The sequence below is a fragment of the Alosa pseudoharengus genome, unplaced genomic scaffold, assembly GCF_046254945.1.
Source record: "Alosa pseudoharengus isolate Yale_2024_CS ecotype anadromous, Long Island Sound unplaced genomic scaffold, YU_APseudo_1.1 YU_APseudo_1.1_scf_13, whole genome shotgun sequence".
Taxonomy (NCBI): Eukaryota; Metazoa; Chordata; class Actinopteri; order Clupeiformes; family Clupeidae; genus Alosa; species Alosa pseudoharengus.
In genome coordinates, this window is record NW_027468598.1 from 1,178,056 (window position 1) to 1,250,144 (window position 72,089).

At 40.4% G+C, this 72,089-nt stretch overlaps 1 protein-coding gene and 1 long non-coding RNA gene across 2 annotated transcripts; both read right to left on the reverse strand.

Moving 5' to 3' along the window:
* Positions 1 to 1,022: 1,022 nt before the first annotated feature.
* On the reverse strand, positions 1,023 to 19,573 carry spint2 (serine peptidase inhibitor, Kunitz type, 2). The gene is made up of 6 exons (XM_076281813.1): positions 19,068 to 19,573; positions 9,864 to 10,034; positions 9,493 to 9,549; positions 9,164 to 9,334; positions 5,159 to 5,203; positions 1,023 to 1,558 (listed from the first exon to the last, which is right to left on the reverse strand). Exons 1-6 carry the CDS (start codon positions 19,459 to 19,461, stop codon positions 1,395 to 1,397), a joined length of 1,002 nt encoding a protein of 333 aa, XP_076137928.1. The 5' UTR covers positions 19,462 to 19,573; the 3' UTR covers positions 1,023 to 1,394.
* A 2,491-nt stretch (positions 19,574 to 22,064) lies between these two features.
* On the reverse strand, positions 22,065 to 25,679 carry LOC143121014 (uncharacterized). Its single transcript, XR_012986353.1, has 4 exons — positions 25,613 to 25,679; positions 24,925 to 24,993; positions 24,694 to 24,802; positions 22,065 to 22,628 (listed from the first exon to the last, which is right to left on the reverse strand). It is a non-coding gene; the product is annotated as an uncharacterized LOC143121014 (long non-coding RNA).
* Between the last annotated feature and the right edge of the window lie 46,410 nt (positions 25,680 to 72,089).

Below are 72,089 nucleotides of genomic sequence, written 5' to 3' on the forward strand. Positions count from 1 at the left end.
TGGCAGTCAGATATGAAGCACTGCACAATGTTGCTAACGTTAACGTTAACCGGTTTCGCACACACGATATAAAATACACGATGGTAAATATAACATTCAATACCAAAACACTATTATTTACACGATTACTCCTGAAATAACTGCTATTAACTACATCATTGTTTGGAGGAAAGGGTTCGCGTGCTGTCGCCGGTTGAAAATGATTTTGCGCTGGTTCGTGCTGCTTATATATTCTTCAGTGAGGCGCGGTGGTTTATGGGATGAGTAGTTCCTTCGCTCGGAAATGAAAATATGTACACAATCTTGTACCTTTGACTTTTTTTGGACTTTCTCTTCGTTTTTTCACTCGAAATGATATTGTATGCTTATGAGTTACGCCGTAGCTGATTAGCCTAAGACATGCTCTAAAACTCTTTAGATACGGATTTTTCCAAAACGTCAATGGGAGAAATTAATGGGAAATTTACTTCCGGAAACTAAGCTCTCTCGGAGGAGGGGCGGGACTGTGATGCTCTATAAGGGAGCCATTCAAATGGCTCATAGAAGCCTATGATTCCTGACACCAAAATCGTTCAACTAGCTCACAGAAAACGGATGGATGGCTTTTTTTCGCGCTTGGAGTGTTATTAGGAGCTGTAGAGACCCAAATGGAGGTACAAAAGGATGCAAAAAGTGAAATTTGCATAATATGTCCCCTTGAAGACCATTGGTGTAACCGACCTGTTTTCTTATGGACTCCTGTAGCAACATGAAAGGCACATTTTCTCTATCTCTTTATTTGGAGCTTTCTCTCTCCGCTCTTTAACTGTGTGCAATTGCTAAAAAAAAACACTTAACATAAAAAAACTGGAACTTGAACTTTGAATATTGATCCCAGACACCTTAGCAACCTTTTCAAGTACCCTAGCAGCATCCTAGCACTAGTCTTTCCTTCAGGAAGTGCATCTCTAGCTTCATCATTATTCTTTTTATTGTCTGTTTCCTTGTTCTGTATGTGTAACATAACATATACTTCACATCAGTAAACTGTAATAAGTTCTTTATTCCCTTCTTTTTTACCATACTGAAATTGCAAAGTAATGTGTGGACAGGTTAGGGAATTAACTTTATTATCAGTTTGTTACAATGACACCACGTGACATGCTATAGAAACTTAAAAATGGCACACATTTAAGACATGAAATATTTTAAAATCAATAACTCAGGTAATCTTTATGATTTAATAAAAATTGTTCCTCTTGCTCCTTAAAGTCTCATCGTTTTTCCTTGTTAAAATGATGATTGTTTCATAAAGGTTATTGAAAACACATTTATTCTGTTCATCCTAGAAGTGTATAAGATAGATGTGTGTGTAGATAACATAAGTCGGTAATAATAAGTTGGTGAAGATATCACTAAGCTGTGTCCATGTAAGATGGAAGCTCTTCCTCTGGCAGCAAATCCTCTTTATCATCCAGAGGGGAGAGATGGGTCAGCTTGAATTTGCGGACAGACATGGAAATTAGGCCTGCCAGAAGCAATGCAGATATGACTGCTACTGTGGCCACTAGAAAGAAGGCTGTGGGATGGGGCACACACATATTAGAAAATAACACAGATCCTCATGCACTGGCAATACTGTTTACATTTTTGCAATGTTTTTGCAACAGGAAAAGAATACCATTACTAGCCCAAACTCAAAATGTTACAAGTGCTCTTAATCATGTTATTTTGTTTAACTCCTAGTGAGCTGCTGATTTATGAGAATTCCAGAACCACAGCCCAAAGTGAGATTCAGCCATTAGTCTAACTCATTGAATACCAAGCTGTTTTCGGAAGCTTTGTCCTAGAGTGCCAGCAATCTAGACCATTGTTGATGATTTTTGTACAGCCACAGCATATTCTGTGTTATAGCTATGAACACATACAATGGCTCGTTTGAAAGGTGAGACTTTAAGCTTCTGTTCATGAGAAATCGCAAGCTAAACAGTGGCTAGTTTTCATCAAAATCACAGTTTTTTTTCTAGAAATGGAGATATAACGTCTTTTATGAAATATGAAGTGTTGCCTGTAAAGTTTCCGGGAAGTGACCTAGCGAGACTGCCACCTAGTGATAGACCCACGGAAATGGCCTGGTTTTGAGCTGACGTGCATGCGTCACTGATTCGACCCAAAGCGGCAGCCGAGTTATGATAAAATGTCCAGAAAATGTCCAGATTGTGCGTTTTCATGAGTTTTCGATCGTCATATATTTCATTTCCATTCATCACAGAGTTCCCAAAATCACATATAAGGTGTGTTAGAGTGTCTAGTTTCGTAATTAAAAAAAAAAGCTAAAAACGTAATATTACGTTTTTGGCACTCAACGCATGGGAAGGAAAAACTTAATATCACGTTTTTGTCACTCAATGAGTTAATTCACCATATTATGTCAGACATGTACAAGAATGTACTACAACCCCAATTCCAATAAAGTTGTGTTAAGATTTGAACCCTATATACAGTAAAGAACAAAAATATTCATACCCTTGGCAAATATTGATGTAATGTTGATTTTCTCTTGACCAATATGTTTGTTCTGACTGAAAATGACACTGCCACATGCCAAAAGGTTGTAAGACAATGTGGTAGACACATGGAATCAAAAAAATAAGCCTTTTTATATTTTTTTAACATTTTTATGAAAAATGGCATGTCCACAATTATTCATACCCTTTTAAAATAAAATCACTGGAAACATCTTTACTTGCAATCAAAGCTCTCAAAATGGTTCTTATAATACGTACCAAGCCACTCCATGTCTCCACAATGATTGTATACCGCACCGTTTTAGCTGCAATTGGGGTTTTGAGGTAGGAACGATTATTTGCCATCACTCTGGTCTTGTACTCACTTTTTTGACGGATTGAGGTCTAGACTCTGGCTGGGCCACTCTAAAATATGAGATTGTTCTCTGTTAACCATTTCTTGACTTGTTTGGCTGTATGTTTTGGATCATTGTCTGGTTTAATGGTCCAATGATGCCTATATATATTGGGGCAGTTCTCTTTGCACACTGCCTGATCTTTTCCTCCATAATCTCAGTGTAGCCTCTTGCTTTAGTGTTACCGTTTACTTTGAGAAGGTCACCAGGTCTCCCTGGTTGAAAAACATCCCAAAAGAATACTTTTCTAACCCCCACAATTGAAATGGACATGGTGTCATTGGAATTTAATGCTTCTTTTTTTATGCCAATCCCTGGGTCGAAAGCTAAATTCTTGGTCCAGGTGTGCCCTTATGAAGGTTTAAATGAGTTGTGCATGTTTGGAGAAGAGTGATCCATGATCAGCATCCAAGATGACCAAGTGATCCATTTTGAGATGGAGTGAACATTTCAACCACCAAAAACACCATCCACAATGTGGAGAATAGCTATAGAAATGTATTAAGTTTTGGGTGTTTTTCAGACAATGGGACCTGGTGAACTTCTCAAAGTAAACGGTAACACTATTTGTTTGTTTGTTTGTTTAATTTAAGGCCATTTCCGCAACTAAGGCTATTTAATGGCCAGAACACTGTATTACAGAAACTTAAATATTTTTTTTAAAATCTATGCTAATAAGATATTCTAAAACCTTCAAAGGTGGGACCTTACTAAAAACATCAGCTATAGAATTTTGATGATAAAATTGTTGTCTTTTGGTTCTCAAGGCAGGGCAACAGATCAAAATATGTCTCACTGACAGAGGCATTTTGCAAAATTGGCATAATGGAGAATCTTCACCACTCAATAGAAAGCTATGAGTGAGTCTTGAATGTCCTATACGGCATCTGGTATAGACTATTTGATCGTGTCTGGATTGAAAAGAAAAAAATAGTCTCTTCCTTACAGTAGGGTGGATTTCATATACCTTATTGTTGGTAAAACGGTAACACTAAAACAAGGGGCAAATTGAGAATTTTAGAGGAGAAGATCAGGCCATCTGCCGAGAGACCTGCCCCAATAGGGGGCATTGGACCATTAAACCACACAATGATCCAAAACATACAGCTAAACCAGGCAAGAAATGGTTAACCGAGAACAATACAAACATTTTAGTGTGGCCCAGCCATAGTCCAGACCTCAATCCGTCAAAAAAGAGAGCACAAGGTCAGAGGGATGGCAAATAATCGCTCTTGACTCAAAACCCAGATTGCTGTTAAAAAGGTGCAGTCTAGAATCATTGTGGAGACATGGAGAGACTTGGTAGGTATAATAAGAACCATTTTGAGAGTTGTTAATGCAAATAAAGATGTTTCCATTGATTATTTAAAAAGGGTATGAATAATTTTGGACATGCCATTTTTCATAAAAAATGCTAAAAAAAGATAAAAACGATTATTTTTTTGATTCCATGTTCCTACAACATTGTCTTACAACCTTTTGGCATGTGGCAGTGTCATGAATATGAATAATTTTGTTCTTAACTGTATTTTTAAATATATATAATATATATATATATATATATATATATATATATATATATATATATATATATATATATATATATATATATAACCCTAATCCTAACCCCAACCCCAACCCTAACCATAACTCTAAACCTAACCCTAACTTGTTATGACAAAAACCGAATGTCACTTAATAACAGAAGCGTTAGGTCATAAACGTTTATGACTTGTTTATGACACGTTCATGATAGTGTCATGTCCCTCTTAAGTCGACACTGTCAAGTAAAGTGTTACCATATATATATATATATATATATATATATATATAAAAAGTGTTTTCTATGTGCTTCAATGGCCTTCTATACAGTATAGGCCAGACTTTTAATTCCTTTCAAACAAAACCTTTCCACTTCCGTCTCTGTAGCATCATTAACCTTCTGTGACAAGAATTGACTTGGAGAAGATAAATAGGCTATGAAATGTTCCTCCAGGTGTTGTTACTAGCATTACACAACTTTTCCCAGTGTTTTGTTGCCTCAATCCCAACTTTTTTTAAAAATCATTAAATTCGAAATGAGCTGATATTTTGTTTTGCATATTTTTGGCCTTTTTTTGCCTTTAATGACAGGACACAAGAGAATGTCAGGAAGCGAGTGGGAGACAGAGTTGGGGTGCCAGACGCGCCACGGCCATCTCTCAGTTCAAACATTTGATATTTTGTTTAGAAAAAAATAACATCAAACAATCTTACCTGGAGTCCAGCGATCACGGGTTGAACCACGCTCCTGGAAAAGGCCTGGAGCAGATAAAACATATCACTGAGGCAGTTGATATAAGTCATGACAACAAACAGGGTAAAATACTACCCTATACTCCATACCAGAGGTTCTCACATTATATTGCGCCAGGGACCCCTTACAAGGCAGAATAATTCCCAAGGACCCCCTCATAATTGCATAACAAATTTAAGCATAGGCTTACTACTATTTGTAGTGTTAGATGCTTTTTGGTTGCTTTTTGTATTCTAAAATAAAATACCATGTTAATAACACCATAGGCCTAGGTTTAAAAGGAAACATTTTATTTCATTTTGACATAACATGACAATATGTAGACTTTGTAAGGAATGTGTGTCAAATGAACTGTATACCAAGACAGTGTACTTCATAAATACATATTGTTGGGGGAGTGTGTGTGTGTGTGTGTGTGTGTGTGTGTGTGTGTGTGTGTGTGTGTGTGTATTACTCATGTAAACAACTTATTCCAGCTGCCATAACCTAATTAAGATTATGTTCTGAATACTAAAAACCGGAATAACCCCTCATATGCCTCTTTTAACCTGAACATTGTGCAGGGGTCCAGACTAGCTTGTTGCATTGGCTGCACTAGTGCGCCTAACTTTTTTTATTTAGGTGCACCAGCACAACATTTAGGTGCACCCAAATTTTTCATCATGCTGCCTTTAACGCCACAATTTCAAGGTCACCTTTTTATCGCTCTCCATATGCCAGAACATGGACCAGGAATGACAGCATTGATTTGATTTGGAGACCCTCCACCAGTGATGCCAGTAACGCGTTACTTAGTAACGCGTTAGTCTATTTTGACCACTTTTTTCGGTAACGAGTAATCTAACGTGCTACTATTTACAAACCAGTAATCAGATTAAAGTTACTTATCTAATTTACTGTGCGTTACTATTTTTGTAATTTTCCTTAGTAAAAAGATATATTCTTTGCTTTCTTCTTGTTTGGGGATTAATGTCATGTAGGCTATGCTCACGTTTTCAGCATGAGCACAATTCACGTGTAAAACCACGCAGCGACACAAACGTAAACAACAATGGAGGGAGAGAGAGGGATGCACATTTTATCGGTCATTACTTTGAGTTTGTGTCAGCTAAACATGACAACATTAAGGTACATTGTACATTCTGTGCTGGCGACAAAGTGCTGTCTAGCTAGACATCCAAGTCTCCCGAAGTTTTTGCAGTCTCCCACATATTGATAGCGGCTTCCTGACGCCCGCAAATTACCTAAAATCTCCCGGACCCTAGAGCGAACAAGAGCACGCAAGCCAGACCGGACTTCAAATCGCGTGTGCATATGAGTTTAACTCGCACACAACAGAGAGGGAGAGAGAGAGGGGTGGTGCGTTTGTGCCTGAAGCGCATCCAAGACAGAGAGCATCCTGGTATGTTTTGCTAAATCAACCAATCAGTTTTCAGTGTAAGTGTGCTTATATCTCTTTTCTCCCAAACTTAATTAATCAGTTCAGTCAGTGTATCTAGGAACAGGAGCGTCATGGCAGCGTCAGTGCCCCTCAAAAAGTAAGATTTAAGACCCATTTCACATCAGACTACACAAAAGTGTACCCAATTGTCTCATAAGATTAAAACATAATGATAGTCTTGCACACTGCACTGTTTGTAACAGCGACTTTAGCATTGCTCACGGCGGGTTAAATGATTGCAAAAGACTTGTTGAGGTGAGTTTAACAAGTGTAATTTCATTTGCATATTACTCAGGCCTATACAAGATGGCTAGTTGCCAAGGCTACATGAAAAAAAATCTACATATTTTACTATAACAATTTCTATCAATAGGCCTTCCTTTTTTGGTGTACTTAGACATTATTGAACAAACCTCTGAATTTCAGTATCTAAGTAGGTTAGGTTGGGATGTCTGCTATACATTGCTGACATTACTGTTAAAATGCACTTCCTGTATAGTGAGTATTGGCAAAACCGGTTATAATTTTTATTTTAAGGCAGTGGGGGTGTTGTCGGCAGCTGCTGAAAGTAACTAATAAACTAACTTGTAATCTAACTTAGTTACTTTTAAAATCAAGTAATCAGTAAAGTAACTAAGTTACTTTTTAAAGGAGTAATCAGTAATCAGTAATCAGATTACTTTTTCAAGGTAACTGTGGCAACACTGCCCTCCACACACACACACAGAAAATGATCGTTTGTCATATGTTCCTATTTCATATTTTGGAATTCATAAACTTTATATATTTTGTTAATAATGTATAATATTTTATGATCTGCATAATTACTAAAAATATTTAGTAATTGAAATACTTCGTATTGATTACACTTGTCTGTAATGTCATTACAGAGGTGGTATGTAGGTCTAATTGAGTGCCTGTCACTTTTAAGAAGAACGTGAAAGTAATTAGCTTTCATTCTCACGGTTTTAGAGGAAAATAGTTGCGCATAGTCCAAAGATATATGGATGCAATTCATTATGTTTTCTATGTTATTAGATAAAATAAATGTTCAAAAAACTAACAAGTCAAAGAATATCTTTCTGGGATCATAGAAGAGATACGCGTCTTGCAATGTTCATTTCTACGATTTTTGACATACATGACGCGTATAAATAAATAATATATAATATATAATATATAAAACATATTGATGTCAATGGGGCATTTTGCCCATGTTCAGGGTGGAAAATAAAAAAGAAAGATTTGCATAAGACAAGTCAAATTGGTGTTTTCAAAAAGAAGGGATCATGGAGAATAAAGAAAAACATATTTAAAAAATCTTTGTATATTCCCACAAGGTGTTTGGGTGCTCTGATATGATAACCAAAAATATTTTTCAGACTTGTGAGGTCTGCTGTTCAGACCCTGAAGGGATTTGTTTTCTGTTCATTGTTTTTTGTGAGAGTGTTTCTACTTATCTCAGTAAGGAAAATAAATCAAGAGCCTATGTTGAGTACAAATATGTCTTCTGAAGGCTTAAACAGAGCCCAGCCAAAAACTCCAATAAAATTTGTAAACTTTGAGGGACAGCTATGACCATGCAGGATTATCCAGACCAAACGTGTCGATTTTGCTACATACTATTCCTATTTATGTACCAGCATGCAAAATTTGAGCCTCCTACATGGTTTAGTTCTTGCGCTGTGGGCTTGTGAACTTTGACAAAAAAAAGAGGCCGAACAAAATCGACACCCCCCTCCCCCTGTAAAACTGGCTGTATCTTGGAAAGTATTGATCTTGCATAAGAGTAATTTTACAGTGTGTCTCCTGGGTAACATAGGTACACCTGGTAATTTTTTCAGGATTTTTTGAGACCTAAGTGCGTGGGCCCTGGTTGAACTGACGTGGAATGACCCAAGCCCATGTCTACTTTCTTAATATTTTGCCGTCACTTCCTCTGTTCTTGTGTTTCTTTCTTGTTTTGGCAAGTAGCCGTATAATATGCGGGGTAATGTACTGTCCGCCAGTCATTATCAGAAAATAAGTCCCTTGAGGATGAGGGTTCTGTTCGCCCTATCGGGACTTATTTTCTGATAATGACAAGCGGGCAATACATTATCCCTTACATAATAGCTGATGTGACCATCAATAATGCCATTCAATTAGAAAGCTAAAACTGAACAAGCAAGCGTTTACCAGAGCAAGCTGCCACTTCTTTAATTTATATTAGAAATATCTTGTTCTTGTATTAAGTGTTGTTTTGTATAGATTAATAAAGACTTGCTTCCATGGAATTGGTATGCCTATTTTTTCCCAACTATCAAATATATGGAATTGGTATATCTATTTTAAATCGTAGTCCTTTCTGTTTTACACATTGGCGTCACTTCATTCAGAAATTACAGTCTGGCCCAGGAATGTGACATGCAAGGTATAATGACTTCTCCAAAAAACGAAGCAGACTGGAGTTGACTAATAGACGAATGTAAAAAGACGAATGTAATCAAATAATCAAATATCTAAAAATCCAATTAATTCTCACCTTCCTGCCCTTGACATGTCTTCATACAATACTCCTCAGAAGTGAAGCGGTTAGCATTGCCACCACAGCCACCATAGATGAATTGGCGGCAGGACCTGGTTTTGGAGTCATAGTAAAACATTGGAAAGGCAGCACGGCATCTTCCTGGATCCGAAGGTATCAAGCAGTGATCTTTAGGCAGAAACAGGAAATACAAGAATCTTTAATTTCATTGAATTTGATTATTTCCCGTTTACATTTGAACAATTCTTAGTCAAATTAAATCGGCCAGTTTTGAAGACTGTAGCATGACCACTATATTGGCTACTATTGTATGCATAGCATCCTACCAGCAGGGTCCTTGGGCTTAATATCAACAGACTTCTTTGGGTTAGGGATATCCTTGGCTGCACAAAAGAAATTACTTGTTAAGAAATAGACATAAATGCACTAGGAACATAGAAGGGCCATTGGGTAGTGTGATCTTCAGTATGTTAAGACGGCAAACTACATTTTTGCAAATGTATGTTAAATATGTGAAAAATGTATGTGAAACAATGTATTGCACAGCTCTTCAAAACTGAATTCAATGCATTTGCATAATGCAATTGCATTTGGGCCATCCGTGAGTAGGTATATACACACACAATCGTTGCAATATGTTCTTTGTTGACACATCCTTGTAGACACACACACACTGGAAGCAAAGATAGACACTCACCAATTACACCTCTGCAAGTTGACTCACATTCCTCTTGAGACACAAAGTTGTTGGAGTTGCCCTGACACCCACCATAAATGAAGCTCTTACAGCTCCGTGTGTTGATGTCATAGTAAAAACGAAGGTGGGCAGCCTTACAGGGACCTACCAGCTGTGGGGATGTGCAGCACTCTGAGCAGAGAAAAACACCAGGTTACAAGATGTTCCGAACCCTGACCAAATCAACCAACTTTGGTCAGTGGTAGGTAGTCTAGTTACCATACCATTCAGAGCCAGACCGAAAAATTGGTGTGCCGATTGCTGATCTATTATGGTTGCCGTTTATAACGTCTGATAAATATCTTAAAAATTAAGTAAAGGAAAGCCGAATACCAGTATTGATCCTTCATCTAAATTTCCTTTGTTGTTACATGTTTTTTCCACGAGAGGGCACTTTCCCCAAACCAGGCTTGTATGGCTTGGCAAATATCAAGGAAGACCACGCCCGACCACGCAGTTGGCAAAAGTATTTTGTCGTGTTTAGTTGTATAATGAACGCACCATTTTCATAGCCATCCATGTGTGTTTACTTCTTGCTCCTTGGCTATTAATTTGGTAACTATAATGGGCTATTTGACGTCTTTAGAACACTAAACATATCGGACGTGTCAAATGTTGACTTACTCCCCCAAGCTCCCAAATTGACACTCGTCTGAGAAATTGAGTTTTGAATAATGTCTCCTCTTTCATCTGATATGCTTGCCATATCTATGCGATCACGGGTTTGCGAGTAATTCAAACGATAGTAATGGGTGAGCAGGTGAACGCAGAGAAGTATAGACTGTAAATATGATGCAATTTGATTTAATTTCATGATTTTCTTTTATTTTCATACTTGATCGTACAGACATGTGCGTAGTTTCGTTGGAAAGCCCCACTTCTGCACTGTCACGCAATAACGCAATAACAGTTTTATCTCGCTGCAATGAACAGTTCCGGAGCAATGTAACAAAGAATAAGTGTGTTTTTTGACGCACTTTGCGTCAATCGGGCAATCTAACAAATTAACGTATGAAAGTATGCTTGGTCCTTACTGCATCGCGATTAACATGTTATGGCTGACAGCCCTAATACAAACATAACGTTAACCATCTCTTTGCTTAACTAGTTGTAACTGCCGCTAGCTAGCTGACCCAGCCGGCACACGACCGATCTTCAACGTTGAAATATAAGTGAAATAACGTCAGTTGTTGTGTCAATGTTGAAACAATGTTGAAACAATGTTTAATGCTAAATGGTTGTAAAAGGGTATGTAGACAAACATTGAAACAACGTTCAATGTTAAATGGTTGTAAAAAGGTCAAGAAAATCAATGTTGAATTATAGGTGAAATAATGTCAGTTGTTGTGTCAATGTTGAAACAATGTTGAAACACTGTTTTAATGCTAAATAGTTGTAAAATGTTGACAAATGGTTGTAAAATAAGAAATCAACGAAATCAGCATGGATATTAAACCAAATTGATTTGATATCAAGAAAAGGAAAAGGGAAGAAAATGTTCATGGGAACAATCATGTTAATAATCATAATAGTAGGCTAGTAATAACAGCCCACTAGACTAGGCTAATGTTATTATTGTTTTGACACTTCTAATTAGTTTGGTAGCCATTTCAATGTAACAGTCTAAAATGCAACGATTGTTTTTAACGGATGCTTATCGCCTCTTGATAAGCGCATGCGCACACACAGCAACTCCCATCCCCCACCCCTGACTGACTATTTTGAACTCCAGCCCACCAGTGACTTCAACCGTCACTGTTCTGTCATGCATCTGACTGCATGTGTAAGCTGTAGAAACTCTGCCGTTATCATATCCAAGGTAAGAGTTACAGTACTTTTGTATGCCAATTGAAAACGGGAATTTATTCGAAATATATTGTTTTCATAATGGAATGTTAACCAAAGCTGTTAGTCATGTTAGGAATTAGCTAGCAATTAGCTAGCGAGCTAACTTTCCCAGCTACTAACTTCATTATTGTGTGGAATATCTGGAATGGTAGTTTATATCATATACCATATCTAGTTCTACTGTATCTGTCTGTGATGTCGCTATGAATGTAGAGTTTTAGTTTGAATGAAATATCAGTCGCAAGTAAGTTATAAAGCTAACTTAGCTACCATTAAAGTGGCTGTTACCATGCAGGCTAATGTTACAGACACATGAAGTTTGTTAACGTTAAGCAGCAGTAATAACAGTTACCTTGCGAACTTCAACATACATAATATATATGTAGTGTTGCTATAACGTGTTAACTGGAAAGATGACCTGTAAAACAAATTAATAAAGTCATATATAAGTTATATCTATACCCACTGATTTAAGGAACTAAGGAACTGCAGTTTAGTATAGCCATGTTCATTAACAGACCCGTCATATAATAGATGTGAATGGGGGCAAGTATGATGGGTGGGCATGCCAACAAGTAAAGGGATCTTTAGTTTGTTAAGGGTAGTGTTAGGCTACATGTTTTTCATTTCTTAGCCCTTATTTGGCCCTTGTTTGATGTACCTGACTTGCACTGAGGCATGTGTTTATTTAAGATGCATGTGAGTGAAGTAGTGCTTTAGTGATGGTCTTTTCATGTTCTGTGTGTTTTGGACAGTCGGTGTGTTGTGAGGACTGCTGCCCTGAGAACTCTGAGTGCATTCTGGAATATTCCAAATGTGTGCCACTTCCATACTGAGGAAGTTCCAAGCCCGCAAGAGAGTTCACTCACCAGGTAGACACACACACAAACACACGTAGAATTGCATATAGCATTATAATGTGTAAGCATGTATTTGTGTCTGTAACTGTGTTTAGTTTATCCCCTCTTTTCACGTGTCTGTCTGTTGTTATGACTGTGTAGTGGGCTCCATCAACTATCCAGGGCAATGTCAGTCCGTCTGGATGGCACTACCTGCTACTTGATGATGTCTGATAGCCATGGCTGCTGCCTTCAACGTGGTGTAAGTGTTTGTGTTTTGAATGCATTTTTTTTGTTCCATGGATAGGGCTATGGGTTATGTTATTGTGCATGCTCTAATTTGCTTGACATATGTGCTATGTAATGCATTAATACAGAAACTAATCAGGATTATTGCAGCTACTTAAAATAGTCTTGAATTTTGCAATTTAGCCACTTTACCATTGTGTTGGTGGTAATGTTAGTAGTGTTGTGAATATCTGCCAAACTGATCATAATCAATATTTCTGTAATTGTACAGCAATTACATTTTTTGTACAGGATGCATCATTTTGTTTAATCTTATCTTTTACTCATATTTTACTGGCAGAGCCCTCACAAGTAAACTGATATCAAGACTTCACATAGACGGCGATGGTGGCAAGGGTGCCTTCAGAAGGTAATTATAATTTTTGTTGGTACACCTGATTGACTTACCTTACTTATTTTTTTGATGCTATGATTTTGACCTTTATCAACAATAATAAAATGTATGGCAATTGCTGTTTTATTTTTTAGGTGCTATCCAGCAGTCCCAGCCTGGAGCCAGAAGCTGCTATTGCAAGTCAGATGGGGGAGGAAAGGTGGTGTAAGCAAGAAGGCAAGAGCTGCTGCAGGCAATGTTGCAATTAGGTATGATATCACACAGACATACTGCTGCTTAGACGTGTTGGGTCACTTTAAAGCCCGTGTTGCAGGTTAACCACCACTGTTGATTAATGGGTACATAAAGCACTCGATATATGTATATCATTTTTAAAAATGTCTCCAAATGGTGTTAAATGCCAGTTTTTGTTGTTTTTAGCATTAGCAGGGTTTTTTTACGCAATTCGGTGATGACGTCACGTTGGGGGCTACATGATCTGCACTTCAGTCATTTCAATGCATTCCAATGGACATCGCGGTTACACTTTCAACATAAAGTTTGTATATTTACACTTCAAATTTCATCACAGCATTTATATCACAGCTACCCTATGATCGACCAATGGTAATAACGTTGCCTGATATCAATTAAGTATTTTTTTTCTGAATTTGGGGAGGTCTCGTTTTGGAGGGTATGTTTTACATTCATTCCTATGGGAAACGGTCACGGTTACACGTTCAACATAAAGTTTGTATATTTACACTTCAAATTTTGTTACAGCATTTATAACTACCCTATGGTCTAACAAAGATAACAATGTCTTCTAGTTTAATTAAGCAATTTTCTAGTACCTGCTTTTTCGTATTATATTCCGTTTTGTGATATCCATTGTATTTGATGTTGTTGGGTAACAGTTTAAATGTTTATTACCAATAAGCAAATTGTGCAAATTCGTTGGAAAATGAACCCTGCAACACGGCCTTTAAAAAAGGTCCTCTTTATCAAAAGAAATGCACCGGACATTTCTAAGTGTACCCCAAACTTTATAATGGTTGTGTATACACATCTGCTTTACTTCTAACTATGGCACCTGACTTCGAGGCTGCTAGTGTAGGTTTGCTTTTATTTGTCACACAAGCTGAGTAGTTTGCATTACAGGTGCTCCAAGAGATGTTGGGTAACGTCACTTCTGTTGATGTTCAAACAAAACCGAGAGCTAGCTCGCCCCTCCCTCCCCTGGCTAGAACAGTTTGTTATGTTTCATGGTCCAGACTAGACCAGGCCGTTTTTGGAGCCTGGGCTGTCCACAGAGACCACGTTTTTTTTACATGGTATTGAGGGGACAGGCAACTAGCGGATGATGAGGTGATGTTTGCTGTATGTGACAAAAAATGTTTTAGTTTAGAAACCGCGTAACATTAGCTAGCTATGAACTTGCTAATTAGGGCGCCGCTTACTTCACACAGTGTGACTGATGGACGTTATTTGGAAGTTCAGTGATCGGAATATCCCTGATTCAAATCCCAGAGAATGTCCACAGGCTTTTTCACCAGTTTTTGACAATAATGGTTTGTTGTTTCCTCTTTAGATGCTGTCTTCAGCGAACCACCCTGACCCGAATAATGGACACCATGGGAAGATATTTGAATTATGCACTGGAGAGGGTGGGTGGTGGTGGCTTTCGGAAGACACTCCCTGCTGTTGCTGAATGATGCCATCGGTATACATGCACCACATACACCTGAGTTTGGATAGATCGTTTATGTTGTAAAACATAAAACAAAATAAAATAATGTAAAAAAATATATAAGTTGACTGGTTCTTGATGGAGGTGTTTATCATTTCTGTGTGTGATAGGCCTACTGCAAGTTGCATAGGCTAATAAAGGTAAAATGTTGAAGCAATGTTGCAATATCAACATTTATTCAACGGTAATTTGTAGTTGAGGCTTTAACCATGTTGGATTTTACTGCGTTGTTTCAATGTTGCAATATATCATATTCAACAGTGATTCACTGTTGAGGCTTTCAACATGTGTTCACCTATGTTGAAACGGCGGATGTTGAAACAATGTTGCGATATCAACGTTGATTCGATTTGCAAATCCAACTCATAATTCAACGTTGATTCACCCTTGGTATATAACGTTTATTCACCGTTGAATCAATGTTGAAATGCCAGCAGGGGAAGTTTACTGTCGTATAGATGTAGCAAACCATGTTCAATCTTTCTGCCAATTAACATTAGCCTACTATAGCTTCATTGAGTAGGCTAAATGCCAAAATCCGATGTTGATCCGTCATCACTGCACCCTCGATTGACGTTTACCACAGTTGCAGTGGCGTAACTATAGTAGGTGCAGCAAGTGCAGTCGCACCAGGGCCCGTGACCTCCCGGGGCCCGTCGCTACCCCCGCCCTGCCTCCTTTTTTTTTTTTAGAACTTTAGAATGTTAGAGCACGGAGAGTGAAGCGTCACTTTGACGATCTATCGGAAGATGAGCGCTTAACCGATGCAGAGATACTTCAAAGTGCAGGTATTTAATGCAACTCTGGACATCATAATCAGTCAGCTCTCCCAAAGATTTGCAAGTATGCGGGAAACTTGTCATGTGTTTGAGTCTTTACGTCCTATGACCCTTCAACTCGCAGGTGATGATGAACTGCTTGAAAAGGCAAGACGTTTGTCAGACCATTATAGCAGGGACATTGCACCGACATTCCCAACACAACTCCTCTCATTCAGGTCTTGCTTTAAAGCAGAGATTTCACAGAAGTCATCTCAACTTGCCAAAATGCTGGTGGTAGATTATGACATAACATCCACATTCGGGGAAGTGTGTACTCATGTTGTTTCTGACATTGCCTGTGACTGTGGCAACAGCTAAGCGATCTTTTTCCAAACTCAAACTTATTAAGACCTATACCTAAGGAGCAGCATGGGGCAGGAGAGGCTCCGTGGGTTAGCTATCCTGTCCATTGAAAATACGAGAGCCAGAGCATTAAATATTGGGAACATCATTGACGATTTTGCACAATGAAAGGCTCGTAAGATGGCCTTCTTCTAATGGCCTAATTCACGCATATTGGGGATTGTATGCATATGAATGATTTTATTTGGTTTCTGGACGGTTAAATAAGTTAGGCTACATTAAGTTTTGTTTCTGCGCAGTGTGAGTTTATAAGCAAGCAATCTACGCTTGCAGTTTCAGCAGAGGGTTGAAGAGGCGCATTGAGTGTTCCCATAATTCCATGTGAGTTGATGTTAATGCAGTAGATTACCCTGGCCTGCAGGCTGTTAATAAAATATTTTTTTTATGTTTTCACATGTAATGGATATGTAGTCGTGTGTTTTTTATTTGAAATTGTAATCTGTAACTACTAAACTACTTCGGTGCCTCAGGCCCTTTGCATAAACAATTGAAGTCACCCTTAATGTGTATTGCATGTATCAGAGCTAATTCATCCTGGGCCAAAAGACGTTGGTATGGGGCACGCGGAGCGCTCTCGCACCTGGGCCCACCGTTGATTAGTTACGCCACTGCACAGTTGCCTAAATATGTGCGGATTCTTTGAACTTTTTTGAACACAGATCCGCTGTTCATAAGGCCATAGCATAGGGCCTGCACGTACTGTTTGTACAACAGGGCAGGAGCACGCAAAATACATCATTCAATCTCTATGGACGAAATTCTCGCTTGACCCACCGGCAAACGCGCTGAGACCAGGTCGGGGGCCCCCTAGCGGCTCGGGGCTCCAAGCAGTTGCTTGGTTTGCCTGTTGACAAGGTGCGCCTCTGGCTTTGTGCTTCTAAGTCAATTCTTTCATATCACTACGCAAGGATTGGAACTTAAATCAAAAGTGAAAGCAGACGGTTGATCAGCTGTGTTCTAAAGATTGTTTGATTCAAGTTCAGCGTGTGTTGTTGCGAACTTTGTTTCTCAGCAAAAGCCATGATGAAACGGTAACAAATAGGCTATAGCCTAGGCTATGTAGGCTAAAGAGTCATATCGTGGGGAGTTTATTGTGTCGTTTTGGTAAGTAGCCGTGTAATAAGCGGGATAATGTATAGAACGCCGGTCATTGTCGGGAGATAGGTCCCTTCAGGGCGGAACAAGACCCCTCCGCTGCGCGTCGGGGTCCGGTTCGCCCTGTCGGGACCCATCTCCAGACAATGACCGGCGTTCTATACATTATCCCTTACATAACAGACCGCTGTCAAGGAAAATGGGTTTTGTGCTTCTAATTCACGTCTTTCATATCCCTACGCAAGGACTGGAACTTCATTCAAAAGTAAAAGCAGACGGTTGATCGAAAATAATTAACGCTAGAACTTTGGGAAATCCCATTCAAGTCAATGGAGCGTTCTACTTGCATTGTGAAGAGCCGTGTAATAAAAGCTAAGCTAATTCTAATGGTAATTATGTTGTCATTGGTTCAGCTAGCTGTCATTCAAATCAGACCTCCATATGATTTTTTAAAGAGCTTCATTCCATGTATATACTATTTGCTACATGTATTTACTCGCAAAACACAAGATTGTCTGCCTAATACCATATCATTTTAATTATGGTAGCCTTATAATTATTAACATACTTTGTTGTTTGCTTCCTTTGTTGATAGACGTTTGATGAATAGCCTTCAGTAGTTGATGGGAAGTGGAGGGGCAATTTTTCGAAGGTGAAGGCGTTTTCAACTAATTCGGTGATAAAGACAATATAAATACTGTATAGACTACAGTCATACTGTGTGCATCTTTGCAGTGGTAAGCGCTTTCACACAAATGCGTCACAGACCTGCAATACGTCACCGTCCATTTGGAGGTGCAAACAATCGGATTTTTGGTTATTTACCCATCAGGCAATTACTTTGGATAGACAATAGCAATACATCATAGGAGTGATTAACGTCAAAAGATCTGGAGTAACTCAACATTTGACACCTCCGATATGTTTAGTGTTCTAAAGATGTCAAATCATGTTATCGTTACCAAATTGACAGCCAATGAGCTAGAAGTGAACACGCATGTATGGCTGTAAAAACTGTGCCTTCATCTTACAACTAAACACGAGAAAAAAATTGTATAACCCTTGAGCCAGCTCCTTATGTGATCTCAATGGCAATGCAGCGTTGGTTTGCACCTCCAAAAGCATGGCGTAGGCCTACCTGGTCACCTCCCAAAAACGCCCACAAATGTTTGTGTGAAAGAATGCACTCTCGTGGGTACATACCTACTTATTCAGTTGGTCTGCCACACCTAGGCTACTCCTGCTGTTTTACAGAAATAGGCATGATTCCCCATTCAAAAAAGGAAAACTTTACTTCATTGTTATACAAAAGCGGTTGTTTACTTTGTGTGAATGACGCGTCTTTTAACTGTGTTCTTTGGGGGAGAAACGAGAACGCGCACGTATCCTGAATTACTTAGACTACCCCACTAACACAAAACGTTAAGGCTACAAATGGCTTGTCCTGGTCGCTCCTACTCATCCTGGATTGGCGTTAGTGAAACGAGTTGAGCTAGGATGACCAGACAACGTTATGTCAAACCTCGCTTTATCACTTATCTTGGATGTCTTCATTTTGCCTTTGTGAAATAGGCCCGCCCTACCCCTCTACTTGACGGGATTTGAGTTACTCAGCTATTGGACCAGCAAAAAGGCTAGCAAGGCTTCTATAAAACACTCTCCGTTAACCAACAGTGTAGGCATATGCAATATAAACTGTAACTTCAATCCCAGTAGGCCAATGCTAATGGTAGGCCTATAAGAGAAAACAGATTGATTTTCATGTAGACTAGAAACTGAAAAAACTCTAAGATAGGGTGCAATTTAGCGACCCCGCAGTGAGCTTACCTGTACAGGTGTGGAGACGTGCGTAGCCTTCAGTTGGTTGAGCAGGTGACACTGACATTTTCCTGAAAACTTGAAACTGCGAACTGGGTCGGAGAACGCAGACATCCTTTCCATCTTTTACACAGCTCACGAGGAAACATTCAGCTGTCCCATCAGCTGGAGTCCCAAGTATGGCAAGCTGGCAATCTCCCCTACGACAGCATGCCGACTGGCAACCAATGCTGTCGGAAATATTCGGCAGGTGGGCAATGTAGCTAGCGCCATCATCGAAAGACTGCGGGTCTAAACCCAACTCAGCATTCAGATTCCATTTGCATGCTTCCTCTCTGGCATACCCAGAGCAAATATAGCAAATCGACAGGTACACACCAATTGTGATCCAAAAATGTGCCATTCCCTATAGCAGGATATAGGATTTTAGCGTTTTGTCCTACGGTAGCTTGAAGTGCACAACTGGGTTTTGGCCCTAGACACCGGAAACAATAGGGCATGAAACGACTTGGATTAGTAACAGGTGCATTCTTCCTGCTCAACCGGTCGCGCTAGTAACAGGTGCATTCTTCCTGCTCAACCGGTCGAGCTTCCTGATTCTATCTACAGTACATGACGTCAATGTTCCATCCATTGAGTCAGCAACATTTTTCTTTAGCCTATTCAGTTTAAACTTACCAACCTTTTTATTCATAAACAACATTATTATACCTTTTGCCTCAAGATGAACCTAGCCTATTATTCCAAATTGGAAAACAGTGCTTATTGTAGCCAGGGTGACTGTTTGAATTTGCTCTGCAGAGGGGTATTTCACAAAACCTAGATAAGAGATTAAGCTGGGATTTTTTGGTTATCCTGGATGAATTTAGCCTTGACTGGTTTCACAAAAGAGATGGCACATAAGCTATACTATGAATCTCGATTAGTGGGTTAGCGAGTATGTTGCGCTCAAGCAGGGTATATACTGTATGCTTTCACACGAAAGTGGCTCTGTTTTAGTGTCGCTGTATCACCATGGTATCTTATGCTGTCAACCAAACCTGGTCGGGAGCAGGTTATGTGCTAGCTCAAATCTTGTAAAACTACCGCCCACTGACCAATCAATTATCTTGAAAAACAAGTTATCTTATGTGTAGGACTCTGTCATATATGTGGAGCTCCGCCTCTAGGCTACAAACATTTTGGATCTCGCATGCGCTTTATGTGTGGGCAAATATGCCATCTGATTACATTTATTTGATGTTATAGGCAAAAAAATGACCGCAGTGTAGATTAGGCTACGCTATCGCTCATAAATGCAGAAGTAATTGTTTTTTAATATAGACCCCTTCATTGTTTGTAAACATCGAACATTGGGGTTGGGTGCGCACTAATAAAGAGCCTATTCCGCGGTATGTACAAAGACTGCTCATGAAAGTGCACGTCTATTCTGTGCCTAAATACTTCCGCCTTGTAAAAGCAGATGTTAATCCAAATTGCAGTTCAATGCATCAATAAGAGAACCTTTCAAAGACAACAGAATCGCTATTTAGAGCACCAGTGGGGTATACTACGAAGCATGTTAGACATATCTAGGCTATGTAGACATATCGAGGCTTCATAGCAGTCATGTGATATATTTGTCAAACTAGGCTTTCAGCTCAGAGGGGTATTTCACAAAGGCAGAATTAAGACATCCAAGATAAGTGATAAAGCGAGGTTTGACATAGCGTTGTCTGGTCATCCTAGCTAAACTCGTTTCACTAACGCCAATCCAAGATGAGTAGGAGCAACTATGTCAAGCCAGGTGTAAGTAATTCAGGATGTGTGCGCGTTCTCGTTTCTGCTCCAAAATGCCCACGGTTGGAATAAAAAAGACGCGGAAAATAGCGTCATTCCCACAAAGTGAACAACCGCTTTTGATATAGACTAACAATGAAGTAAAGTTGTCATTTTTGGAATGGGGAATCATGGCTATTTCTGTAAAACAGCGGGAGTAGGCGTGGTAGACCAACTGAATGCAAATGTACGTATGAACCCACGTGTGAGTGCTTTCTTGTCTCGGAACGCAACGTCATTAAGAAAGCGCTTGCCTCTGCAAAGATGCATGATATACCTTAATATTATAGTTGAAAATACCTCCGAGAACTTCCCCTCCACTTCCAATCAACTACAGTAGGCTATTCATCAAACGTCTATCAATAAAATAAGCAAACAAACAGTACCTAGGCCTATGTTAATAATGATAAGGCTATCACAATTAAAATAATAACTATATGGTACACTCTAAAAACAGATTAGTTGGATTAACCATGAAATCAATCAATTTTAACCAATGTCATCGTGTAATATGTGTCCGAATAACAAATTAGTTAGATTGACAAATTGGACTTTAGTTAAGTTTTTAACCAATTTTCGTCAGTTGACAAATTAACCTATCTCACTAGGTTGCACTAACCAATGAGATTGTGTATTAAGTGTCCGACTAACTATTAGTCAAATTGACAAATCTGACTTAGTTAAATGTTAACCAATTTTCATTAGTTGACAAATTAACCAATCTAACTAGGTTGTTTTAACCATTAGATCGTGTAATATGTGTCCGACTAACATATTAGTCAAGTAGATTGGTTAAATTTTCAACCAATTTTCATTAGTTGACAAATTAACCAATCTAACTAGGTTGTTTTAACGATTAGATCGTGTAATATGTGTCCGACTAACATATTAGTCAAGTAGATTGGTTACATTTTCAACCAATTTTCATTAGTTGACAAATTAACCAATCTAACTAGGTTGTTTTAACCATTAGATTGTGTAATATGTGTCCGACTAACATATTAGTCAAGTAGATTGGTTAAATTTTCAACCAATTTTCATTAGTTGACAAATTAACCAATCTAACTAGGTTGTTTTAACCATTAGATCGTGTAATATGTGTCCGACTAACATATTAGTCAAGCAGATTGGTTAAATTTTTAACCAATTTTTCTCAGTTGAAAAATTAACCAATATAACTATGCTGTATTAACCAACTAACTGATAACTAAATAGTTTCTTGACAAATAACCAATGACTTAAGGTATTTTAAACAAGTTTACTGTTTAAAGACAACCAGCAACATAACAACCCACCCATACACATATTCACCCACCTAAAACGAAACAAAAAGCATACAGGCTAATATACATAAGCATACATACAGGTGTAGTCACATACATTTAAACGCATAACCATGATCAAACTGGCATGGTGTTGCCCTCATCTGATATGAACTCAACGGATTTACACACAAACACATACATTACAGCACACACCCATACATACTGTATATAAATATTCACCCACCTAAAACAAAACAAAAAGTGTACAGGCTAACACATAACCATGAGCAAATTGGTGCACAATCAGAGCACAAGTTGTACACACACACACACCCACCACTCATACACTCCCACACACATACATACTCACACGTATACCCTCACATACACACACAGGTAAACACGGTCACATACACTGCCGAGTTGTTCCTTGTTTCAGGCATTCCTCATTCTTGGATTTTAGAAGGCCGGCTATATCTGTTGCAGGCTGGAGCGACAGAAAAAAACAAAAAAACAAAACATGAATATGAAAGAAAGTAAGCATATATTACAATTGACCGTGTCCATGAATATAATTAAGGTGCTCTAAGCGATGTTTATAAGCGAAAACATTTTTTGTCACATAAAACAAATATCACCTGACCATCTACTAGCTACCTGTCCCCTGAATACACTGTAAAAAAAGCACGGTCTCTGGACAGCCCAGGCTCCAAACACGGCCAACAAAAACAGCCTGGACCATAAAACATAACATATTGTTCCAGCCAACCACGGATGAGATGCACGTTCAGGAGAGTTTCAGTTGCATTGGAGGGAGGGGGAGCGAGGGGTGAGCTAGCTCTCTGTTTCCTTTGAATGTCAACAGAAGTGACGTTACCCAAAATCGCTTAGAGCACCTTTAATGCAAACTACTCAGCTTGTGTGACAAATAAAAGCAACCCCACACTAGCAGCTTAGAAGTCAGGTGCGATAGTTAGAAGTAATGCAGATGTGCACTATATACACACCACGAATATGTGACCCTGCAAGGGGAAACCAGTCGCTTTAGTAAAATTTACAAAATTAAGTTATTGTGCTTACATGAACAATCATAAACTAAGCTTTCCAACGATATGTATATCGATGGTATTGCAAAAAGTATCACTAAGATAACCGCATCCAAAGATGGCGTGGTTCTCCTGTCACGATACGCCAGAACAGGAGAAAATCACCTTTTTAAGTAAATTGTCACGTGCGATAGTGTGAGGGCACAGCTAGTATTAGCCTTACGGTAGCGTGACTTTGAAGCGGATGACTGACTATGTGCAGTTTCATCAACCGAGTGAGTGTCTTTTTCTGCCCCCTAGTTAATACCTGAGACGGTCATAAGGTGTCACTATATAATATAATTAATGTAAAATGACGCCAGGATATTTCTAAAAGTTCGTGCTTTTGACCGTTCGTGCCCTGAAAGGCAAGTCTTTCACATTCATATTCGGTTACATCTGCCAAGAATGATGGAGAGAGCTGACACATTGAGTAATGAGTAAATTTTAGCTATACCGTAAAACCTTATAGCGGCGTGGACAAAGAGAATAAGCTAATGTGTTGAATCTTCATCTAAATAAAGTCAGGGTTTAACAGTAAATGTATGTTCATCCGTGAAATTTGTTAACAATATGAAAGTGTAGACTGTATACTGTCGAATTATGTGAAAATGGGAAATTCAACATTTTAACCCGTACGTCTGTTTATCGTGGATTTTCTCAAAATAGCAATGTGCGCAAGACGACTGGTTTCACCTTGCCGGGTCACAAATATCCTCTTCATCAAAAGAAAAGCACCGGACATTTCTAAGTGTACCCCAAACTTTATATGTACTTATATATACTTTTATTAGGCTACTCGTTACTCAATGTGTAAGCTCTCTATCGTTCTTGGCAGATGTAACCGAATATGAATGTGAAAGACTTGCCTTTCAGGGCACTAACGGTCAAAAGCACAAACTTTTAGAAATATCCTGGCGTCATTTTACGGACCAGGAAAAGTTTTCCATTAACGTAGCACATTTTAAAAGTGGGCCTATAGCCTACACAATCTGTGTACACAGAACTTCTTCTCCCCTTACTTCCCCCAAAATACATTAATTCTATTCTATAGTGACACCGTATGACCGTCCCAGGTATTAACTAGGGGGCAGAAAAAGACACTCACTCGGTTGATAAAACTGGACATAGTCAGTCATCCGCTTCAAAGTCACGCTACCGTAAGGCTAATAATTGCTGTGTCCTCACACTATCGCACGTGACAATTTACTTAAAAAGGTGATTTTCTCTTCTTCTGGCGTATTGTGATAGGAGAACCATGCCAACTTTGGATGCGGTTATGTTAGCGATACTTTTTGCCATACCCTTGATATACATATCGTTGGAAAGCTTAGTCAATGGCCGTTCATGTGAGCACATTAACTTAATTTTGTAAATTTTACCAAAACGACTGGTTTTGCCTTGCAGGGTCACATTTCACAGTGACCCTACACTTCTGAGCAGTAGTATGTCTGTGTGATATCATACCTTATCGCAACATTGCCTGCAGCAGCACTTGCCTTCTTGCTTACAGGACCTTAACATAGATCATCCCCCATCGGACTTGCAAAAGCAGGCTGGGACTGCTGGGTGGCACCTAAAAAAAAATAAAACACCATTTGTCATACATCTGGTTATTGTTGATTAAGATAAAAATCTTAGCATTAAAAAAAAAGGAAAGGTAAGTCAATCTGGTGTACAAAAATAAATTATAAATACCTTCTGAAGGCACACTTGCCACCATCACCATCTATGTTAATTCTTGATATCAGTTTATTTGTGAGGACTCTGTCAATAAAAGATAGGATTAAACCAAATTATGCATGCTGTACAATAAATTGAGTTGCTGTACAATTTTTGAAATAATGATTATGATCAGTTTGGCAGATATTCACTGCTCACATTACCACCAACACAATGGTAAACGTGACTCAATTGCAAAATTCAAGACCATTTTAAGTAGCTGCAATAATCATGATTAGTTTCTGTATTAAAGGTTGTATCAGCGATAGCTAGCTCGCTACTCCCTCCCCCTCACTCCCTTTCAATTAAAACTCTCCTAAACACGCATCTTGTCGGTTATTGGTTGAAATACTTTATTTTGCCTGAGAGTTTGCCAACCCTTGTTGGTAGCAATTGTTTTTGTGTACAGATCTCAGAGCCTAGGCTGCCTACAGAGACGCGGTTTTTTTGACGGCCTGCTTATGGGGCAGACAGCTAGCGGATCATTAGGAAAGATTAGATGAATGTGATAATTTATGTTTGGGCCTTTTTTGGGCCTAAAATCGCTGATACAACCTTTAATGCATTACATAGCACATATGTCAAACAAATTAGAGCATGCACAATAACATACCCCATAGCCCTCACCATGGAAAAAAAATATATTCAAAACACAAACACTTACACCGCGTTGAAGGCAGCAGCGATGGCTACTAGACATCATCAAGTAGTAGGTAGTGCCATCAGGACAGACCAACTTTGACCTAGACAGTTGATGGAGCACACATAGCAACAGACACATAAACAGGGGATAAACTTTTTTGCGATTTAGGGCTGTAACGATACACCAACCACACGATTCGGTTTGCATTACGATTTTTGACCCACAGTTCGATCGAACCTCGACTTTTTTTTTTTTTGAAGGGGGGGTGCAATAGCCTACCTTGGAACACCAGAGGATTATAATATAATATACTATAATATAACATAACATATCTGTATATATATATCCTGATATCTGTAAATGTATCCTGATATAAAAAGCGAGAATACTAAATTTGTCTAAATTTGTTTATGACAGTACACTTTATGCAGATTAGCCTATAGCCTAGGCCTACTATTTCTATTACAACTCTACCTCTTTAATTCAGCTGTCTGGTTGAAGCCTGGAAATATTGTAAACAAAGTAGCATAGTTGGCTAGCTTATCATAGTCTACTGATTGGACTGTTCAGTTTCCCCATGTGTGTTTAAGTTTCAAGGTAATACTTGTTCTCCTTGGGACAGGCACTTTTGGGAAACATTGGTATTGGGATGCTCAGTCAACTTGAATGCAAGAGTTTCAAACAAATATGTGTAGCATAATGATGCTAAGCAGAGCATAAATTTAATAGTAATTACCTAGTCGTCAGTTAGTCTTTACAGTATGCATCCATGCTTTCACGATTGTGAATGCTTTATTTGGATTGTGCAGGCTGAGTCGCGCGTGTCCATTGAGAGAGAGCAGGGCAAGGAGAGGGGGAAGTTGCAAGCATAGTCTACAATAAAAGTAATGAGCAGTGCGAAATTATGATTTATTTATGTATTTTTTGGCAAGGTAGGCTACCGGTAAGTAAAGCCAGTGTTGGGAGGGTTACTTTCAAAACGTATTCCGTTACAAAATACAGAATACATGCCCAAAAATGTAATCTGTAACGTATTCCGTTACGTTACTCAATCTGAGTAACGTATTCTGAATACTTAGATTACTTCCGCATTAAATTGCATTTTATAAGTGTAGGAATGCAGCCATCAAATCATGCTTAGGCCTACTACTAAACAGGCCTATTCTGGTGTGTTCTTCTGTTCCAAATGGCTGAAGTGTTAGGCCCACATAGGAGAATGTAAAGTCAACTAACTACCTGAGTAAACTAAGCTACCTGATACAACTTTAAAATAGCAAGGTGACCATTAAAACTACAGCAGGCGACTAGGCTAATTAAAATAAACAAATAAATAGGCTACTTTAAGGGCGTAGCCAAAAATGATCGATCCAATGTGTGTCTCAATTGTCCCCCGCTGACCACCTCACACATTTCTCTAGATTTTGCAACGACCTTACATGACAAAATGCAATAAAATATGCCAGTTTTTAGGACACAGAATAATGTTTGTAATGATACCAGTTACGTTTAACAGCAACATAAGTGTAATGAGCTATTCATTGTCGAAGGTGCATGGTGAAGTGAAATTCTTACTTTGGAAAACATTTTTTGCCAATATCCTTGGATGGGAGATCCTTGTGTCATTCAAAATTTCCATGATCAAAGAGGGCACTAATACGCATGTGCATAGCAAAAATCACAACTTGGGCTTGCTGTGCAAGCAAGATATTTAAGGTGTCTCAACTGTACGCATGTCTCAACTGTACTCAGTCTACCCTAATTAAGGTGTGCCTGTGAGATTTTTTGGTGGCATCAACCCAGTAGGCTACATGTGAGGGGCGCATATGACAGGTGGAACGCAAATGACCTGTAAATGTAAACACTATGGGCTAGGCTACTGTATATCAGTGCTCTCAAAATGAACGTGATCACGTAATGACAATGAAAAACCGCGCGTTAAAATATGCTAGGCCTACTCGCAAGAATAATTCTTCAGAGGCTGCACCATATAATTCATTTAAAAACGTAAATGTAGATCTAGAAAACATAATAATCTATAAAGCTATTTTAAGTTAGAATAAAAAACTTAGAATGCAGTGCCTATTTTGGAGATTGGTTTGATTGTAGCCTAGGTCTAAATCAACACGTGAACTAGGCTTTGCTTATTGCTTAGCAAACTGTGTTACCGATTGGCTGAAGTAGCCTGAGCTATTAATACTTGGGAAAATATCCTTTGAACAGACATCAGGAACCACGATCAGTGAGGAATAGGAGTTACCTCCACTTACTTTACTCAATTTGCTGTGCAAACAGTCATTTCAGGGTCTCCGATGACACTTCCATAATGCGCGCTGGCTGCGTTTTGAGGCTAGTGCAAGACGGCAGCTTGGATTTAAACATGTAAACAATTTCATCATAGCTTTCAGGAGCTTCTGGGAAATGGAGTTGCCTTAATTTATTTAGAGAGTGAACAAACTTATGAAACAGATAAGTATCGTCATGTAATCCATTGATTTCAACAATGTAACTGTATTCTAAATACCAACTATTTAACTTGTAACTGTATCGGAATACAGTTACTCATAATTTGTATTCTGAATACGTAACGCTGGTACATGTATTCCGTTACTCCCCAACACTGAGTAAAGCGGGAGATGTGTGTTGCTTATAAGCCGCAAAGCGCTGTGTGAAACACTAGAAAGGGTTTGTCGCGGTTCTGCCTTTTCACACCACGACACAAGTTTGTGGATATGAGTATCGCGATTTCGGTTTCAAATCGCATATCGTTACAGCCCTAATGCGATTCTACGTGTATGTGTGTGTGTGTCTCTACCTGATGAGTGAACTCTCTTGCGGGCGTTCGTATGGAGGTGGCACACATTTGGAATATTCCAGAATGCACTCAGCATTCTCAGGGAAGCAGTCCTCATAACACACAGTCTGTAAACAGAGGGAACAGAAGGAGACTAAGATTAATAAATGGAAAAACACACAGAACATGAAAAGACCATCACTGAAGCACTACTACACTCACATGCATGTTAAATAAACACATGCCTCAGAGCAAGTACCCCCCCACCCCCCCACCCCCCACACACACACACACCCCAAGTTAGCAAGGTAACGTTAACAACTTTCATCTGTGTCTGGTGTCTGTAATGTTAGCCTTCATGGTAACAGACACTTTAAATGTAGCAGCTAGCTAAGTTAGCTAGAGCTAACCTACTTGTGCCAGATATTTCATTCAAACTAAAACTCTACATTCATAACGACATCTCAGACAGAATTATTGCTAGATATGATATTAACTATCATTTCAGATATTCCACATAATGGTGAAGTTAGTTACTGGAAAAGCTAACATTCACAGCTAACATCGTTAACGTTAGCGATGTTAGCTCGCTAGCTAATTGCTAGCTAATTCTAACATATTTGGTTAACATTCCATTATGAAAACAATAAAAGCTATATTTCTAATAAATTCCCGTTTTCAATTGACATAAAAAGTACTGTAATTCTTACCTTGAATGATAAGGACAGGCAGAGTTTGTACAGCTTACACATGTAGTCAGCTGCATGACAGAAAAGTGACGGTTGAAGTCACTGGTGGCTGGAGTTGAAATGTCAATCAGAGGTGGGGGATGGGAATTACTGTGTGTGCGTGTGCTTATCAAGAACGTTAAAAATAATTGTAGCCTATGTGAAAATGATTAACTGTTGCCATTTTAGACTGTTACATTGAAATGGCTACTAAACAGATTGATAGAAGTGTACAAACAATAGTAACATTAGCCTAGTGGGCTATTATTACTACTATTGTGATTATTATGATTCGCATATTATGGTGTGACGTCAATTTCAGATCAATTTGACTTATTTAACATTAATCATATTGACCCAAGTTTTATAGTGACTAGGCTACATGTCCCTGTTGGACCTCTTTACAATCACAAGCAAGCCAGCTTGTAAAGCTAAAATAGTATGAAATTATGCTCAACATGGTGGTCAAAGCCTTGACTAATTCTTGACATCAAATTGACATCAAGGAGCCCGCTGGGTAGGGTATAGCCTACACTTTTTTAGGACTAGCCTATACAGGCTGCAACTTCACATGAAAAAAAGTCCACTTCCCCTCAAATAGAAGACACAATTCAAGCAAGTGGCATGGTCCGCACAAAATGCACTGCACTGGTGCATCTGCCAATTTAAGACCTAAATTAATATAGGCTATTTAATATAGGCTAGGCCTATTTGGTTTGTGAACCACTCCGCTTCAGTCAAGGGCTTGATGGGAGCACGACACAGTCCAAACTGCAGGGTCCCCCTGGGGAAGGGCTGAAGGCATTGAGCGCCTTTAAGAAAACTATGTATAAGTCTATGTGAATCAACAGTCAAATCATCCACTTTAACCTGCTATGCAGAAATGGCAGCCATGTACACAGGACCTATAGGCCTATACTTTCACAGAGGGGGCATTACCCTAATCAAGAAAATTCTGTAATAATTTCAATATAGCCTAACAAAGGTAAAGTGTAGACAAAACTCCTGAAGCTTCACAAATATAGGCTAGGCCTATTTTATAATAATATTAATATTAGTTAATAATTAATATATTTATTATTTTATTTTATTATTTTATAATAATTAATAATATTAGTTATTTCATTTTCTTAAAGTGCTGACCAATTTAATTGGTTGTTGAGAAAAAAAATCCATGAACAAATGAGATTGGTTAATGGATAGCCTATGTCTTAGTTAAATTAACCAATATTTGCTTAACTAATGATGTTAGTTTAATGAATAACTAATGTATTGGTTTAATATTTACCAATATGTTTGTTAAATTAACTAATATATGCTTAACCAACGATATTAGTCGTTTTTTTAACCAATCTGTTTTTAGAGTGTAGTAGGCAGACAATCTGTTTTGTTTTGCGAGCAAATACATTTAGCAAATAGTTTATAAATGGAATAAAGCTCCTTAAAAATTAGCACGGAGGTCTGATGTGAATGACAGCTAGCTGAACCAATAAGACGACATAATTACCATTAGAATTAACTTAGCTTGGCTGTTAGCCTGGTCGGGACCAGGCTAGGTGCAGAGAATAAATCCCCATGGTAACTTATGTGCCATCTCTTTTGTGAAACCAAGTCAAGGCTAAATTCATCCAGGATAACCTAAAAATCCCAGCTTAATCCCTTATCTAGGTTTTGTGAAATACCCCTCAGATCTGTGCACGTTCTCGGTGTTGGGATGACGTTGGCCAATCGTGAAACGTGGAGACGCACAAGACCGCTTATATTAAAAAACAATTACTTCTGCATTTATGAGCGATAGTGTAATCTACACTGCGGTCATTTTTAGTGTCTAGCCTATAACATCAAATAAATCGATTGTCATCAGATGTTGTAGGCTATGGTATGCACGTCCATAGTGGCATATTTGTCCCAACACTGTGGAAGACATCATGCCCCTAAGAAGCCACACCCAAGTGAGCTTAATGACTACAGGCCTGTCGCTCTAACATCACACGTGATGAAGACAATGGAGCGACTGGTCTTGTGCATACTGATGGTGCATTCAGAGCACCTCGGAATGACAAGGACCGCCCCCATGGCTACTTTGTTTTTCCGACAGCAAGTGTTCATGTGCTTTGCCATCGGAATGTGTGACAAACACGGATGCCACAACAAAGGTTAACCCTTTAGCCGCCAGGGTTTAAAAAGAATAAATTGGATTTGTACATCAAAATTTCAAAAGGCCATGGCTTGCAAGTGGTCAGAGATAAAGTCCTACTGTAAATGTGAAAATCATTTAGTATGAACAGAAGTTTATGAAGGGGGTAAATTTACTCATCTAATTTGCATATTATGACGTCACTGGATGGTAACCACCGTGAATTATGCACATTTCAGTAAATACTAGATGTTGAACATATTTGAGCAGTTTTACTTTCTTTTTTTGTCATTTCACCGACATAACAAATGAACAGGAATACAGTCACATGTAAACCAACAATAGTAAACTATTACTATTACCACAAACCTTATTCTACTATACAATAAAGTAGCCTGGTCAAATCAGTTCCTATCGCGGGTGACTTTGTAGTTCTTCAGAGCCCTATTTTTACTACCCCTGCTGTCTTTACTACGTCCATTACGTACACTATCATCACCTTTACCACTGGCACCTTCAGCTACGTTGGGCAGAGGGTCAACATAAGCGCGGTATGCTTAGTGAACACTGTCGGAAAGACGCAAATGACGCACCTCCATTCACAGAGGCAGCGTGACTAGACGATCGCTCATATTCTCCAAAAGGCAGATATTCTCCTTCAGAATCAGACTAGGTAAATAACAGACCCAAGACTTCATCACATGTTAACTTTTTCTTCAACATTTGGTGTATTTCTGCTTCAATTTGTGCAAAACTATGGCCTGCATTGCTTCCGTGTTATGGAGGAAATGCACGTCTTCTTATGTGTTTCTCGTGTGTAATCGCGTGTAATACCACGTCCATTACGGACACTATCATCACTATTACCACTGGCACCTACAGCTATGTTGGGCAGAGGGTCGAAATAAGCATTGTATGCTTAGTGAACACTGTCGGAAAGACGCAAATGACGCACCTCCATTCAAAGACGCTCCGTGACTATCACTGCCAATAGACGATCGATCATATCCTCCAAAATGCAGATTTTATCCTTTAGAATAAGAATAGATGAATAAAAGACCCGAGACTTCATCACACGTGAATTTTATTTTCAACATTTGGTGTATTTCTGCTTCAATTTGTGCAAAACTATGGCCCGCATCGCTTCCGCGTTATGGAGGAAATGCACGTCTTCTTCGTGTGTTTCTCGCGTGTTTTCGCGAGCTTCCTGAAAACTTTGAAAAAAAAAGGTTGAGCTTGAATCAAAGCTCTGGGTGTCTGCCAACTAGTGGTCAAGAGTACAAATGAGATTTTAGACTGTACTCGCGTCTATCGTTTGTTTTATTCAGTAATGACGCTTGTCGCAATATAGCGACATGGGCGGTTAGAGGGTTAAAACATACACTCACTAATCCTAAACAAACAACTGTATTTGCTTAAAATATAGTGTAAGATGCTCGTGAAAGAAAGATATGCAGCTTTCAAGTGACAAAAACGGCAAATTCCCAAGTTCACATTAAAACTGTTGGACATGAAAGGCCACATGGACTACAAACGAACTACAACGTGACAACATAAGTGATGACGAGCCCCTAACTGGGCAACTCTGTTAGCAAAATCTAGCCCCAGTTTCCAACCTCTGACTCACACATTACGTGACGTGAATGACGCGGAATGATGATGTTTTCACTCGGAGAAAGGTTTTTCCGAAACCCATGAACACTAGGTCAGACCCCAAGTACGCCATGCACTCGACCTGCTACAGTTTGGGTGCATTCAGAGCACCTCGGAATGACAAGGACCGCCCCCATGGCTACTTTGTTTTTCCGACAGCAAGTGTTCATGTGCTTTGCCGTCGAAATGTGTGACAAACACGGATGCCACAACAAAGGTTAAAACATACACTCACTAATCCTAAACAAACAACTGTATTTGCTTAAAATATAGTGTAAGACGCTCGTGAAAGAAAGATATGCAGCTTTCAAGTGACAAAAACGGCAAATTACCAAGTTCACATTAAAACTGTTGGACATGAAAGGCCACATGGACTACAAACGAACTACAACGTGACGACAAAAGTGATGATGAGCCCCTAACTGGGCAACTCTGTTAGCAAAATCTAGCCCCAGTTTCCGACCTCTGACTCACACATTACGTGACGTGAATGACGCGGAATGATGATGTTTTCACTCGGAGAAAGGTTTTTCCGAAGCTCATGAACGCTAGGTTTGCATACCAGGAGAAAGTGGGCGTTGACAATGCCATCACTTATCTCCTACACAGGACACATTATCACCTAGACAAGGAGAAAAGTGCTGTGAGAATCATGTTCTTTGATTTCTCAAGTGCTTTTAACACCATCCAACCCCTCAGGCTGGGAGACAAGCTCTTGCAGATCGGTGTGGACGCTCACCTGGCATCCTGGATTACAGATTACCTGACAGAGCGGCCACAGTTTGTCAGATTGAAGAACTGTCTCTCAACAGAAAATAAATCCCTTCAGGGTCTGAACAGCAGACCTCACAAGTCTGAAAATCATTTTGGTTATCATTTTCAGAACACCTTGTGGGAATATACAAAGATTTTTTAAATATGTTTTTCTTTATTCTCCATTATCCCTTCTTTTTGAAAACACCAATTTGACTTGTCTTATGCAAATCTTTCTTTTTATTTTCCACCCTGAACATGGGCAAAATGCCCCATTGGCATCAATATGTTTTATATAGTCACCACACTGCCACCTTTGGTTGTATAGAGTAACCCTTGGGGATCAATAAAGTATCTATCTATCTATCTATCTAAACTCAAAGCGGCAAAAGCTGAAGTTCCTAACCCTGCTCACAAGTGCCACCTGGTGGTTGTTTGGGTCATTGCAGCTTCACTGGGGAAGTAAAAATAAAAGACGCGTGAGAATCATGCGTGAAGCCGGACAATTCAAAGTAGTACCCACTGTACCTTCATAGTTTTGTATGTCTTTTTTGTCAATAACTTTGACATCATCTGACCTATTGACACCAAAAAATGCAAAATGGTTCTCCTATATGGGACTAATCAGACACATCTCTTTTTATAGGCCTTTTATAGGCCCTAATGCACACTCTATTTTATATGAATATTTTAAAGAAAATCCATTATGTCCTATAAGGAACAATCTCCTTTTTTCTCAATACCTCCCAAGCCATATGACCAAGTGTCTCCAAACTAATGCAGAATAGTTCTCTTATATGGGACTAATCAGACACACCTAATCACCTGCACCTTACACATCTCCATTCCATGGGTGACAGGGCCTTAAGCGTGGCTGGCCCCAAACTCTGGAACTCCCTCCCACTTGCACTACGTCAAAGCACTTCACTGTCCACCTTTAAATCCATGTTAAAAACTCACCTTTTCACTCTTGCTTTTCCTTCCTACTTATAACCATGCCTCCTCCATCCCACTCGCTCCTCTATTACTGTTTTATTTTATTTTATTCTACTTTTGCTTTGTCTCCTGCTGAATGTATAGTGTGTTTTACTAAGTGTACAGTCTACATGTACTGTCCCTAATGTTGCTTTTATGTCTATGTTCTCTTGTATACTGTCCCTGTTTGATGCTTTTATGTTGCTTTTATGTCTATGGCCTTGGGTGACTTGAAAGGCGCTTTAAATTACCTCCTTCTACAGGCCTTTTATAGCCTGACGAGCCAGACCCACATCAAGATGTAGGGTCTGGGGACCCACCATTCGCAGTGCTCAGTACGAGGGGCGGGATAATTAGTTGTCTTTCAAATTCCCTCTGCACACAATAGGATAGCGCTACAACTCATGAGTCCCATGCGTTTTCCCACCAGCGGAGCAAGTTGGCTAGTTCGACTTTTGCCAACTTAAAAAATGCTTAACTCGTGTCACGTTGTTTGCCAACAGCAACATCCATCTTCTAGTATATATATATACTAACTATTTATTCATTGTAAGGCTTTAAATATTAAACAAAAAGTACAATACAATAAAAGAAGAATAATCTTTGGTGTTTCTTACAAGGCTGCATGTTAGAATTACAGTCAATTAAACAAAAACAGCATGGCAGCTACAACAGATGATCAGCAGAACAAAACAAACAAAAAATATCCCTGCAATTACCAACCTATTATAACAAATGTGCAGAAAATATGTAAAAGCTAATGCAAGACAGACATACACACAAGTCACACATACATACACACACACACACACACACACACACACACACACAAACAAAATAAGTCTTGAGGTGTGTCTGAATAGTCCCACATAGCAGAACAATCATTTGTGGTGTCTAGGTCCCATTATATGGAAGGTATTGAGCAAAAAGCAGTTTCCATAGGAAACAAATGGGTTTTAAAATTATATAAAATAGTAGGTGCAAAAACCTATTAATTTGACATGTGTCTGATCGGTCCCATATAGGATAACTATTTTGGATTGGTTTGGAGTCACTAGGTCACATAGCTTGGGAGGTATTGGGAAAAAGGAGACCATTCCTTATAAGAAATAATTAGATTGGATTAGATTAGATTCAACTTTATTGTCATTTAGCAGAGTACAGGTACAGAGCCAATGAAATACAGTTGACATCCAACCAGAAGTGTAAAGAAGCATTAAATACTAAGGTAGAGTGGTAGTGCAGGTAGTAGGGATTAATAAAGTGTATAAATACAGGTTGGATAAATACAGGTTTTCCAGATGAGTATAAATAGGCATTTTATATAACTAATATATATATATATATATATATATATATATATATACAGTACAGGCCAAAAGTTTGGACACGCCTTCTCATTTCAATGCGTTTTCTTTATTTTCATGACTATTTAAGTTGTAGATTCTCACTGAAGGCATCAAAACTATGAATGAATGCAAAGTTATTTGGCCCACAGATGAATATTTGTCAAGTTATGGCTTGCTGATGAATATGGTATTAAATTAAAAAAATAGCAACTTTGAAGAAACTAGAATATGACATGTTTTCAGTTATTTCACACTTTTTTGTTAAGTACATAATTCCACATGTGTTCATTAATAGTTTTGATGAATCTATATCTATATATATATATATATATATATATATATATATATATATATATATATATATATATATACAGACATCCCAAGTCTCCCGGAAGTTCCGGGAGTCTCCCGCATATTGATAGCGGCTCCCTGACGCCCGCAAATTAAATAAAATCTCCCGGAATCTAGAGCGAGCGATCAAGAGCGCGCACGCGAGAGGGAGACCTAAAATCGTGTGTGCATCTGAGTGTAGCGCGCACACGACAGGGGAGAGAGAGAGGGTGGTGGTGCATGTGTGTCTGAGCGCATCCAAGACAGAGAGCATCCTGATCAGTTCAGTGTATCTAGGAACAAGAGAGTCACGACAGAGTCAGTCCCCCCCAAAAAGGAAAATATAAGACCCATTTCAAAGTGTACCCTTGTTTATAAGAGTAAAAAATAATGATAGGCCTAGTCGTGCATGCTGCACTGTTTGTAACAGTGTTAGCATTGCCCATTGTGGGTTAAATGATTGCAAAAACATGTTGAGGTGAGTTTAACTAGTGTCAATTCATGTGCATATTATTCAGGCCTATATGGCTTAATTGCCAAGGCTACATGAAAAGACCAAACTGCAAGATCTACATATTTTATTTTCACAATTAGGCTACTATCTATAGGCCTTCCTTATTTGGTGTATTGTTATTATGGTTTTTAGTATTGTTATTTATATATATATATATATTTTTTTTTTTTGGGGGGGGGGCTTCGTGATACCTCCCTGAAATGACTTTTTGCAGGTTGGGATGTCTGTATATATATATGTGTGTGTGTGTGTGTGTGTGCGTGGGTGCGCAGGTGTGAGTGTGGGAGAAGTTGGGAAGTCAGAAGCTCGAGATTGGACCCCGCTTTGATCGGCTGTTTCTTGCTACTAAGAAGGCATTATGGATGGCTACATGGGTGACTGTTCCAAGGTGAAGAGTGAGGATGAGTCGTCCTGGACTGAAGGACATTTTGGAACTCTACGACACGGTGCCACTGTTTCGCGCAACTGGGAGTCTGAGGCTGAACTACGTCATGAACACAAGGTTTCTTCGGGTGTAAACAAAGATGGCGGCGCCCTGCACTTTGCTCCGGCTAGCCCGAAGACACCGAAATTCTCTGGTAAGGAAAGCTGGGAAGCATACAGGGCTCAGTTTGAGCTTTTAGCCTCCACTGCATGCTGGTCAGATGCAACAAAGGCCCTTCAGCTCGCCCTGTCGCTACGGAAGACGCTTCAGCCTGCTTGCTGCTTTTAAGCCCAGAGGAGAGAGGGGACTATTAGTTGGAGCGTTGCAGAGGTGTTTTGGGGAGTCTAACCTGAGAGACTCTCTACGTCAGGGGTCTCCAACCTTTTTGGGAATGAGGGCTACCTGAAGACCCAAAATCATATGGAGGGCTACTCATTTGAAACAAACAGACCCTCACCCCTTTTTTGCGAGGGTAGTCCTCCTAAATTATAGGCCTAGGGTTAGGTTATGTGATTTTTACTTTTAAATTATCAATATTGTGTAGGCCTATAAGTCTTTATATATTAAGCAACTGAATTTTCATCTGATTCTTTAATACTTTAATAACAATATGCAACACTACCAACATTTTTGTTCAGTTTGTTCATTTCAAAGTTTGCATGGGGAATCTAATCTTAATTTTTTAACAAAAAAAATATATATATTTTTGTGCAATTAATAATTTGGGTTACAATTTGTAACCAATTTATACCCACCCACCATTATGAATTCAGGGGTTGTTTAAGTTCTGATTTTAGTGGGCAATTCGGTTGTAGCATTTCAATAGTAATCACCCACACCACCACAACATACAAAGACTCCTTTTAAAGTTATTGCACACCTCTCCATGACCTGACAAAAAAGGTAATGCACAGTCCTGCTCAGTCACGCATGCCACAACATTTTCAGCGCTATTAAACAGCAGGAGCCTACCGAGGAAAAAAGGCCTGTGAGCTAAAGCAATTGTTTTTCAGTCCTTGAACTACCATTCTTAAAATGGTTCTGGTCTAGACGTAAATATCTATTGAAAACTTCACAACGGAGCGTGTTTTAGAGCGTGATCTGCAGGCGACCTGTTGGCTATTTTTAGAAGGTGCGCTGGGGGAGCCTCATAGCCGTTCCACGGGCTACCTGGTGCCTGCGGGCACCGTGTTGGAGACCACTGCTCTGCGTTGTGAGTTCAAACATCACCTTAGACCAGTGTTTCTCAAACTTTTTTTCTGGGGACCCACTTTTTAAAAATGATAGGCTGCACTATCATTGGATTTTTTTGCGAGGGTATTCTTTTTAAAAAATCCAGGCTGCACTGGATTCCCTGAGGCAGGTGCTGGGGAGAATAGCCGGGTAGGGCTTAAATTGCATCCTGAAAAATGCCATTTTATGAAAAGGGAAGTGGAGTTTGTATGCCTTAGAGTGAGCAGTAAGGGCATTAGCACGCTTGAAGAGAAAGGCTGTGCTATTAGAGACTGGCCGACCCCTAATAACCAGAGACAGCTCAAAAGTTTCTTAGGACTAGCCTCTGCGACAGAAAGGACGCCAGAGAGAGATAGCTACGGGGCGAGGAGACTGCTGCTGAGCCGACATGCTGTGCATTGCAGGTGGTGGATGCTGCTGAGTGGGCCGCCCGTCAAGAGGAGGATGGAGACCTGAGGCCAGTGCGTCAGTGAGTCCTCATCGGGCACCGATGGAGAGGGTAGGTGTGGACATAAAGGGCCCGATTCCTGAAACAGACAGAGGAAACAAATATGTGCTGTGCGCGATGGACTATTTTACTAAATGGCCGGAGGCCTATGCTCTACCGGACCAGAAGGCTGAAACAGTGGCAGAGGTACTGATAGAGGGCATGTTCAGCCGGTTCGGTACAGCAGAGGTCATCCACAGCAACCAGGGTCACAATTTTGAATCCAAAGTTTTTGCTGCCTTGTGTGACCGTTTAGGCATGCAGAAAACATGCACAACACCATTGCATCCACAAAGTGATGGCGTACTGCAGCGGTTTAATTTAACTATGCTACAGCAACTAACCATACTCACAGCAAACCACCAGCGTGACTGGGACAGACACATTCTTTTTGTGTTGATGGCATATTGCTTTGCTGTTCAAAGCTCTACCAACTGCACCCCTGCTCTACTAATGCTAGCCAGGGAGATTCGGACGCCTGCAGAGCTGCCATTTGGTAGGCCACCGGACACATTTTTGGAAGCTTCAGGATCGCCTAGAAAACGCCCATGCCTTTGCCAGGGACCAGCTGGAGAAGGCCGGCATGAGGCAAAAATGGAACTATGATGTGAGGAGTAAGGGCAGAGCCGGGGAGTTGGTCTAGGTTTATACACCTAAAAGGAAGAAGGGGCGGTGCCCCAAACTGGACTGCCACTGGGATGGCCCTTGTAGGGTCATCGAGCGTGTGGGTGAGGTGGTCTATAGGGTACAGTTCCCCCTAGGGGTAGGAGGGTAGTCAGATTAGCACCATACCGAGGGGAATGCTGTGCAATTGTTTGAGCTGGGGTCTAGTTCACAGGCAAACCCCGGGTCCTCTGCAGATTCGAATTCCTCGGCCTCCCCTTCTCCGATGTCCCCCAGCCAAACATTGCAAGATAGCTACCGATGAACACCAGTTGTTTGAAATGGCTTTGGCCGCTACAATAAAGGATTTAGATTTGGCTTTTCAACTAAAAGAGGAGCAGAAAATCGCCCTCAAATCGTTCCTTTGCAAGAACTGGATACGTCACACCGTGAATTGTTGTGATTGGTCGTAGCGTTATCCAACTGCGTGCAGTGAGAGTTTCAAATGCATGCTTGGTGCCGCCCCTCGAATTGGGCCATTTTCATTACTCGTGGCCAGACCCTTAATCTGAAAGATTCCAGGGTCTGGTTTACCAGGCTACAGGTTTATGGGCAGGCTATGGAATATAAATATTAATATATACAGTATATATAAATATATATAAATATAATGTATAGTATGTGTTAGTAGTGCAAGGTCATAGGTGAGACAGTGTAGGAGTAAATGTAAACAGGTATGCAGTGCAATATAGTCAATGTAAACAGGTAAACAATGCAGTAGTAAAAAGTAAACAGATAACTAGTAACAGCTAAGTGTGAATGCTAGACAGGAGGTGAGGTTTTGTTCAGCAATGTTACAGCCTCTGGGAAGAAGCTCTATCTGAGCCTGCTGGTGCGGGAGTGCAGGATCCTGTATCGCCTGCCAGGAGTAGACTGAAAATACCATAGTTTGGGTGGGTGGCATCCTTGACAATGGATTTTCATCCAAATAATGGATTTTCTTTAAGATATTCATATAAACTAGAGTGTGCATAAAAGGCCCATAAAAGGAGGTGTCTCTGATTAGTCCCATATATGAGAATTCTACATTGGTTTGCAGTCACTAAGTCACATGGCTTGGAAGGTATTGAAAAAAGTAGAATGTTCCAGGGGCGTAGCTACCGACGGTGCAGCCACGTCCCTGATATGGGCCCCCTCCCGTTAGTACTTGGGCTCATCGTGCAATATTGTAAATAAGCTGCGATTATGTCGGTAGCTCGCGGATATCAATATTTTTCCTCACACTACATTATATTCTTTGTTAAGGATTGACAGCTATTTATACCACTCAGATGCCCTATAACTATTAGTCATGGTAACCTTATATTTTGCATTGTGTTTACGTTCAGATGTTACAACATAGGGTACAATATGAGTTAGAAATAAAAAAAAAATACCTGCAACATATTACATTTCTTTAGATTACATTACGTTGTGAGGCTACTTCTGGATGTGTGCTTAGTTATAATAATCAGCAATGCAATTAGGGCTGGGCGATATGGACCAAAAGTCATATCCCGATATATTTAGGTTGAATATCGATATAAGATATATATCCGGATATTTTTTCCGCAAAGTTAAAGCTGTAAAATGAAATGTTAAAGGAACACGCCACCAAAAATCAGTAGTGATATATGTTCTTACCGTAACTTTCACGAGTTGAGTCGTACCTCTCCCGCGTCGGTAGGTGCACTCAAACGCTCTGTCGCACGGCGCGAATGTGTTAGCATGTTGCTATGCTAGCGGGCTCTGCCGTGGCCGTAGAGAGAGGCACATAGCAGTATTCAAACACCTCCACGTTTTACCTACTTAAATACAGTTGCACGAGTAGTTGATGAAAAATGTTAGGGCACACAACATGAAACGTGACGATTTTCCAAGCGAATAAACATGAGAACTACAATGTGTGGCGCAATAGCACTTGGGAGTACTTCGACCTAGCATGGTAATATTATTAACACCTAATTGTAGATCCTATCCACCACAGAGTTTAGAATCCATGCTTGATCGACCCTCAGCCTCTCCCTCCCCTCTGAGCGAGAGAGGCACACACACTAGAGATGCTCTGATGGGCTATTATTTCAACCATAACTGCATAGCAAAACTTATCATCCATCAGCCATCCATCAGCACCAAAGTTTGTTGACCAATTTTCAAAAATGCACCTGCCCACCATCCGCTGGTTGTTTTAATGTAGGCTATATGGGTGATGCAGCGCTGCTGACGTGAGGCTAGAAAGCCCTTGCCTGTTCTAGAAAGACTGATCTAATGCAGCAAATATATTAAAAGGCAAAAGTCGTACATTGGCTAGGCCTATCCCCAGAATATCAGCAGCAAACTCAGTCTCTGTCGCGCAAAACAGTCTCCAAATAAAACGCACATCGGCCTGTTGCCTATTCTGCCAGCTTGTGACAATATATCGTCCAAAATGCTTGATTGCATTGCATTCTCCACATTTTTAGCTACATTTTCATGTACCACATCAGCATTTTTGTTCAGTGAATCTTTTGTAAATTGCTTTACAATTACCGTCGGGCCTATAGGCCTATTGCCTGGCTTGCCTCAGCTTCAGTCACGTCCTTTTACAATTTTATCATTGTAATAAAAAACGCAATTTGCCACATAATTTCAGCATGCTCCTGGCCTACTAATTAATGCCTATTGTACTTTATTTTTTGCAAAAAGAAAGAAATCCTTGATAAAATAACAAGTCATTCACATTATAGGCTACTTTACTGTTATGTCAGGTTGACTGACAAGCCTGTTCTGAAGACATTTTGACTGCACGAGCGCGTCTTTTTCAGACAGACATCGCAATTCATTTTATAGCAGGCCATCGGACAAATATGACGCCTCGATATTAAAGAAACTCCGACTCCATTCATTCTGAAAGTCCACCGCACAACAATGCAACGTGCATGTTCACATTTTTAGTAACAACCGCCAAACTTGCTTGCTTGCCTTACACATCTAAGTTTTCCGACTATTTTTCTTACCTTCTTTTTCCGCTGTGGATGTTAGTGAGTTTGTAGAAGTTTTAGCTCTTACGTCTCGCACTGCCATCGCCCGATGTCATTTCTTAGTCATATCACTCTCTGTCTCTCTTTTAAATGCCTATTCCCTAAATGGTAGGCTACAATTATGTGTTTTATATATAGGCTAATATCTAAACAAAATAACCCAGGCAGTCTCATCTAGGATATAACACAGGTTGAAGTTGGTTCTATTTAGGGAGGTGAACATCTGTAGATGACTCAGAAATGACATCGGAAGACAAGGAGTGGCAAGAGGCAAGCCGAAGTCTGCTGACAAGGGCCCGACGGTAATTGTAAAGCAATTTACAAAAGATTCACTGAACAAAAATGCTGATGTGGTACATGAAAATGTAGCTAAAAATGTGGAGAATGCAATGCAATCAAGCATTTTGGACGATATATTGTCACAAGCTGGCAGAATAGGCAACAGGCCGATGTGCGTTTTATTTGGAGACTGTTTTGCGCGACAGAGACTGAGTTTGCTGCTGATATTCTGGGGATAGGCCTAGCCAATGTACGACTTTTGCCTTTTAATATATTTGCTGCATTAGATCAGTCTTTCTAGAACAGGCAAGGGCTTTCTAGCCTCACGTCAGCAGCGCTGCATCACCCATATAGCCTACATTAAAACAACCAGCGGATGGTGGGCAGGTGCATTTTTGAAAATTGGTCAACAAACTTTGGTGCTGATGGATGGCTGATGGATGATAAGTTTTGCTATGCAGTTATGGTTGAAATAATAGCCCATCAGCGCATCTCTAGTGTGTGTGCCTCTCTCGCTCAGAGGGGAGGGAGAGGCTGAGGGTCGATCGATCTACAATTAGGTGTTAATAATATTACCACGCTAGGTCGAAGTACTCCCAAGTGCTATTGCGCCACACATTGTAGTTCTCATGTTTATTCGCTTGGAAAATTGTCACGTTTCATGTTGTGTGCCCTAACATTTTTCATCAACTACTCGTGCAACTGTATTTAAGTAGGTAAAACGTGGAGGTGTTTGAATACTGCTATGTGCCTCTCTCTACGGCCACGGCAGAGCCCGCTAGCATAGCAACATGCTAACACATTCGTGCTGCTCGACAGAGCATTTGAGTGCACCTACCGACGCGGGAGAGGTACGACTCAACTCGTGAAAGTTACGGTAAGAACATATATTACTACTGATTTTGGGTGGCGTGTTCCTTTCAGTCAAATATGAGTAGTTTTATTTAAAACTCACTACTCAAATAACAATAAAATGTAAACATACAAACAAAATAAATATATTTATATGAGAAAAGTAGCCTACAGTTTCACAGCAGTGCAGAGAGGTGAGCAGTGCAGAGATCTCCGGTCAGCGGCTTGCGTGGAGCAAGGATCACGGCGCTTTTTGAACTATCATTTGAACTATATCGATATATGCTATATGGTCTAATTCCATATCGCATTTTAAAATATATCGATATATCTTTTATATCGATATATCGCCCAGCCCTAAATGCAATCAGCAATTATTAAGCATAAAAGTGGCACACAGATGAGAAAAGAAAGACGAGAACAGGAGGGGACTAAATCCAAATTAATGAAATTGAATAGTTCTTTTTAAAACACCTAAAATGTTGCTGCTGGCGTTGATGCTAGCAATTCTGACGTTAAGGGCTCTTACAGAGTCAACGCATCGCTACGCATACGCGCCCGCAAGGCTACGCATCGCTACGCTTCGGCCGCCATTATGCGTCGATGCGTAGCAAAATGTGTCATCCCAGTTTTTGATACGCGACGCACTGACGCATGCAATACTATGCGTTGTCGGTGGGGGCGACACTGCAAGTATTGTACATTATGTCAAGTATATGTTATATTTACAGAAGAAGGTTTGAATACAATGGCCAGAGAAGAGGAAACATTATGCAAGCTTATCTTTCTTTTACGGTCTATGGAGCTCCACATTGTAGGTTACATGCTATTCATTGTGTATAACATGATTGTCACTTGGAGGACACTTCAGACTTGTAGATAACTTATGTTAGTATAGTTAGCTAACCGCTGCTAACGTGCTAGCATCGTCACGTCAGAAAACCATGGGGCTGTGCACATGTGTTAGTGTACATTTATTCACCATATATTAATAATGTTGAAGTGGCTCTGCAATGTAGGCTATATTTGCGTTTATTTACAGTACCATGTTGCTTACATGACATGACCCAGTGTCCTTGTAACATGCAGTCAGTCTAGCACAGCGAATCACACTCACCTCCCATCTAGTTTGTCACCCAACAAAGCTAGATATTACTTTTGATACGTGTCTCCATGTCATACTGGAGTCTTTTTGAGAATTCTAAATTAAATATGATCCGTGGCTCTCCAAAAGAGCCTCTTGGGATGTAACTTTTACAGACAGCTTAAATATCACTCAGAATGTCACCAGTGACTGCTACCCCCTGTTGCGTGAGCGATGTATTGCATTTCACTTATCGGCCGCGTTGCTTGCGTCCACCGTGTAAACTATGAAAGGGAGCACGTCGCTCGCGTCGCTAACGTTGCTTGCTCGCGTTGCTCGCGTTGACTCTGTAAGAGCCCTAAGTCCTACCTAAGGAGTAGGCTAGCATGGGACAAGAACGATTGAGTGGATTGGCTATACTCTCCATAAAGAACAGCAGAGCCAGGCAGTTGGGTTTCAACGATATATCATCAATGACTTTGCTGAACAGAAGGCCCGTAGAGTGAACTTCTAATGGGTGAGTTACAGGCTGCTTTTTTATGGAGTAGGCATATGTGAGGTGCACTTTCTGTGACCTTTTTGTGGAAGGCTATCTTACTGCTGCGCCACACTGTTAAGCTAAACTAGAACTAATTTCCGAGGAACTGCAAAAGTGTGCTTGCTCTGGTGTGGTCACTAACGTGAGCAGACAGTGGAATATGCTACGTTGAACCTGGCGTGATCAAAGAATTCTAACAGTGGCTCATTTTTCAAAATCGGACATAGAGGCAGGGGCGTAACTATCGTAAGCAGGGTACGCAGTTGCTTACGGGCCCGGTCCAATCAGGGGCCTGCATCACACTGAAATACATGATTGACAGCCGGGCCCCCATATCGCATTAATCGTGTTCATGTTCATGTGTGTTTTCATACTGGAGTCTTCGACGAACTTTTTACTTCTGAGCCGTGAGAATAACCGAACTCTTATTTCACACTGGAGAACGTGTCTATCTTGCACATACCGCACACTTCACACTGGACATCATAGGCCTACATGACACCCTGCATTCTGGATATTGTGTGAGCATTGTATATTTAGGGCCCGAGCACCGAAGGGCGCAAGGCCCTATTGTTTTTGTAAGGATTATTGGGGGCCAAGCAGCGAAGCTGCGAAGGCACCCATTGTGTTTCTACGTTTTCTTCCCTATTATTGGGGGCCAAGCAGCGAAGCTGCGAGGCAACCCATAGTGATTCTACGTATTCTTATTATAACGAAACGGTAATTTGCCATTAAACCATACAGTAAAAAGTTGAGATATTCGGCACATTGATTCGGTTCAGTCATATCTTTAATTTATCAAAGTTTCAAGTCTGCACTTTGAGCGCTCTAGCGCCACCAACGTTTCAAATGTTGAATTGCATCTATGCATTTACCGTACATCACATTTTGAACATTAAGGTATATTTGGAATCCTTGGATGAGACCGAACTCAACGCACCCCATGAAGTCAATTTCCGCCATGTTGGATCTTCTGCCATATTGTATTTCATCAAAAACACTTAAAAGTTTTCACGAAACTTGACGCAGATGATCTTCAGACCATGACTCACAAATGCATTGCTTTTGGGAGCCATATTCAAAACCCATCACCCGTCGTGACCAATCAAGTTTGGCGGCAAAGCCGCCAAACAGGAAGTGAAGTGATCTCAGCAAGGCTTTCGCGTATCAACACCAAACTCAGTACAGGGTCTCAGTACCCAATTAGGAGGAGGCTCAATAAATTTGATGACTTTTGACCTATAGGTGGCGCTATAATTACCAAAATTACGTTTTGGCCTGTAACGGGTCATGTGTTTGGAATTAAAGCATATTAGTGATATCTGTTAAAACCTTGAGAGGTCCTTAGGCCGACACATGCAAACATGTGACGTCAACATAATTGATTTGACCGCCATATTGGATGTCATCAAAAACACTTAAAAGGCATCAAAGTTTGCAAAGTTTGTCCGATTTTCACGAAACTTGATGCAGATGATCTTAAGACCATGACTCACAAATGCATTGCTTTTTGGAACTATGGTCAAAACCCGTTGCCCGGGACGACCAATCAAGTTTGGCGGCGAAGCCGCCAAACAGGAAGTGAAGTGATATCTCAGCAAGGCTTTTGCTTATAAACACCAAACTCAGTATATGGTCTCAGGACCCAATAAGGAGGAGGGTCAATAAGTTTAATGATGTTTGACCACTATTTGGCGCTATAATCACAGGAAGTGGGCTCATATTTCAGCAATGCTTTCACGTATTGAGACCAAACTTAGCACATGGACTTGGGACCTCATCCTGAGGACAGACAATAATTTTAGCGACCTTTGACCACTAGGGGTGCTTTAATTTGCAACACTTTCTCGTATCAACACCAAACTTGGAATGTGGACTCGTGACTACAACCTGAGGACGCACAATAAATTTGGTGACTTTTGACCACTAGGGGTGCTATAATTATCAACACTTTCTCGTATCGACACCAAACTTGGTATGTGGACAAATGACTACAACCTGACTACGCACAATAAATTTGGTGATGTTTGAGGTATGCGTATGTGTTGGGGGTTATTGGGGTGTGTGGGAGAGGAGGTTTATCTGTGTATATGTGTGTGTATGGGACAGGGGGTTAATTGGGTGTGTGTATAATGTAACAACATTGTGTTGCCATGATGACTCCTGCTCAACTGCTTGGCCCCCACATTGCTGCTTGCAGCTATATTTATTATTATTCCGTCATTGAAGTCAATGGCAGCCCATAGAACCGACTGGTGAAAAGTTTTGAAATTTGCCACAGTGATTGGACACAGTCCCATGATTCATTTCACCAAGTTTCAGGTCGGCAACTCGAGCGCTCTAGCGCCACCACCAGGCCAAAGTTGGACGTGCGTTCATGCACGTAACTTTTGACCTGTTCACCTGATTGTCAAAAATGAGGTATCGTGGAATCCTTGGACCAAGCCGAGTTCAACGCACCCTATGACGTTATTTTCCGCCATGATGGATTTTCCGCCATTTTTAATTACATCAAAATCACTTAAAACGTATCAGAGGTCACAAATTTTGTCCGATCGACACCAAACTTCACAGATATCATCTACAGACCATTCCTCATTAATGCATTGCTTTTTGTCTTCGGAACTAAAACCGTTCGCGCATAACAGCCAATCGAAATTTGCGGCAAAGCCGCCAAACAGGAAGTGAGCTCATATCTCAGCAACCCATTCATCTATCATAACCAAACTTAGTCCATGGACTCAGGACCCAATCAGGGGGACACTCAAGAAATCTGGTGACCTTTGACCTCTAGGGGGCGCTGTAATTAAGAAACATGCCTTTTGGCCTGTAGCAGCAGTTGTGCTTAGAATTAAAACGCACTAGTGGTGTCTGGTACTACTGTTGAAGGTCCTTAGGCCGACCCAAGCCAACTTGTGATGTCATCGTAATTGATTCGGCCGCCATATTGGATTTAATCAAAAACAAGTACAAGTTTTCGTAGGTCACAAATTTCAGCGGATCCTCACCAAAATTGGCAGAGACCATCTTCAGACCATGCATTATCAGTGCATTACTTTCTGGAACAATTAACAGAAGCATTCGGCTGTAACAGCCAATCGAAATTTGTGGCGAAGCCGCCAAAAAGGAAGTGAGCTCATATCTCAGCAACCCTTGCATGTATGAAAGCCAAACTGGGTGCATGGACTCAGGACCCAATCAGGGGGGCACTCAATAAATCTGGTGACCTTTGACCTCTAGGGGGCGCTGTAATTAAGAAACATGCCTTTTGGCCTGTAGCTGCTGTTGTGTTTGGAATTAAAATGTACTAGTGATGTCTGGTAATACTGTTGGAGGTCCTTAGGCCGACCCAGGCCAACTTGTGATGTCATCGTAATTGATTCGGCCGCCATGTTAGATTTAATCAAAAACATCAAAACGTTTTCACAGGTCGCAAATTTCATCTGATCTTCACCAACATTGGCACAGACCATCTTCAGACCATATCCTATCAATATATTGCTCTCTGGAACAATTGACAAAAGCATTCACCCGTAAAAGCCAATTGAAATTGGTGGCGAAGCCGCCAAACAGGAAGTGAGCTCATATCTCAGCAACCCTGCCATGTATCATAACCAAACTAAATACATATATTCATGACCCCATTAGGAGGACGCTCAAAACATTTGGTGACATTTGACCTGTAGGGGGTGCTGCAATTAGCAATATTGCATTTTGATGTGTAGTTGCTGATGTGTTATATCAATCTTTTATTTTCTGATGTGAAACTGATGACAACATGTTCCATCCAGTTAATTCTTATGTGTGCGTGAAAGGGCAGGGCAGGGCAGGACGGGGTGGGACGGGCTGAGGTGATTAGGTGGGGGGGGCTGGCTGGCGGAGGCAGTGGCAATACTCAGCCCTGTTTCAGCCCTACAAAGTCAGTTATGTTTTGATGTGAAAGTTGTTGAAAGTGTTAATCGCGGGTGCCTGCTGAGTTCTATCTTGTCGCCGTAGGTACTCCAGCCTATACTGCTTGGCCCCCTCATTGCTGCTTGCAGCTATATTTATTATTATTATTAGGGCCCGAGCACCGAAGGGCGCAAGGCCCTATTGTTTTTGTAAGGATTATTATTAGGGCCCGAGCACCGAAGGGCGCAAGGCCCTATTGTTTTTGTAAGGATTTTTATTATTATTATTAGGGCCCGAGCACCGAAGGGCGCAAGGCCCTATTGTTTTTGTAAGGATTATTATTAGGGCCCGAGCACCGAAGGGCGCAAGGCCCTATTGTTTTTGTAAGGATTATTATTATTATTATTATATTAACTTTGTCTCAGAGCGTTTTCCTTTTTTGAGGTGGTTAACATGGTCGAAAACGCTTGAAATTTGGCACACATATCAGGTGTCACGCAAAGCAGTTAGGTACAAGAGCTTGGCCCTGGGCGTGGCCCAGGGACTCAGTAGCGCCCCCTTAGGTGATTGAGGCAGTGGTTGGCACATACTTTCAGCTAGACGCATCAAATTCGGTAGGTATGTGTATCTCCCCAAGATGAACAACTTTCGTATGTACAATGCATTAGCCACGCCCAACAGGAAGTGAGGTATTTGGGATTTTGTGCGGACTAAAATGTGATGAATTGTGATGCCAGAAGACGTTCTTCCCATCGGTGAAAACGCATGAAATTTGGCACACACGTCAAGAGGTACCATGAATACACAGGGGAAAAGCCTTGGCACTGGGCTTGGCCCAGGAACTCCATAGCGCCCCCTTATGTCACTGTGACTTGTGGTTGGAATATAGTTTTAGATACACACACCAAATTTGGTGGGTGTGTGTAACTCCCAAAAACAATCAACTTTTGTATTAACATTCCATTAGCCACGCCCACAGGAAGTGAGGTAATTGGGATTTTGTGCATTGTGGACATGATCAATTTTAATGTACTCCTCCTAGACGATTGATCCGATTCATGTGAAAGTTGGTATACATGATGCCAATATGCTTCTGATTCTAAATTGTGAAGCTTTTTTTGATATGTTGTAATTTGATGAAATGGCGAAACTATGAATTTTAATACCCTTCCACATAAACAATAAATGTGTCATAATTCACCATGCATGGCTTGAAATGTTGTATATTTCACAGGTCATTAAAGACCATGTTAATGATAATATTCACATGCCCATAATGCATGTTTGGCATAGCGCCACCAACTGGCAACAGAAAGAATGACAATTATACTGATGTCACATGATCAATTTGAACATACTCCTCCAAGACGGTTTGTCAGATTCATTTGAAATTTGGCAAACATTATGCCAAGATGTCGCTGATGTTAAATTGTGAATGGATTTTGGAATGTTGTAATATATTTGATATGATTTTAATATCTCACCACATAAACAGGAAATGTGTCATAAATCACAGTGCATTGAATGAATGGTCTGAAACTTCTCAGGTTAATAGATATCATGATTATGATGATATCCAGACACCCAATGGGCCTGCCTGGCATAGCGCCACCACCTGGCCAAGCAGGAAATGTGCTAGAAATGGACAATGCCTTAAGTGATTGATCTGAAACTTTATAAAATATTGGATATCATTATTGTGATGATATTCACGTGCGTAATTCACAGGCCTAGCATAGCGCCACCTTCTGGCCAAGCAGGAAATATGCCAGAAATGCTCTATGCTTTGAATAAATGGTCTGCAACTTTTCAGGTTAATAGATATTATGATTATGATGATATCCAGACACCCAATGGGCCTGCCTGGCATAGCGCCACCACCTGGTCAAGCAGTAAATGTGCCAGAAATGGACAATGCCTTAAGTGATCGATCTGAAAGTTTACAAACATTTTGGATATCATTATTGTGATGATATTCACATGTGTAATTTTCATGCCTAACATAGTGCCACCATCTGGCCAACCAAAAAGTCTATCAGAAATGTTCTTTGCTTAAAATGAATGGTCTGAAATTTCTCAGGTTAATATATATTATGATTATGATGACACCCAATGGGCCTGCCTTGCATTACGCCCCCACCTGGCCAAGCGAGTAATTGTGGCAGAAAATAAAATACAAAAACAACTAGCACACGCATTAAATATGTACATTTCACAAACGCACCACGTCGGTGCTTTGTTGGATTCCGACATGTCACGGGTTGCGGCCCGCAGGTGCTCGGGCCCGCCATCGCCGCTTGCGGCTATATTTAGGGCCCGAGCACCGAAGGGCGCAAGGCCCTATTGTTTTTGTAAGGATTATTATTATTATTATTATTATTATTATTATTATTATTATTATTATTATTATTGTTATTCCACTTTTTTGCTTTCCTGTTTTTGAGGTGGTTAACATGGTCGAAAATTCTTGAAATTTGGCACACACGTCAGGTGTCACGCAACGCAGTTAGGTACAAGAGCTTGACCTCGGGTGTGGCCCAGAGACTCGCTAGCGCCCCCTTAGGTGACTGATCCCGTGGTTGGCATATATTTTGAGGTGGTTAACATGGTCGAAAACGCATGAAATTTAGCACACACATCAAGTGGTACAGTGAATAGACAGGGATAAAAGCTTGGCACCGGGCGTTGCCCAGGAACTCCATAGCGCCCCCTTACGTCACAGTGACTTGTGGTTGGCATATAAATTTAGATACACACACCAAATTTGGTGGGTGTATGTAACTCCCAAAAACAAACAACTTTTGTATTAACATGCCATTAGCCACGCCCACAGGAAGTGAGGTAATTGAGATTTTGTGCATTGTGGATATGATCAATTTTAACGTACTCCTCCTAGACGGTTGATCCGATTCATGTCAAAGTTGGTATACATGACGCCGAGATGTTCCTGATTATAAATTGTGAAGCCTTTTTTTGATATGTTGTAATTTGACGAAATGGCGAAATTATTAATTTTAATACCCTTCCACATAAAAAATAAATGTGTCATAATTCACCATGCATGGCTTGAAATGTTTTAAATTTTACAGGTCATTGAAGACCATGTTAATGATAACATTCACATGCCCATAATGCATGTTTGGCATAGCGCCACCAACTGGCAACAGAAAGAATGACAATTATACTGATGTCACATGATCAATTTGAACATACTCCTCCTAGACGGTTTGTCAGATTCATTTGAAATTTGGCAAACATTATGCCAAGATGTCGCTGATGTTAAATTGTGAATGGATTTTTGAATGTTGTAATATATTTGATATGATTTTAATATCTCACCACATAAACAGGAAATGTGTCATAAATCACAGTGCATTGAATGAATGGACTGAAACTTCTCAGGTTAATAGATATCATGATTATGATGATATCCAGACACCCAATGGGCCTGCCTGGCATAGCGCCACCACCTGGCCAAGCAGGAAATGTGCCAGAAATGGACAATGCCTTAAGTGATTGATCTGAAACTTTATAAAATATTGGATATCATTATTGTGATGATATTCACATGCATAATTCACAGGCCTAGCATAGCGCCACCTTCTGGCCAAGCAGGAAATGTGCCAGAAATGCTCTATGCTTTGAATAAATGGTCTGAAACTTTTCAGGTTAATATATATTATGATTATGATGATATCCAGACACCCAATGGGCCTGCCTGGCATAGCGCCACCACCTGGTCAAGCAGTAAATGTGCCAGAAATGGACAATGCCTTAAGTGATTGATCTGAAAGTTTACAAACATTTTGGATATCATTATTGTGATGATATTCACATGTGTAATTTTCATGCCTAACATAGCGCCACCATCTGGCCAACCAAAAAGTGTATCAGAAATGTTCTTTGCTTAAAATGAATGGTCTGAAATTTCTCAGGTTAATATATATTATGATTATGATGACACCCAATGGGCCTGCCTTGCATTACGCCCCCACCTGGCCAAGCGAGTAAATGTGGCAGAAAATAAAATACAAAAACAAATAGCACACGCATCAAATATGTACATTTCACAAACGCACCACGTCGGTGCTTTGTTGGATTCCGACATGTCACGGGTTGCGGCCCGCAGGTGCTCGGGCCCGCCATCGCCGCTTGCGGCTATATTTCTGTATTATTATTGTTATTCCACTTTTTTGCTTTCCTGTTTTTGAGGTGGTTAACATGGTCAAAAACTCTTGAAATTTGGCACACACGTCAGGTGTCACGCATCGCAGTTAGGTACAAGAGCTTGACCCCGGGCGTGGCCCAGGGACTCGCTAGCGCCCCCTTAGGTGACTGATCGATCCCGTGGTTGGCAAATATTTTGAGGTGGTTAACATAATCGAAAAGTCTTGAAATTTGGCACACACATCAGGTGTCACACAAAGCAGCTAGGTAAAAAAGCTTGGCCCCGGGCATGGCCCAGAGACTCGCTAGCGCCCCCTTACGCCCCCTTAGATGACTGATCCCGTGGTGGGCATATACTTTCAGTTACACACACCAAATTTGGTAGGTGTCTGTATCTCCCCAAGATGAACGAATTTCATATGTACAATGCATTAGCCACGCCCACAGGAAGTGAGGTAATTGAGATTTTGTGCGTTGTGGACATGATAAATTTTAACGTACTCCCCCTAGACGGTTGATCCGATTCATGTCAAAGTTGGTATACATGATGCCGAGATGTTCCTGATTATAAATTGTGAAGGTTTTTTTTGATATGTTGTAATTTGACGAAATGCCGAAATTATTAATTTTAATACCCTTCCACATAAACAATAAATGTGTCATAATTCACCATGCATGGCTTGAAATGTTTTAAATTTCACAGGTCATTGAAGGCCATGTTAATGATAATATTCACATGCCCATAATGCATGTTTGGCATAGCGCCACCAACTGGCAACAGAAAGAATGACAATTATACTGATGCCACATGATCAATTTGAACATACTCCTCCTAGACGGTTTGTCAGATTCATTTGAAATTTGGCAAACATTATGCCAAGATGTCGCTGATGTTAAATTGTGAAGGGATTTTTGATAAATTATATATTTGATATGATTTTAATATCTCACCACATAAACAGTAAATGTGTCATAAATCACAGTGCATTGAATGAATGGTCTGAAACTTTTCAGGTTAATAGATATCATGATTATGATGATATCCAGACACCCAATGGGCCTGCCTGGCATAGCGCCACCACCTGGCCAAGGAGGAAATGTGTCAGAAATGGACAATGCCTTAAGTGATTGATCTGAAACTTTATAACATATCAGATATCATTATTGTGATGATATTCACATTTGTAATTCACAGGCCTAGCATAGCGCCACCTTCTGGCCAAGCAGGAAATGTGCCAGAAATGCTCTATGCTTTGAATCAATGGTCTGAAATTTCTCAGGTTAATATATATTATGATTATGATGACACGCAATGGGCCTGCCTTGCATTACGCCCCCACCTGGCCAAGCGAGTAAATGTGGCAGAAAATAAAATACAAAAACAAATACAAAAACAAATAGCACACGCATCAAATATGTACATTTCACAAACGCACCACGTCGGTGCTTTGTTGGATTCCGACATGACACGGGTTGCGGCCCGCAGGTGCTCGGGCCCGCCATTGCCGCTTGCGGCTATATTTATTATTGTTATTCCACTTTTTTGCTTTCCTGTTTTTGAGGTGGTTAACATGGTCGAAAATTCTTGAAATTTGGCACACACGTCAGGTGTCACGCAACGCAGTTAGGTACAAGAGCTTGACCTCGGGTGTGGCCCAGAGACTCGCTAGCGCCCCCTTAGGTGACTGATCCCGTGGTTGGCATATATTTTGAGGTGGTTAACATGGTCGAAAACGCATGAAATTTAGCACACACATCAAGTGGTACAGTGAATAGACAGGGATAAAAGCTTGGCACCGGGCGTTGCCCAGGAACTCCATAGCGCCCCCTTACGTCACAGTGACTTGTGGTTGGCATATAGTTTTAGATACACACACCAAATTTGGTGGGTGTATGTAACTCCCAAAAACAAACAACTTTTGTATTAACATGCCATTAGCCACGCCCACAGGAAGTGAGGTAATTGAGATTTTGTGCATTGTGGATATGATCAATTTTAACGTACTCCTCCTAGACGGTTGATCCGATTCATGTCAAAGTTGGTATACATGACGCCGAGATGTTCCTGATTATAAATTGTGAAGCCTTTTTTTGATGTGTTGTAATTTGACGAAATGGCGAAATTATTAATTTTAATACCCTTCCACATAAAAAATAAATGTGTCATAATTCACCATGCATGGCTTGAAATGTTTTAAATTTTACAGGTCATTGAAGACCATGTTAATGATAACATTCACATGCCCATAATGCATGTTTGGCATAGCGCCACCAACTGGCAACAGAAAGAATGACAATTATACTGATGTCACATGATCAATTTGAACATACTCCTCCTAGACGGTTTGTCAGATTCATTTGAAATTTGGCAAACATTATGCCAAGATGTCGCTGATGTTAAATTGTGAATGGATTTTTGAATGTTGTAATATATTTGATATGATTTTAATATCTCACCACATAAACAGGAAATGTGTCATAAATCACAGTGCATTGAATGAATGGTCTGAAACTTCTCAGGTTAATAGATATCATGATTATGATGATATCCAGACACCCAATGGGCCTGCCTGGCATAGCGCCACCACCTGGCCAAGCAGGAAATGTGCCAGAAATGGACAATGCCTTAAGTGATTGATCGATCTGAAACTTTATAAAATATCAGAAATCATTATTGTGATGAAATTCACATTCGTAATTCACAGGCCTAGCATAGCGCCACCATCTGGCCAAGCAGGAAATGTGCCAGAAATGCTCTATGCTTTGAATAAATGGTCTGAAACTTCTCATGTTAGTAAATATTATAATTATGATGATATCCAGACACCCAATGGGCCTGCCTGGTATAGCGCCACCACCTGGTCAAGCAGGAAATGTGCCAGGAAATGGACAATGCCTTAAGTGATTGATCTGAACGTTTACAAAAAATTTGGATATCATTATTGTGATGATATTCACATGTGTAATTTCCATGCCTAACATAGCGCCACCATCTGGCCAACCAAAAAGTGTATCAGAAATGTTCTTTGCTTAAAATGAATGGTCTGAAATTTCTCAGGTTAATATATATTATGATTATGATGACACTCAATGGGCCTGCCTTGCATTGCGCCCCCACCTGGCCAAGCAAGTAAATGTGGCAGAAAATACAATACAAAAACAAATAGCACACGCATCAAATATGTACATTTCACAAACGCACCACGTCGGTGCTTTGTTGGATTCCGACATGTCACGGGTTGCGGCCCGCAGGTGCTCGGGCCGCCATTGCCGCTTGCGGCTATATTTATTATTAGGGCCCGAGCACCGAAGGGCGCAAGGCCCTATTGTTTTTGTAAGGATTATTATTATTATTATTATTATTATTATTATTTATTATTGTTTTTCTACTTTTTTGCTGTCCTGTTTTTGAGGTAGTTAACATGGTCGAAAACTCTTGAAATTTGGCACACACGTCAGGTGTCACGCAACGCAGTTAGGTACAAGAGCTTGACCCCGGGCGTGGCCCAGGGACTCGCTAGCGCCCCCTTAGGTGACTGATCCCGTGGTTGGCAAATATTTTGAGGTGGTTAACGTAATCGAAAAGTCTTGAAATTTGGCACACACATCAGGTGTCACACAAAGCAGCTAGGTAAAAAAGCTTGGCCCCGCGCATGGCCCAGAGACTCGCTAGCGCCCCCTTACGCCCCCTTAGATGTCTGATCCCGTGGTGGGCATATACTTTCAGCTACACACACCAAATTTGGTAGGTGTTTGTATCTCCCCAAGATGAACAACTTTCGAATGTACAATGCATTAGCCACGCCCAACAGGAAGTGAGGTATTTGGGATTTTGTGCAGACTAATATGTGATGAAATATGTGATGAATCATGATGCCAAAGGAGGTGCTTCCCATGGGTGAAAACGCATGAAATTTGGCACACACATCAAGTGATACAGTGAATAGACAGGGATAAAAGCTTGGCACCGGGCGTTGCCCAGGAACTCCATAGCGCCCCCTTATGTCACTGTGACTTGTGGTTGGCATATAGTTTTAGATACACACACCAAATTTGGTGGGTGTATGTAACTCCCAAAAACAAACAACTTTTGTATTAACATGCCATTAGCCACGCCCACAGGAAGTGAGGTAATTGAGATTTTGTGCATTGTGGACATGATCAATTTTAACGTACTCCTCCTAGACGGTTGATCCGATTCATGTCAAAGTTGGTATACATGACGCCGAGATGTTCCTGATTATAAATTGTGAAGCCTTTTTTTGATATGTTGTAATTTGACGAAATGGCGAAATTATTCATTTTAATACCCTTCCACATAAGCAATAAATGTGTCATAATTCACCATGCATGGCTTGAAATGTTTTAAATTTCACAAGTCATTGAAGACCATGTTAATGATAATATTTACATGCCCATAATTCATGTTTGGCATAGCGCCACCAACTGGCAACAGAAAGAATGACAATTACACTGATGTCACATGATCAATTTTAACATACTGCTCCTAGACGGTTTGTCAGATTCATGTGAAATTTGGCAAACATTATGCCAAGATGTCGCTGATGTTAAATTGTGAAGGGATTTTTGATATGTTATATATTTGATATGATTTTAATATCTCACCACATGAAGAGGAAATGTGTCATAAATCACAGTTCATTGAATGAATGGTCTGAAACTTCTCAGGTTAATAGATATCATGATTATGATGATATTCAGACACCCAATGGGCCTGCCTGGCATAGCGCCACCACCTGGCCAAGCAGGAAATGTGTCAGAAATGCTCTATGCTTTGAATAAATGGTCTGAAACTTCTCAGGTTAATAGATATTATGATTATGATGATATCCAGACACCCAATGGGCCTGCCTGGCATAGCGCCACCACCTGGTCAAGCAGGAAATGTGCCAGAAATGGACAATGCCTTAAGTGATTGATCTGAAAGTTTACACAAATTTTGGATATCATTATTGTGATGATATTCACATGTCTAATTTCCATGTCTAACATAGCGCCACCATCTGGCCAACCAAAAAGTGTATCAGAAATGTTCTTTGCTTAAAATGAATGGTCTGACATTTCTCAGGTTAATATATATTATGATTATGATGACACCCAATGGGCCTGCCTTGCATTGCGCCCCCACCTGGCCAAGCAAGTACATGTGGCAGAAAATAAAATACCAAAAACAACTAGCACAAGCATTAAATATGTACATTTCACAAACGCACCACGTCGGTGCTTTGTTGGATTCCGACATGTCACGGGTTGCGGCCCGCAGGTGCTCGGGCCCGCCATTGCCGCTTGCGGCTATATTTATTATTAGGGCCCGAGCACCCGAAGGGCGCAAGGCCCTATTGTTTTTGTAAGGATTATTATTATTATTATTGTTATTCCACTTTTTTGCTTTCCTGTTTTTGAGGTGGTTAACATGGTCGAAAACTCTTGAAATTTGGCACACTCGTCAGGTGTCACACATTTCAGTTAGGTACAAGAGCTTGGCCCCGGGCGTGGCCCAGGGACTCGCTAGCGCCCCCTTAGGTGACTGATCCCGTGGTTGGCAAATATTTTGAGGTGGTTAACATAATCGAAAAGTCTTGAAATTTGGCACACACATCTAGTGATACAGTGAATAGACAGGGATAAAAGCTTGGCACTGGGCGTTGCCCAGCAACTCCATAGCGCCCCCTTATGTCACTGTGACTTGTGGTTGGCATATAGTTTTAGATACACACACCAAATTTGGGGGGTGTATGTAACTCCCAAAAACAAACAACTTTTGTATTAACATGCCATTAGCCACGCCCACAGGAAGTGAGGTAATTGAGATTTTGTGCGTTGTGGACATGATCAATTTTAACGTACTCCTCCTAGACGGTTGATCCGATTCATGTCAAAGTTGGTATACATGATGCCGAGATGTTCCTGATTATAAATTGTGAAGCCTTTTTTTGATATGTTGTAATTTGACAAAATGGCGAAATTATTAATTTTAATACCCTTCCACATGAACAATAAATGTGTCATTATTCACCATGCATGGCTTGAAATGTTTTAAATTTCACAGGTCATTAAAGACCATGTTAATGATAATATTCACATGCCCATAATGCATGTTTGGCATAGTGCCACCACCTGGCAACAGAAAGAATGACAATTATACTGATTTCATATGATCAATTTGAACATACTCCTCCTAGACGGTTTGTCAGATTCATTTGAAATTTGGCAAACATTATGCCAAGATGTCGCTGATGTTAAATTGTGAAGGGATTTTTGAATGTTGTAGTATATTTGATATGATTTTAATATCTCACCACATAAACAGGAAATGTGTCACAAATCACAGTGCATTGAAAGAATGGTCTGAAACTTCTCAGGTTAATAGATATCAGGATTATGATGATATCCAGACACCCAATGGGCCTGCCTGGCATAGCGCCACCACCTGGCCAAGCAGGAAATGTCCCAGAAATGGAAAATGCCTTAAGTGATTGATCTGAAACTTTATAAAATATTGGATATCATTATTGTGATGATATTCACATGTGTAATTCACAGGCCTAGCATAGCGCCACCCTCTGGCCAAGCAGGAAATGTGCCAGAAATGCTCTATGCTTTGAATAAATGGTCTGAAACTTCTCAGGTTAATAGATATTATGATTATGATGATATCCAGACACCCAATGGGCCTGCCTAGCATAGCGCCACCACCTGGTCAAGCAGGAAATGTGCCAGATATGGACAATGCCTTAAGTGATTGATCTGAAAGTGTACAAACATTTTGGATATCATTATTGTGATGATATTCACATGTGAAATTTCAATGCCTAACATAGCGCCACCATCTGGCCAACCAAAAAGTGTATCAGAAATGTTCTTTACTTAAAATGAATGGTCTGAAATTTCTCAGGTTAATATATATTATGATTATGATGACACCCAATGGGCCTGCCTTGCATTGCGCCCCCACCTGGCCAAGCGAGTAAATGTGGCAGAAAATAAAATACAAAAGCAAATAGCACACGCATCAAATATGTACATTTCACACACGCACCACGTCGGTGCTTTGTTGGATTCCGACATGTCACGGGTTGCGGCCCGCAGGTGCTCGGGCCCGCCATTGCCGCTTGCGGCTATATTTAGGGCCCGAGCACCGAAGGGCGCAAGGCCCTTTTGTTTTTGTAAGGATTATTATTATTCATTATTGTTATTCTACTTTTTTGCTTTCCTGTTTTTAAGGTGGTTAACATGTTGGAAAACTCTTGAAATTTGGCACACACGTCAGGTGTCACGCATACATTTCACAAACGCACCACGTCGGTGCTTTGTTGGATTCCGACATGTCACGGGTTGCGGCCCGCAGCTGCTCGGGCCCGCCATTGCCGCTTGCGGCTATATTTAGGGCCCGAGCACCGAAGGGCGCAAGGCCCTATTGTTTTTGTAAGGATTATTATTATTATTATTTTTCACTATTATTATTGTTATTCCACTTTTTTGCTTTCCTGTTTTTGAGGTGGTTAACATGGTTGAAAACTCTTGAAATTTGGCACACACGTCAGGTGTCACGCATCGCTGTTAGGTACAAGAGCTTGACCCCGGGCGTGGCCCAGGGACTCGCTAGCGCCCCCTTAGGTGACTGATTCCGTGGTTGGCAAATATTTTGAGGTGGTTAACATAATCGAAAAGTCTTGAAATTTGGCACACACATCAGATGTCACACAAAGCAGCTAGGTAAAAAAGCTTGGCCCCGGGTATGGCCCAGAGACTCGCTAGCGCCCCCTTACGCCCCCTTAGATGACTGATCCCGTGGTGGGCATATACTTTCAGCTACACACACCAAATTTGGTAGGTGTCTGTATCTCCCCAAGATGAACGACTTTCGTATGTACAATGCATTAGCCACACCCAACAGGAAGTGAGGTATTTGGGATTTTGTGCAGACTAATATGTGATGAAATATGTGATGAATCATGATGCCAAAAGAGGTGCTTCCCGTGGGTGAAAACGCATGAAAATTGCCACACACATCAAGTGATACAGTGAATAGACAGGGATAAAAGCTTGGCACCGGGCGTTGCCCAGGAACTCCATAGCGCCCCCTTATGTCACTGTGACTTGTGGTTGGCATATAGTTTTAGATACACACACCAAATTTGGTGGGTGTATGTAACTCCCAAAAACAAACAACTTTTGTATTAACATGCCATTAGCCACGCCCACAGGAAGTGAGGTAATTTCGAATTTGTGCGTTGTGAACATGATCAATTTTAACATACTCCTCCTAGACGGTTGATCCGATTCATGTCAAACTTGGTATACGTAACGCCGAGATGTTCCTGATTATAAATTGTGAAGCCTTTTTTTGATATGTTGTAATTTGACAAAATGGTGAAATTGTTAATTTTAATACCGTTCCACACAAACAATAAATGTGTCATAATTCACCATGCATGGCTTGAAATGTTTTACATTTCACAGGTCATTAAAGACCATGTTAATGATAATATTCACATGCCCATAATGCATGTTTGGCATAGCGCCACCAACTGGCAACAGAAAGAATGACAATTACACTGATATCACATGATCAATTTGAACATACTCCTCCTAAACGGTTTGTCAGATTCATTTGAAATTTGGCAAACATTATGCCAAGATGTCGCTGATGTTAAATTGTGAAGGGATTTTTGAAATGTAATATATTTTATATGATTTTAATATCTCACCACATAAACAGGAAATGTTTCAAAAATCACAGTGCATTGAATAAATGGTCTGAAACTTCTCAGGTTAATTGATATCATGATTATGATAATATCCAGACCCCCAATGGGCCTGCCTGGCATAGCGCCACCACCTGGCCTAGCAAGAAATGTGCCAGAAATGGAAAATGCCTTAAGTGATTGATCTGAAACGTATTAAATATTAAATATTGGGTATCATTATTGTAATGATATTCAAATGCGTAATTCACATGCCTAGCATAGCGGCACCATCTGGCCAAGCGGGAAATGTGCCAGAAATGCTCTATGCTTTGAATAAATGGTCTGAAACTTCTCAGGTTAATAGATATTATGATTATGATGATATCTAGACACCCAATGGGCCTGTCTGGCATAGCGCCACCACCTGGTCAAGCAGGAAATGTGCCAGAAATGGACAATGCCTTAAGTGATTGATCTGAAAGTTTATAAAATATTAGATATCATTATTGTGATGATATTCACATGGGTAATTTCCATGCCTAACATAGCTCCACCATCTGGCCAACCAAAAAGTCTATCAGAAATGTGCTTTGCTTAAAATAAATGATCTGAAATTTCTCAGGTTAATATATATAATTATTATAATGACACCCAATGGGCCTGCCTTGCATTGCGCCCCCACCTGGCCAAGCGAGTAAATGTGGCAGAAAATAAAATACAAAAACAAATAGCACACGCATCAAATATGTACATTCACAAACGCACCACGTCGGTGCTTTGTTGGATTCCGACATGTCACGGGTTGCGGCCCGCAGGTGCTCGGGCCCGCCATTGCCGCTTGCGGCTATATTTCACTATTATTATTGTTATTCCACTTTTTTGCTTTCCTGTTTTTGAGGTGGTTAACATGGTTGAAAACTCTTGAAATTTGGCACACACGTCAGGTGTCACGCATCGCTGTTAGGTACAAGAGCTTGACCCCGGGCGTGGCCCAGGGACTCGCTAGCGCCCCCTTAGGTGACTGATCCCATGGTTGGCAAATATTTTGAGGTGGTTAACATAATCGAAAAGTCTTGAAATTTGGCACACACATCAGGTGTCACACAAAGCAGCTAGGTAAAAAAGCTTGGCCCCGGGTATGGCCCAGAGACTCGCTAGCGCCCCCTTACGCCTCCTTAGATGACTGATCCCGTGGTGGGCATATACTTTCAGCTACACACACCAAATTTGGTAGGTGTCTGTATCTCCCCAAGATGAACAACTTTCGTATGTACAATGCATTAGCCACGCCCAACAGGAAGTGAGGTATTTGGGATTTTGTGCAGACTAATATGTGATGAAATATGTGATGAATCATGATGCCAAAGGAGGTGCTTCCCATGGGTGAAAACGCATGAAATTTGGCACACACATCAAGTGATACAGTGAATAGACAGGGATAAAAGCTTGGCACCGGGCGTTGCCCAGGAACTCCATAGCGCCCCCTTATGTCACTGTGACTTGTGGTTGGCATATAGTTTTAGATACACACACCAAATTTGGTGGGTGTATGTAACTCCCAAAAACAAACAACTTTTGTATTAACATGCCATTAGCCACGCCCACAGGAAGTGAGGTAATTGACATTTTGTGCGTTGTGGACATGATCGATCAATTTTAACGTACTCCTCCTAGACGGTTGATCCGATTCATGTCAAAGTTGGTATACATGATGCCGAGATGTTCCTGATTATAAATTGTGAAGCCTTTTTTTGATATGTTGTAATTTGACGAAATGGCGAAATTATTAATTTTAATACCCTTCCACATAAAGCAATAAATGTGTCATAATTCACCATGCATGGCTTGAAATGTTTTAAATTTCACAGGTCATTGAAGACCATGTTAATGATAATATTTACATGCCCATAATTCATGTTTGGCATAGCGCCACCACCTGGCAACAGAAAAAATGGCAATTATACTGATGTCACATGGTCAATTTTAACATACTCCTCCTAGACAATTTGTCAGATTCATGTGAAATTTGGCAAATATGATGCCAAGATGTCGCTGATGTTAAATTGTGAAGGGATTTTTGATAAGTTATATATTTGATATGATTTTAATATCTCACCACATAAACAGGAAATGTGTCAAAAATCACAGTGCATTGAATGAATGGTCTGAAACTTCTCAGGTTAATAGATATCATGATTATGATGATATCCAGACACCCAATGGGCCTGCCTGGCATAGCGCCGCCACCTGGCCAAGCAGGAAATGTGCCAGAAATGGACAAAGCCTTAAGTGATTGATCTGAAACTTTATAAAATATTAGATATCATTATTGTGATGATATTCACATTCGTAATTCACAGGCCTAGCATAGCGCCACCTTCTGGCCAAGCAGGAAATGTGCTAGAAATGCTCTATGCTTTGAATAAATGGTCTGAAACTTCTCATGTTAATAGATATTATGATTATGATGATATCCAAACACCCAATGGGCCTGCCTGGCATAGCGCCACCACCTGGTCAAGCAGGAAATGTGCCAGAAATGGACAATGCCTTAAGTGATTGATCTGAAAGTTTACAAACATTTTGGATATCATTATTGTGATGATATTCACATGTGTAATATTCATGCCTAACATAGCGCCACCATCTGGCCAATCAAGTGTATCAGAAATGTTCTTTGCTTAAAATGAATGGTCTGAAATTTCTCAGGTTAATATATATTATGATTATGATGACACCCAATGGGCCTGCCTTGCATTACGCCCCCACCTGGCCAAGCGAGTAAATGTGGCAGAAAATAAAATACAAAAGCAAATAGCCCACGCATCAAAAATGTACATTTCACAAACGCACCACGTCGGTGCTTTGTTGGATTCCGACATGTCACGGGTTGCGGCCCGCAGGTGCTCGGGCCTGCCATTGCCGCTTGCGGCTATATTTTTGTTTGTGATTATATATCTAACCCTCGTTATGCACTTATGGGGTTAAGTAAATTAGCATTTATTCATTCTATAGTTCATGTTACGATTGTTGGACCAAACCAAGTGATAAATAAACTTGTTTGAGTTTGGGAGCAATGCATCTTCTAAAGTTATTCATTAGCCTTCAGGTTAGTATATAATAATGATGTCTGCCTATTTGCTTCACCTATTGGCCATTTTAATGGTTTAAAGTTTAAGTATTCTCCATTAAGTAGACGCATGCAAAAATGTAACATATTAGCTGTCTAATATTGTTCATGTTAATGACATTGGAGAAAATATGCTTCCAGCTGCATAAACCTATGCTACTTACCATTTTTCCTAACAATTTGATTTGAATTTTCAGTTTCATGTAGCCCACCTGTGACATCCATAGACATCTCTGCTTGCCTACTCACATCATATTTCGGACGCACCTATCTGCGCTCACGCACAGGAGAGGCTACTTTCGCTTTCTAAGAACGTCAAAATTACGTTATTTTGGAAGGGGGGCAGCTCAGTCGAAGAGGGCAGACAGTAGTGTAGCCAGAAATGCTGAAATGGGTGGGCACATAAAAAAAACGGGTGGGCAAAGCCAATTTGATTGAACATAAGAGGGGCCTAGATTAGATACACCATACAAACAATGATACAATGATAGGCATGTTATATTTATAACATAAAAGTGGAATTTATTGAACGCATTTGATCACAGCTGACAAATTACGCAGAAACATTTTCAACTGGAGCAAAACAATGCATGAACGTAGCTTCAGCGCGTCGCATGATACACAATTGAGACAATAGATTGGCCATATTGGACAACTGCAAAGCCTTATCATAGGCATGTTACATTCATGACATGAAAAGTGGAACTTATTGAACGAATTTTATCACAGCTGACAAATTACGCAGTCGACTAAACATTTTAAACTTGCGCAAAACTGCATGAACCCAGCATCGGTGCATCATAAAACATAAATTGAAGCAACAGATTGCCATTGGACAATCCTACTACAAAGGCTTTCCATAGGCATGCTAACTTGACTATGACATAAAGAGGGGAATATGAATGCATTTCATGACAGCTGACAATTACACAGAAACATTTTAAACAGAGCTGCCGACTGTTCGCGATTTGACTGATTCTTGAGCTCTCAGCATAGTGCAGTCTTGCGCGTCTTTTTTAGATGGTGAACGTAAACGAAGGAAAGCCCTCTATTTTGACGGCATGAATGACAAGTAGGCGGGCCTAGGCCCGTATAGCTAGGCGTATGCTATGTTCCTGGCTAAATGAACACGAATGATTTATCATTAATGCAATTTCATATTGTCACCAGCAGTGTTTTTTCATGTGTTACGTGCGCCCTCACCAGTATTTTTTTTGTTGTTTTTGTGGTGCACATACTCCTGATATTGTCAGTCATGTCATCTCTTATATGCTGTGTCTCAAGGATCTTATCCTGTCCTATTCATGGTACAGTAACCTACTCGTGGACATTGCGTCATCACGTGCTGTAGTAGGGGGGCCGCCTTGATAATCCTGCATACGGGCCCGGTGTTGGCACGTTACGCCACTGCATAGAGATCAACGTGCATTAACATGTGGGCGGTGGTAGTGTAGTGGTTAAGGAGCTGGGCTAGCGTGCAGTAGCCTGAAAGTTGTAGGTTCAGTTCCCGGCTTCCACTGTTGTGTCCTTAACCCCAAGTTGCTCCGGGGACAATGTGATCCCTTGTAATATAGCTGACATATGTAAGTCACTTTGGTCAAGAAGTGTCTGCTAAATGTAATGTAAGAACATACATCCGAAATGCCGAAACACATTTTTGCTAGTTGCAGCGACCCCTAGGTCAAAGGGCCTCAAATTATATGTGTGGCCTCACAATGGAGTCCTGAGTCCCTGTTTTGTTTTGAGAAATTAAAGTGTTGCTTAGATATGAGCTAAGTTCCTGTAACTCTAGCACCCCACTAGTGGTCAAATGTGGTCACCATATTTACTGTGTGTCCTCAGGATGGGTTCCCAAGTCCATGTACCAAGTTTGGTTTCTATACGTGAAAGTGTTGCTGAGATATGAGCCTATTTCCTGTGATTATAACGCCTCCTACTGGTCAAAATACACCAAATTGATTGTGCGTCCTCAGGATGGGGTCTGGAGCATAGACATAAAATACATAGACGCCGCATCGACCGCTACTCCTTACTAGCGCTGACGAGATTTGGAGCCACCATCTTGGACCGGTCATCCACTCCACTCAGTGTAAACTGTTTGGCCGGTGAGATGAGCTGTCAGCGCACTTAATTAATCATTTCTCACTGAATACCGAACAGATTCTCACGCGTTTTTTTTTTGCTGCAAAGGTCATACATGTAGCTATGATACAGGACACATGACTTACCGTATTTTAATATTCATAGTGGGTTTAACAGTAATAGAATATTCTGATATATGATATATGATATAAAGTGACCTGACGTCCGATATCAAAACTGGGAACATAATCCATGTTTGACAGCATAGACAAAACTAGTTTGATACAAGTTTAATGAGTTAAATATAGTTCAGAAAAGTTCCATCAACAGCATTATTCACAGTCCACAGAAAGGTTCCATAAACATTTAAGTGAGATCAGTGCCATTCAGACATCTGAGGGGTATTCCAAGTAGGCCTATGTGGTTTAGTGACAAACTTGGGTAAATTGACTCAGAATAAGTTGTAAACCTCCCAGTAGAAAAGCTGTATGATACAGGAAACATGGTTGTGTGTATTTTAATATTTATAGTGGGCTTAACAGTAATATAATATTCTGATATATGATATATTATAAAGTGATGACATCCAATATAAAAACTGGGAACATAACTAATCCACGTTTGACAGCATAGACAAAAACTGGTTTGATAGAAGTTTTAATGAGTTAAAGAGTTCAGTGCCATCAAAAATAAAGTGATGAACAGGCATTGGTGTGGTATAAAGGAAATAGAGTAACTGTTCAATATCAACAGCATTTGTTAGACAAGTTCCATAAATATTGTAAAGTGCAAGTTTGTAGGTTTGTTTCTGATCCTTAAAAAACAGACATTGGTTTGGCATAGTAAGTGTTCATCAGTGCACAGTTCATCAATTCAAGACAAAAAGGTGACTTGTCACTTGTACAGTGTCAATGGGTTCATCAACAGCATCTGTTATTTACAGTTCACAGAAAGGTTCCAGCCCCAATGAAGAGATTAAATAAAAAGGAATTAAGAAACATTTTAGAAAACTGCTAAGATCAGCCCCGTTCATTGCAATCAGTAAAGAATCAGGGAGTGTCTTCACAGGCTCAGTGAGACAGAGGTTACCGTCATGCAGTTGGTTCTATGATTTCGACAACTGGTGCATGTAATTTTGTATGTTCCCACCTTGCTAAAATTGCTTGGGTACACTTTGGCTGAGAACAAAAGTGCTTCAGACAGCAGGTGGGCAAATAAGATGGCAGAACATAGTGAAACTGGGTAAACTCCATAAAAGAGGACTAAGTCAACCAGACGATGGGAAAATGGGACACAGAGTGGCGAATGCAGGTGATGAAGGTGGAGCTCATATATCAAACATTCAGTCACAGTGTAGCAGATGCCCTGCAGTACTGCAATAAAGAGCTGCACCTTCCTCAGTTCCAGGGGTGTGAGGAGACCGTTCAGTTCATTCAGTCTTCTTGAACAAGGCAGTTGTTTCTGGGGAGATACAAAATAATAAATAAATGAATGAAAAGGAATTTGAGAGGCATCTTATTCTTGTTAGGGTAAATGACGTGAATAATACAGTGTTGGGCAAGCTACTTCGAAAATGTAGTGAGCTAAACTATCAGTTACTCTGCCATGAATAAAACACTACACAAAACTACCACCCAGTCAAATGTATTAGTAGCCTAACACAACACAGTAGGCTAGTTCACTACATAGGAAGCTACTTTAAATTGTGCTAATTTCACTTGACAAGAAAAGTGTAGCTTGTCTGGCTAAGCTACTTGATAAATAAAGAAGTTGAGCTATTGAAAAGTTACTTTATTCAGGAAATAGTGAAGCTAGGCTACCAACAACACACTTAGGCTACAAGTAGCAACTAGCGATTGCCCAATAATAGTGTAACGTTTGAAGGTTTCAAGACGCCAAGAGTTGTTCAGTGCAAGCTTTATTGGCTGAGAACGAGGGCAGGGACACAGACACAGAACACAATGCACACAGGGCAGGTCAAGAAGACACACACACTACACCAACAGGGGAGGTCCAGCCCCCCACACAAAAAGGATCACACATGAGGGAAAACTAAAAGGGAAACATGTTACACTAAAGACACTAACTTTACACTTATAACTTAATAAACGAAATAAAGACATAAACCCCCAATTGTTCACCCCCGTATCCCAGTATGCCTTTCGCTGGAGAACGCTAAAACCAGAGACGGTTGATAAAGCGAGACGATTCATAAGAGGGTAAATTCTGGCACGTTGTGACGTGGGGTTTGAAGCTGTCACGCCCATTTAGGAGTCTAGCGGGAGGTCCAGTGTCTATGTATTCCTATGGGAGAAATGAACATTTTCACGGAATATGACCAATCCCTTAGCCCTACATTCAGCGATGTAAGTTTTGAACCCATTTTCTAAAAGCCACAAGCTAACATTAGCACAGTAAACGGAAAGTTCGGTTAAAGCTTGGTTAACAGGGCAAAATGAAATTATTCATTCCGTTTCCGAAAGAGTGTTTCATTGGCATCACACACAAACAATGACTGTAAAATAGTATACAAAATTATATGTATATGTTATTATTGCTTATTCAGAGAAAAGTTTATGTTTTGACACGCCTATTTAGGAGTCCGGAACTAGTGCCATTTCGTTCCATTGGTGAATCGTCTTATGATTCATCTTAGTTAACTATAGAATCTTTTCTAAAACGTCCCACATACTCGACGCACCCAACCTGTAGCGCGACAATGTGACGTCACAGAAGCGCCGGAACCATTTATACTTGCGACACTACTTGCAATATTCTCCTGAACAGAGGTGTCGCTGTTGTGAAAAGACTAACGTTAACTACTTACACAGCAGAAGAAGCTGCAGTAAGAAACACCAGTAGCTAGCCTCTGTGATGGTACTTCAGACTTTGGTTGCTACTATTCACAATACCATCATCATTATCATGTAGTTTCCAAGGTGTGTGCACAGGTAGATAAATAGATAGATAGATGGATATATAGATAGGTACTTTATCATCCCGAGGGAAATTTTAATAATTTAAACAGTTTAGTTAGCTGGCTAGCTAGCTAGCAGCTGGCTGAGTTTGTGTAATTTCCTGAAGTGGAAAGAGATTTTGTTCAGACCTTAATAGATATCCTTTGTTTGAAAATTAATCGTTTCTATTCTTTCCTCTTAATTCCATGTGTTGCAACTCTCACTGGTAACTTTGTTAACTTATCCAGCAAACTAGTAAAAATTCACGACTGTAACAAAACACTGCAACTCGCTTGCCCTCGAACTAGTCCATCTTCCTGTTTCCGCCTTGTCGCGCTCGTATGAAAAAAAATGAGTAATGCGCTACCGTGTGCTACACGGCCAAAACCCTGGCGCGCCAGAGAGATCTACGTCATTTTGACGTCACATTGTCGCGCTACCGGTCGGGTGCGTCAGGTATGTAGTAAGGGTGCATTCAGGGCACCTCAGAATGACAAGGACCGCCCCCATGGCTACTTTGTTTTTCCGACAGCAAGTGTTCAAGTGCTTTGCCATCGAATGTGTGACAAACACGGATGCCACAACAAAGGTTAAAACATACACTCACTAATCCTAAACAAACAACTGTATTTGCTTAAAATATAGTGTAAGATGCTCGTGAAAGAAAGATATGCAGCTTTTCAAGTGATAAAAAGGGCAAATTCCCAAGTTCACATTAAAACTGTTGGACATGAAAGGCCACATGGACTACAAACGAACTACAACATGACGACAAAAGTGATGACGAGCCCCTAACTGGGCAACTCTGTTAGCAAAATCTAGCCCCAGTTTCCGACCTCTGACTCACACATTACGTGACGTGAATGACGCGGAATGATGATGTTTTCACTCGGAGAAAGGTTTTTCCGAAGCCCATGAACGCTAGGTAACACTGCCTTTTTGCGCCGACGCTACAATAGGCTAGTCTGTGCCACTTGTGTAAAATTCGCCGGCCAAATCTAGTATGATTTATTTCTACAATAGCCTTCTTGTGTCAGTTGTAATCTAAGTCAGTGTTATGGAACATGACTTATCAAGTCTCAGTTCATAGCCGGGTGAACACCGAGTAAACATAGCCTAGCTAGATGGCTACGATTTTCATACAGTAATATCAAAGATTGATCCTTCTCAGTTCAAGGATGGATGGAAGGATGTCAGAGGCCCAGTTAGTCTGCAGTTGGCATGGCAGCTCGCAGGTCAGCAACAGCTCGGCGGCCACGGCAGATCTTTCGCAGAGTAGCCCAGGTCCAGCTGTCCCGAGAGATCCCCTCGACCAGACAGTGAAGTGCTGCACCGCTCACGGATAGATGGAAGGATGTCCGATGCCCAGCTAGGGCAAAAGCTAGCCATAGCAAGCTCCCAATGGACAAATGTCAACGACATCAGCTGACTTAGGAGTAAAAAGGACTAAGGATAACACGAAAACTATCAAAAATAGCGTAAATAAATAGGGAAAACATTTAACTAGACAAACCAATACAAAAAATAAACATGACATTACATAAAATTACGAACATTACATAAAAACAAACAAAAACATGATGCCAGACGGAGCGGCGTGTCTCGCCAGCATCCCCGTAACCTAGCAACCTCTTCACAATCTTGTGTCTTCTGCTGCAACGCAATGAGGAGTATGACCGGTGCCAAGATGGCGGCCGCATTTCTTGTTTCCAGCAGCCAATCCGGCGTCTATGTCAAGGGGGCAGGCGAATTCCCGGAAGTAGAAGCATCG

Excerpts from the sequence above, each read along its gene's own strand:
- spint2 (XM_076281813.1), bottom strand. The coding sequence starts at position 19,461 with ATGGCACATTTTTGGATCACAATTGGTGTGTACCTGTCGATTTGCTAT. Across the intron at positions 10,035-19,067 it reads ACGTCTCCACACCTGTACAG|AGTGCTGCACATCCCCACAG; the intron begins GTAAGCTCACTG and ends TTCTCTGCTCAG. Across the intron at positions 5,204-9,163 it reads GACATGTCAAGGGCAGGAAG|GCCTTTTCCAGGAGCGTGGT; the intron begins GTGAGAATTAAT and ends TATCTGCTCCAG.